Below are 60,948 nucleotides of genomic sequence, written 5' to 3'. Positions count from 1 at the left end.
CATATATATTTTTAATGTAATATTATTACAAAGTCAATAAAAAATAAAAAAATTAAAAAAAAAAAAAAAAAAAAAAAAAAAAAAAAAGAGACACAGATCCCTGGTGCTGCTGACAAGAATAGAAGTGGACACAGAAGAATACACAGCTAATGAACACAGAGAACAGACAACTGGGTTGGGGGTGGGGACAAGGGGAGAAAAATTTTTTAAAAATCTTAAAAAAAAAAGAAATGTAGTTATCCAAAGAAGATGAAGGGCTTTGCTCCAAAATCTTAAGAGTCTGCACTGATTCACCCACAGGAGCCTGACAAGGCCTCCAAACACCGTCTCTGTCTTCCATTGCATCTCACTCTTCAAACACCATTGGATATGCTAGATCATACAGCTCAAGTGGCAGATCAACTCGCAGTGAAGGTTCTGTTGCAGAACCTTCCCTTTGTTCTGGCTCCCACTCAAAACAATTAGCCTTCTGGTCACTCCATTCAGGGTTCGAGTAGCACTTCCAAATAAGAAATATGTTCCCTTCAAAATCCAAAATCCAAAGGCATTTTGCCTCTTTTTCCAGTTGTAGAAGGGACCAGGCTTAGCATTTACCTTAGAAGGGATACCTTGACATGCCTCAAACCATGAGATACCTAGATATTTTGCAGAGGTTGAGGCCCCTGAATTTTTGTTGGATTTATTTTTCACCCTCTGAAATGTAAATATTTTACCAATAATTCCAGAGTAGTTGTTACTGCCTGCTCACTATGTCCAATCAGAATAATGTCATCAGTGTAATAGACCAATATGATGCTTTATGGAAGGAAAAATTGGTCAAGGTCCCTGCAGATTAGCAGGCTGAAGAGTTGACATACTCCTGATGTAAGACAGTGAAGGTGTATTGCTGGACTTGCTAACTAATAGCAAACTCTGGTGTTCTTTACTAATAGATACTGAAAAAAAGAATTACCAGATCCATAACTTCATGTCAATTAGTAGGTTTTTTATTAATTGCTCAAGTAATGCTACCACATCGGGAACAGCAGCTGCAATTGGAGGCACCACTGGTTAAGTTTATGATTACCTACTGTCATTCTTCAAGATCCATCTGCTTTCTGTATAGGCCAAATAGGCAAGTTGGATGAGGAAAGGTGAGAACCACTACCCCTGGAAACTTAAGCTCCTCACTGGTGGCACTCATATCTACACGTCCTTCAGGAATGCAGTATTACTTTTGGCTTATTATGTTTTCCAGGTAGAGTCAGTATAAATATCTACCACTTGTCCTTTTAACTTATTAGCACTGACTCCACAGGAATGGGAACCAATGAGGCGAGTCCCCAGTGGCTGAGTATGTCTATTCCAATTATTCTTTCTGAAACTGGGAAAACCACAGGATTGGTTCAGGAACCTACTGAAACCATTGCAAGATGGCACCTGAGTTAAAGCGCCATTGATCACCTGACCTCCTGAAGCCCCTACTTTGAAGAGTGGACCACAGTGGCATTTTGGATCTCCTGGAAAGTGTCAGTTTAGAACCAGTGTCCACTAATTTCCCCAACATTTGATTATTGCTTTTCCCCAATGCACAGTTACCCAGCAAAAAGCCCATAGGTCACTTTGGAGATGGCTGGGAGAAACACTAACAGTGTAAATTTCTGATAGTGTAGCAGGATCCTTCCTCATGGGGACTGAACCTCCCCTACAATCAAGGGTTTCTGGACTTGTTAACTGTCCAAAGTGGGAATTTGAAGCCCTCACTCATCCATTTCTTTCTCTACTAGATTCAGTTCATTTTACTATAATTTTACTATAATTCTAAGATTGACCCAAACATTCAAATGTAACAAAAACATGGTCACTCAGAATCTTCCACAAGTATTTGATTAGAAGCATCCAATGATGATATTTTATACAGCTCTAATGACGTATCACATCATGGACTATCAGTTCCTTTCCACCACTGGAAATAGAGTCACTAATGTCACTAATGCTTTTAGATCTAGTCAAATTAGGGAACCAGTTCCCCAAACCCTAGAGCTATGCTTAGTATTCTGTTCCTTCAGAATCACTTCTGGTACCAAAATGTGTTTTAGTCAGGGTTCTCACAGAAACTGAGTCAATAGCATATACATATATGTGTATATTTATATATAGGCATGCTTTGTTTTACTCCACTTTGTTTCACTGTGCTTTGTAAATATCGTGATTTTGTTTTACAAAATGAAGATTTGTGACAACCATGCAATGAGCAAATCTATCAGCACCATTTTTTCAATGACCTTGCTCATTTCGTGTTTCCATGTCACATTTTGGTCATTCTCACTATACTTCATATCTTATATTATTATTTTATCTTTTATGGTGATCTGTGATCTTTTATTTTATTATCATAATTGGTTTGTTTCCCATGAACTGCACCCATATAAAATGGCTAACAATCAATAAATGTGTTCTGACTGCTCCATAAACCAGCTGTGCCCCAATCTCTCTCCCTCTCCTTGGGCCTCACTCTTCCCAGAGACACAACAATGTTGACTTTAAGCAAATTAATAACCCTATAATGGCCTCTAAGTGTTCAAGTGAAAGGAAGACTCACAAGTCTCTCTCTTTAAATCAAAAGCTAGACTTGATTAAGTTTCGTGAGGTAGGCATGTCCATGACCAATATGGCCAAAAGCTAGGCCTCTTGCACCAAAGAGTTAACCAAGCTGTGAATGCAAAGAAAAAGTTCTTGAAGGAAATTAAAAGTTCTCCTCCAATGAACACATGAATGATAAGTGAAGCAGCAGCCTTAAAGCTGATATAGAAAAAGGATTTTGTTCTTAAATTTTTAATGCTTTAGATTATATAATTGCTACATAAAAAATATAGGGGATTCCCATATGCCCCACTCCCTCCCCCTCCCACACTTTTCCACATTAACAGCATCCTTCATTAGTGTGGTACATTTTTTTTAATAATTAATGAACATGTATTGGAGCATTGCCACTAAGTGTGGATTATAGTTTACATTATAGTTTATACTCTGTCCCCCACAATTTTGTAAGTTATAACAAAATATATAATGGTCTACATCCATCATTGCAATGCCATTCAGGACAAGGGGGGCATTTTCAGGACATTGGAGAAAGTTTTAGTGGTCTGGATAGATCAAGCCAGCCGCCACATTCTTTGCAGCTGACTCCTAGTCCAGAGCAAGGCCCCAACTCTTCAATTCTTTAAAGGCTAGGAGAGGTGAAGAGGCTGTAGAAGTTAAGTTAGAAACTAGCAGAGGTTGGCTCATGAGGTTTAAGGAAAGACGTCATCTCTATAACATAAAGGTACAGGGTAAAGCAGCAAGTTCTGATGTAGATGCTGTAGCAAGTTATCCAAATGATCTAGTTAAGATCATTGATGGAGATGACTACACTAAACAACCAATTTTCAATGTAGATGAAAAAGCCTTATATTGGAAGAAGATGCCATCTAGAACTTTCACACAAGAGAGCAGCAGTCAATGTCTGGCTTCAAGGTTTCTTCTTAGGGGCTAATGTAGCTGGTGACTTTCAGTTGCAGCCAAAGTTCATTTACCATCTGGAAAACCCTAGGGTCCTTAAGAATCATGTGAAATCAACTCTGCCTGTGCTCTGTAAATGAAACAACAAAGACTGGATGACAGCACATCTGCTTACAACTTGGTTTACTGAATATTTTAAGTTTATTGTTGAGACTTAATGATAGAAAAAAAAGATTTGTTTCAATATATTACTGCTCTTTGACAATGCACCTGGTCACCCAAAAGCTCTAATGGATATGTACAACAAGATGAATGTCATTTCATGCCTGCTAACACAACATCCAGCCCGCAGCTCATGGATCAATGAGTCATTTTGACTCTTGGTCTTATTTAAGAAATAAAATTTTTTAAGGCTGCCATACATATTGATTCCTCTGATGGATCTGGGCAAAATCAATTGAAAACCTTCTGAAAAGGATTCACCATTCCAGATGCTCCATGTACAATTCACAGGAGGAAGTAAAATTAGCAACAGTAATGGGAGTTTGGAAGAAATTAATTCCAAAACTTATGGATGACTTTGAGGGGTTCAAGACTTCAGTAGAGGAAGTAATTGCAGATTTGGTAGAAATAGCAAGAGAAATAGAATTAGAAGTGAAGCTTGAAGATGTGACTGAACTCCTGACATCTCATGATAAAATTTTCATCTTATGGATGAGCAAATAAAGTGAATTTTAATAAATTTTCATTACTTTTTATTATACACCTAGTTTATATTTTAGTTCTTCAAAAAGAAAATGCTAGGAAAAGTATAACCACATGCCATATGATTTGAAAATTGTAATTCCAGATTTCTTTACATATAAGATGGAATGGTCCAGCAACTATGTCCACTGTCACAGACTTTAGTTCCATTCAATGATATGGCACATTCTGCAAAGTAAACTAGTCACACACAAAAATTTCTCAAACACAGTAGAAACGTACACACAATAAAGGTAATTCACAATGACAAATATGGAGTGTAATTTATCTTGACTTTACTCAAGGCACAAAACAGGAAGAGGTGAGCACACCTGTGTCGAGGAGTGGGAAGGTATGTACAATCACTGATGAGGTATGCTTACACTCAAAGGATTTAACATTGGTCAGTCTTACTATAAAAACAGAACCGAGTCAAAAGGAAATGCTGTGACTCCCCTCTACTATTCACCTCTGGGTCAAGTCCATGATCTTACTTCACATATAGAAAACAAAACTGTCAAGGATCTCCAAAAGTAAGTCACTATATGGGTAAATGAAACAAAAATGCTTCTCTGGTCCCAATTCTTGGTTATGCCTCCAAGGACTAAAAGCATTCTGTAGACAAAGAAGTATCTCACAAAACTGAAATGTCATTCAGGTGAAGGTCAAGACATTTTCCATAGACACTTAAAATTTCAAACTTTCAAATGGCCCTGACAGCTGAATCATTTGAAATTATGGTAGTGAGGGTTCTGGAGATTCTTTAGCAGCAAATGCTGATTTAAAGGGCCCAGGGTCTCTTTGGGTTGATTGGTGTGCTGGCCTGTTCTTCTTCTTGTAGAGTCACATGGAAAGATTTCTCTTTAGGCCACATGTAAAAATGTTTACGGTTTCTCAAGAAAGTGGTTTCTTGAGATGGGATCTACTCCTGGTGAAGAAACCATGACCATTGTTGAAATGATATCAAAGGATTTAGAATATTACATATTGATAAAGCAGCAGCAGTGTTTGAGTTGATTGATTTCAGTTTTGAAAGAAGTTCTATGTAGGTAAAATGCTATCAAACAGCATCACTTGCTACAGAGAAATCTTTTGTGACAGGAGAGTCTATTAACGTGGTCAACTTCATTGTTGTCTTAAGAAATTGTCACAGCCACCCCAACCTTCAGCAACTACTACCCTAATCAGTCAGCATCTATCAACATCAAGGCAAGACCCTCTACCAGCAAACACACTGCAACTTGCTGAAGGCTTAGATGATGGTGAGCATATTTTTAGCAATAAAATATTTTAAATTAAGGTATGTATATTGCTACTGCACACTTAGTAGACCATAGTATAAACATAATTTTATATGCAATGGAAACCAAAAAATTTGTGTGATTGGCTTTTTTGTGTGTGCAGTGGCTAGAACCAAATCTACACTATCTTTGAGGTATGACTGTATGTATATTAAGAGATTTATTTTGAGGCATTGGCTCATGTGATTATAGGGGCTGGTAAAGCCTGAATTCTGAAAGTTGTATCCATAGGCTATAAATACTGGTAATAGTTTTGTTGAAGTCTTGAGTCTTAATTTCTTAGGGGAAGCTGACAGGCTGGAGATTCACATATGAGTAGAGGGTTTAGTCTTGTGGGAGAATGTCTTCTGAAACTTGGGCCCTCCAACTGATTGGATGAGGCCCACCTACATTATGACGGATAATCCCATACCTAACTTTTTGTAGATGTTATCCCATGTACAAAATCTCTCTCCAGCAACATGTAAGCCAGTGTACGATCAAACAGTTGGACACTATTATCTAGCCAAGTTGATGCAGAAAATTAACCATCAGAGGATTATGGGACCTTTAATAGAATAATGCCCTTGAGTAGGTAAAAGTGAGAGATACTAATTAAAAAATGTTGGCTTGGTCTTAGAATTATAGGAGAGTAGACAAACTGTATGGGATCAATAAAGTAATTTCATTGACCATTTTAAGTTTCTTTTTTGTTAGTTACATCAGGATGTACTCCAGCCAATGAGAAAACTAAACATTAACAGGAAGATATGGGATCTGGGAAATCCTGGACCTAGACCAGAAGAATGAATAACTGTGGTAAGCACCGAAGAAAACAAAGAGGTTGTAGTCTTGAGGCAGGATTTCTTAAGAAACCACCCTCCATTCTTTTCTTTTAAGGCCTCCAACTGATTGCATGAGTGCTATCCACATTATGAAGGCTAATCCTTTACATAAAGTCAACTGACAGTACATGATTCAACAGAACATATGTTCTGTTGTTCCAGGGGTTCCATAGAATTTATGTTATGATTGGAAAGTTGGGAAAACTTGATAATATAATAAAAGCAAATAGTGAGAAGACCAAAAAAGCAATGGGAGACTCCAAGAAAAAGAGCAACTAATATCCCCTCAAAAGCTTAGATATAATGCAAAGCAATTAATGAGACATGCTTTTTAAAATATATATATATATATATATATATTTTTTTTAAATACAGAAGTGGTAAACTTACAAAACAATCATGCAAATGTGTAGAATTCCCATACAACTACTCTTCAGCAACACACCACACCTTTGTGGAACACTTGTTATGGATTATGAGATAATATCATCAGACTATTACCACTAACTATGGTCCATAGTGTACATTTGGCATATTTCCCCCCTATTATTAACACAGTACATCTTTGGCATCAATGCAAGAATATTATAGTATTGCTATTAACTATAGTCCACAGGTTACATTAATTGTATTTTTCCCATGTTTCTCTATATTCCCACCACCCTGCAATAGAGATGTACATTTGACAGCTCACAGAAGGACATTCTTGCACTTTCACTATTAACCACAACTTTTATCCATTTCTGGGTTGACTGTATTATTCAGTCCCTAGATTATTCTCTAGCTTTCCTTCCATTGACATTGACTTCCCTAGACTACCCTTTTCAGCCACATTCCCATTTATAAACCAGCTACTACTCTCTGTAATGTGTTACGATCAAGTCTATCCATATCCACACCTTTATAGTGTTGTTAATAGAAACTTCTACATACATTAAGCATCAGTACTCCCTTACAGTCCTCCTCTTATCTACTAATAACTTACACTTTAGGTTTTAACTCCATGTGTTTAATCTTCATATTTAGTTCATATTAGTGAGACCATGTAATATTTGCTCTTTTGTGTAATAGCATACCATCTTCAAGATTCATCCATGTTGTCATATGTCCCCCAATTTCAGTCCTTCTTATTGCAGCATAATATTCCATAGTATGTATTATATATATCACATTTTGTTTATCCATTCATTGTTTGATGAACAATTGGGTGGTTTCCATATTTTGGCAATTGTGAATACTACTAATTTGAACATTGTTATGTAGATGTCTGTTCTTGTCACACTTTTCAATTCTTCTGGATATATTCCTAGTAAAGGAACTGCTGGGTCATATGGTATTTCTATATTTAGTTTCCTGAGGAACTGCCCAACTGCCTTCCACAGAGACTGCACCATTTTATAGTCTCGCCAATGGTGAAGGACTATTCCTATTTCTCTACATCCTTTCCAGAGCTTATTGTTTTCTGTTTTTCTAAAAAATAATGACCATTCTATGTGGTGTAAGATGGTATCTCATTGTCATTTTGATTTGCATTTCCCTAATAGCTAGTGATATTGAATATTTTTTCATGTGCTTTTTGATCATTTGTATTTCCTCTTTGGAGAAATATCTCTAAGTCTTTTGCCCATTTTTCATTTAGATTGCTTGCTCTTTTATTGTTGTGTTGTATGATCTCATTATATAAAATGGAAATTGAACCCTTATTGGATACGTGATTTCCAAATATTTTTGCCCATTGAGTGGACTGCCTTTTCACCTTCTTGATGAAGTCCTTTGAATCACAAAAGTGCTTAAGTTTGAGGAGGTCCCATTTATCCATGTTTTCTTTCATTGCTTGTGTTTTTGGTGTAAGGTTTAAGAGTGCACCACCTACCACCAGGTCTTGAGGATGTTTTCTTACATTTTCTTCTAGGAGCTTTATGGTTCTAGCTTTTATATTTAGGTCTTTGACCCATTTTGAGTTATTTTTCATATAAGGTATTTTGGCTATGAATATCCAGTTCTCCTAGCACTTTTGTTCTTACCCAGCTTGGAGGATTTGACAGCCTTGTCCAAAATCACTTGACCATAGTTGTGATGGTCTGTTTCTGAACCATCAATTCAGTTCCATTGGTCTGTGTGTCCATCTTTATGCCAGTACTAGGCTGTTTTTATCACGGTAGCTAGATAACATTATTTAAAGTTTGAAAGTCTAGGTCTTCTAACTTTGCTTATCAGTTTTAAGATGTTTCTGACTATTTAGGGCTCTTCATCCTTCTGAATAAATTTGATAATTGTGGTTTCCATTTGTTTAAAAACTGTTGGTGGAATATTTATTGGGATTGCATTGAATCTGTATATCAGTTTGGGCAGAACTGACATCTTAATGATATTTAGTCTTCCAATCTATGAGCATGGACATTTCTTCCAATATTTAAGTCTTTTAAAATTTCTTTTAGCAATGCATTGTAGTTTTCTAAATATAATTGCTTTACATCCTTGGTTAATAAGGCATGTTTGTAAGCAAACAGTACAATATAAAAATTATGGGCCATAATTTTGGATATTGAGACCATAGAGAAGGAAATGCAGTTCCAACATGCCACCTGGACAGAAAGTGTACAATATATACATGGTCAATAATAATATAAATTCTTTTCATTTGATTTTAACTTTTAGAGCTATTGTATAGACTTGGTTGTGCCTACAGAAGTGAATGAAGGGAGGTGGAAGTGGCTCAGGTGACTGGGCTCCCATCTATCAGATGTTCAATTCCTGGGGCCTCCTGGTAAAAGGAAGCTGGCTTGTGCTGCTGCGGAGAACAGTGGACAGCAACTGCAAACAACAAAGGGGGAGGGAGATTAAATGAATGAAGTAAAATAATAAATCCTTTTTAAAAAAGAAGTGAATAAAAATCTTAATATAAATTTTAAAAATATAGCTTAAAATATTATAAGGGAAGGTAAGAAATAATGGAAGAAATTCTCCGAGAGCAAGTATCAACTAACAAAGAAGAATTCAGCTACTGAAGCACATTGATGGAAGAAGAAATAAAGAGTTAAATATATTATTTAATGTTTCAAATTTAATTAACAAAATAAAAGTCATGAAATCATCAAATATTAGGTAGAGCAGGACAGAGGTAAGAAAAGAGTGTCAGTGAACCATATCTCAATTTATAAGGAGGTAGTCAATGCTATCGCCTATACTCAGTAAATCAGGAAACGGTAATAAACTAGGCATAGGCATGATTAATTAGAGTTCTGAAGATTGCTGTCAGAAAAGAAAAACAAAAATTTTTTAAGGGAAATTATATCTAGGATTTGCAGTGAAGGTGGGTAATATTATACTGGAGATTATGATTCTTTTTCCATAAAATTTTCTGTACATTGGATCAATTGACTTTTGCATATATTAATTTGATAAAATGTTTAAAATTATATTGCATCAATACTTTTAATACTAAGGAGCCATTCAAATATGAGATAATTCTTAATGTGTTGATGTTTGAAATGTTTGTCATACTTGTGAAGTGGGAAAAAAAACAGTTATTGGTTCTATGATCACACCATAGTGTCATAGTAAGGGAAAAAAATCTATATATCGATATGTGTCTGTCAGTTATCTACTGCTGAGTAACAAACCACGCCCACACTTGTGGCTTAAAACAAAGCAATAAACATGTACTGATGTTCACAAATCAACTGGTCAACTGGGAGTTTCTTGTCTGCTGGGATCACTCGTGTCTGATATCATCTGCAGGTAGGGCAGGTGTCTCTACTGATTTTTTTTTTTTATGAGGTAATGGGGGTTGGGGATGGAAGCTGGGAAAGCCAGGACCTGTGTTCTCAACCCCTGAGCCACATTGGCTTCCCTGAGTTTTGTTTGTTTCGCTTTTTGTTTGTGTTTGTTTTTTTCAGGAGGCACCAGGAACTGAACCAGGCACCTACCACGAGGTGGGAGCTCAACCACTTGCCATGACTGCTCCCTCTACTGAGTTTCTCGTGGGTGTCTTTCCTATGTTTGGAGAATGTTTGGTGAAGGCTGCTCTAGGATGACCTTGGCCAAGACAGTTGGCCTGTCCGTTCGCTCCAGCAATCTTGCCCAGGTTCATTCACAAAGAGGTGCAGGTGCGAAGAGGGAGAGGCAGTGCACAACACATCTTAGGACGAGGCTCAGACCTGCACAGGGCCATTCTACCACATTCTGTTGCCCAAAATCCAGTCCCAAGTCTAGTCCAGAGTCAGGGCAAAGGTCATGCATACAGGGAAGACAAAGCATCAAGAAAATCAGTATTGTATTATGCATTTTTAAAAAGTATAAAAATTTCACAAAGATAAGAGCTAAATACATAATTGTGGTTTATGGTGTAAAATAAGAGCTAGATGAGCCTTTTCTGTTTTAGAAAAGTTTCTACTTTTTAATTTTAATGGTAAACATTTCTATTAATTAAAAAATGACTTTAAGTAAAAAAAGTTCCGTTGTGCATTTAAGAAACATAAAGTCATACATAAATCTCACTTATATACAATATTTGGAATGGATGAATAGCTGGATCAGGAGAGGGAAAAGAAAAGAGATTGGGAAGCAGATGTAGCTCAATCGATTGGGCTCCCATCTACCAGACGGGAGGCCTTGGTTTCACTTCCTGGGGTTTCCTTGTGAGGGCAAGATGGCCCATGCCAGCGGAGAGCTGACGTAGCAGGATGACGCAATAAAGGGAGAAATGTGGACACAGAGGCGTGCGCAGCAAGTGGACGCAGAGAGCAGACAGCAAGCAAGTGGCAAGGGGGGGTATAAAATAAAAATAAAATTCTAAAAAAAAAAAAAATGCAGCTCTGCCAACACAATGATTTTTCAAAAAAGAAAAGAGATTGGTTATCTGAGCTCTTAAAACAGTGACGGCAGTATCACTGTTTGGCACTTCTCAGTTAGCTCCCTCCCCTCTGAAGTCCTCCAAACTTACACTTCCAAGTTTGGGCCTGGCCTGCCTCGTTCACGTCACACCTTCCTGCCACTCAGAGCCACTTAGAAGTCAAGTGCGGCTCGGAGTCAAGCAGGAGTTCAACTTGATTTATTGATTGTTTTAAAGAGTAAACTGGAAAGCACAACTCAGAGACTTGTGTTTGCATGTGTGTTCTAATTCTGGAAACTTTGTTGTACCAAAGAGAAGAAAGCAAGATTTGCTTCCTGTTTTCCAAAGGAAAGAACCTAAATATGAGAGCAGAAGTCAGAGCCTATCCTAGCAGAGAACAAGGCATCTGTGAAGCTGCTGCTTCCTGATAGGAACTTATGAACACGCTATTTCAGTGAGAGAAAAGAAAAAACTTTGTCAAAGCTGCTTTCATTTTCATTGCTTCTGGGCCCAGGGAGTGGAGCCGCAATGGCCTGTGAGTAGCTCAGCTTTTCTGTTGTTTATGGCTGTGTGGGGGAGAGTAGAGCTCTGGGGAAAGGCCCATCGCACAAAATTGTTTCACTCTGGGGCTGGTGAGAAGTCTGGGGGGCTTGGGGGAGTCATGAAATGATCATGCTGACTTAGCTAGCAGGTAACATCTTCTGGAAAGAAAGGAAAATGCAGGAAATCTAGACCTATGGACTCAAACATTTCCTGGAATTTCAGGTTTCTCTTTTGCCTCAGACTAACCAAGAATTCTTACTTATCTTGTAAGTATTTTTTAAATGTTCGAATTCTGATCTCTCAGAGACTTGCCCACATAAGAGGCCAGGCATTAGTTCCTCTAATTTTCTGTTCTCTGCGTGACCTTTCATTTATAGCGGCGAGCTAACCAGCTGTATTCTGTGCCTTCAGCCACGGCGTACAGAGCTATTCTCACAAAAACAAAAATGTATTACCTTGAAGGCATAATACGTTTATATTTCACAGGCATTGACTATAATGTATTTTTAAGTTAGCCATTGATAAAAGTTACAGGAAGTGATGATGGGTGACATAAAATGGAACGTGGGAGTTCTCATTATGGTTCTCAGGGAAGTCACGTCGTTTCTTCCGCTCCTTGTACAAAAGGAGAGGGTTGAACGAGATGAGTTTCATTCTCAGTGGGGTCCTTGGGCCAGCAGCTTTGGCATCATCTACGAGACTGAGAGAAATGAAAATTCTTGGGCCCCAGCCTGACATAACAAATCAGAATTTCTGGGAGTGGGGCATAAGAACCTCAGCTTAGCAAGCTTTCCAGGTGATTCTTACACACGCTGAAATCTGAGAACTGCCGGCCTAGAGCTGGTCCTGCCCACCTCTGAGATCCTGTGATTCCCCCAGCTCACAGGCCAGCGGAAGAGGACCCAGTCAACATGGTGAAGCTGATGGCCAGGAACGTGCTCGACGGCATTTTTGATGACTTCATGGGAAAGAATGTGTTAAATGGAGAAGAGTTACGCAAAATCGGGCAAGACATGAACTTCATCAAAAACAAGACTGAAAATCTGGTTGAGAATATCACCGAAAAAACACAAAAGGCTGGCAAAATACTTGCAAACTGCTTCTTCAAGCCCCCAAAACACCAGAGTTTAAGTGAGTAGCTTGGGCCAAAGGGCTGGGCACCTTCTCTGTGGTCTCTGTGCAGTTCCTGTCTTCTTTTTAAAAATATATATATACATTTTTTTATTTTTAAAAAAACTTTAGATTACATAAATGTTACTTAAAAATATGAGATTCCCATATCCCCATACACCTTATTCCCCTCTCTCCTATTCCCCATTAACAACAGCTTTCACTATTGTGGTATACTTTTTTACAATTGTTGAACAGATATTGAAGAATTGCTACCGACCATGGTCTATAGTCTGCACTTTGCACTGCATAATTTTATAGATTTTGACAAAATGTATATTGACCTCTATCTGTCATTGCAATGTCATGCAGGACAATCCCAATGTCCCCAAAATGTCCCCATGTTATACCTATTCTTCCCTTTTCCTCCGCTCAGAACCTCTGGTGACCACTGTCTCTATATCAATGATACAAGTTCTTCTATTGCTAGAATAATAATAAGTCTATTTTAGTCCATATTTGCCTTTATGGTTATTTTTTCCTCAATCTTGAGTATTTGGGGATGGTTATGCAAACAATTCTGTTTCTGATTGAGATGGGGCTTAGATCCCATAGGGCAGATGAGTAGAACAGTCTTGCTTGCAGTTTTTGATACTCTGTTTTTTGGGGCAGGCATTGTCCATCATCATCCTTTTGTTAGTTGTCCCAGGTGAGTACAATGAACTGGAGAACAGATGTGGCAACTCTGCTGAGATTCAGGGCTCAACCACCATATGAACAGACCAAAGAATTAAGTCTCTAGGATGTATATTTAACAAATATAGTGGTAACTTCTTTATTTCTCTCTTTTGCAAGTGAAGAATAAACTATCCACCGATTCAGGACAATGCTTGTCTATCCTATTTAATCTTGTAATATTATGACCTTTTCCGCATTCTAGCATTTCTGATCACATTGTGATGCTGCACATTTTCTTTTTTCATTAGCAATTATCATACTCAATCACTCAGTAAAATTGACCTATTCATTATGTGTTCATCTAATTATGTCTCCCCCTGCTATAATGTAAGTTCCATGAGGAAAGGGTTTGTTGGCTTTGTTCAGGAATTCATCCTGAACTCCACGAAGTGGCTCTTGGCACAGAATAGGTACTCAGTAAATATTTGTTATGAGCGAAATATTGCAGGAGTTGTATTGAATTCGATGACAGCCTTTAGCTAGTCTGTGTTCCTCTGGCTGCTAAAGTCATTCTAAGATGTAGAATATCCAGTAGGGAAAAATCTACCACCTTTTGCTGAGCTGTGGCCTTAGGGATAAGTGTAGGGGAGCCTAGATGTCTGCTGGTTAAGGGAGGACAAGGGAATTTGAGAGTAATTGGAGCACAAATGTTTCTTTTTCTCCAAGGCACTGGTCAGTACACTTTTGTGTTAAGTCCAGAGAGTAAATACTTGAGGCTTTGCAGGCCATGTCGTCTCTGTCACCACGACTGAGAGCTGCCATTTTATAGTGAAAGCTGCCATGCACAACTTGTAATCTGATGCTCTTTGTTTCATGGAAACCTTGATGACTCCTTCACTTGGCAGAAGGTTATGGTCCTCTAAATCCAACTGGGAGCTTAAAGAATGGGCCAAATCTGGATGATTCATAGCCCATTCCCCGGCTGACCATGGTTATTCATTTACTTGTCAGTGCTAGGGGCAATTTGAAGTATGAAGGTTCTGGGAACCTAGTTCTGCTAACAAATCTGTTTTATATGTTATTTCAGAATCTCAACCTGAAAGTGAAGATGAGGAATCTGAGAGCTCTACGTCATCTTCCTCTACTACAGGTGACTGCCAACCAAACCCCAGATGGTAGTGATACCTTTAGATCTCTGGTGTTGTTAAGAGGTATCCTGAGTAAGACATAGGACCCCTGTGTTCTCAGTCAACTCTGGTCTTTGGAAATGGCCTTCAGAGTAGGACCTTAATCCTTAAACTTTATTTCATTCCTCCTCAGAATCCTCCTCAGAAGATGAAAGTGAAGACAGTGAACGTGAGGAAGAAGCTGCGTCAGCCCAGGCACTGGCTCTCCCTTCCTCGGGTAACTGTCCTAAAACCATCTAGTCCCTGGGAATCCTCAGGCATCACCTGGGGGGAGGAGCTGTGCAGGGGATCTGTGTTTTGGTGGAAAGAACACTGGATTGAGAATCAGGACTGGGCTCTCCCTTACCTCTACCTCTAAAAAAGTATCTGAAGTGTAAAGTTAGCACCTACATCCTTGCCCTTCAACACGCCTCAGAATCCTGGGAGAAAAAAAAAAAAGTGAAGATGATGAAACTGAGGAGAATCCTGGATTGGCCCAGGAATTGGTTCAACCTCTGATGTAACATTCACTCATGTGCACGTGAGGACATTATTTGAGCTAAGGCAGATAAAGAGTGACCCTATGGTATGGTCAAAAGAGAAAAAGAATGAAAGCCAAGAAATGGAGACACTGCACTCATCACTGTCACTGACTAGCCATGTACTCTGGCATAAATCTCCCCACCTTTCTGAAACTCTTATTTTTAAGTGGGATTAATGCCTTTAAGAGGATTCATAAAAACACCCACGATATAAGAAACTACAAAGTGTACAAAACTGAATAAGGATGTGGTTAGGAAACCATATGAAAAAAAAGGGGAGTGAAACTCAGTACGAGTCACACATATTATGTGGGCACTAAAGAAACTGAAGAATTCTTATGTCACATGATTAATAGCATTTAGAAAGGGGGATAAATTAAGGTAGATTATGCTGTATTTAAGTACCATAATTTCTGAAGTTATGGCAAACTTATAAAGGAATTAAAAACCTAATTTTGGTTCACTATTGTATTCACTCAGCATATATCAATTGAAAACATATTGAATGCTGTTCTAGTTGATGGCAAGTTTTAATGGAGCTGAATTTAGAGAAGATGATGCAGCAATGTGATTTTATTTAAATAGACTATGAAAAATATCAAGTTGCATCAATAACTTAATAAAAATAGTTTTCAAAGCCTGCACTTTGGAGAAAATGGACTCTTGATCTTAAGGCCAGCATTAAGATAGACTGAAGCAGCATAGTGCCAAGTGACAGGGGGAAAAAATCAGTATTTACAGAAGGATGGCACCATAAACATTGAATAATGTTTGATCTTATTTACTGGTGGACTGAAAGTCCTTAGCCGGAAGCAGTAGAGAAAAATGTACCATCATCATAATATTATTTTTAAAAAACCAAGGAGCTCTGTAATAAGATAATCTTTAAAACACCATGGTAAGAACCACTGAAAAGTCAATTTTCACTGGGGAAAATGTGGCATTTAGTGTGTAAACATGTGAGCTGCATAACAATTAAATTCACTGTACCACTTAATTACAGAAGATCAGCACCATCTTTTGTGATATATTATTTTTCATAACAAGTTAAACACACTCCTTCCCATGTATGATTTCAAATATAAAACAGATTTTTATTTTGATACAGAATATCTGCTTATGAATTTTAAGATCCATATACAATGAAAGTCCTAACTCCCTCATCAGTCAAGTATATTTATATACTTTTTTAATGCAATGGCTTTATTCAGACTTCAGTTCATTTTCTGAACTGACTATGTCAGTTTTTCAAACTTTAAAATAATGTCATTCAATTATGATAAAATAAATTTTTGGGAAAATTCAGAAATGTAGCAACATTTAATGTATGTGACCGTGAAAAATATTGGTACGGAGGTGCCAAATGACTTAGCACTTTTTTTCAGCATACAAAATAGATACAGATTATATTTTCATAGGGTTTCCAGTATAGTCAGAGTAAATATAGAAAAATATATAAAAATAAATAGTATAATTTCAGAGAATGTACAAGAGAAAAGAGGATTAGGACCTAGAGAGAGATGGAAGGGGAAGATGAGGAGATGGTGTGTGGGCCAGGGCAGTCAGTTACTACCTATGCTGAGAAGATCCTTGAGTCCACAGCTGAAGAGTGGGAAGAGAGCCATGTCATGTTTTAAGGCAAAAACATTCTACGGAAAGGGAAGAGCAAGAGCAAGGACCCTGAGACAGGAATGGGGTTGTTTTTGAAGAGGACCATAGAGATGCCAAAATGGCTGGAGAGTAAGAAATTAGAAGGATTCATGGTAGGGGGAGCTATCAGGGAATCAGAAAGGGACTATATCTCATAGGACCTTTTAGCCAATGTAAAATAATATGGATTTTATTTGCAATAGTAAGCTTTTGGAAATGTTTAAGCAAAGGAGCAATAGATAGACATGAATGGCATAGGAAAAACTAATTGGAGACTCTTGAAATAAGTTATTTAAGAGATAATGTTTTTTTTTTTTTTTTTTTAAAAAACAAACTATGGCTATAGCAAAGGAGACAATGAAAAGTAGTTATATTTGGGATCATTTCAACAGAAACTTACTGATGGTTGGATGTGGGAAGTGAAAGAGAAGAATGAATCAATGATAAATTCTAGTTCTTTGACCTGGCAACTGGGTGAATAGTGGTACAACTGACTGAGATGAAAGAAAATTTGTAATGGGCAGGAGGAATAGATTAATGGTATTGGGCAAATTTCAAAGTATCCTTTTTGTACACATTAAGTTCAAGACATCCAAGGGTAGATGTTGTATAAGTGATTGAATGTTCAAGTGAGGAGTTCACATAGAAAGATCAGGGCTAAAACTAAATCTTGGGTTTCATCAGCCTGTAGATAAAATTTAAGATGATAGGACTGGAAAAGACTACCTGGTAAGAGATTGTTGATAGAGAATAAAAGAGGGCCAAGTACAGAGCAAATCAACTTTCAGAAGTATGACAGAAAAGAAATAGCCAGCAAAGAAGAGAGACCAATGATTCTGGAGGAAAATATAGAAAATATAGAAAATGTAGTATCACAAAAGAAGAGAGAAAATTTTTAAAGAAAGAAGGTGTATTCAGTTTTGTCAAATGCTGAGAAAGCAGCAAAGAATTAGTGGTGATCGCCTTGATAACAAGTATATTTCATTTAGGTGGTGAGAATAAAAATCAGATTGGATTGCATACATGAAAAAATAAGGGGTAAAAAAAATGGAAATATTGAAAAGAAATAATAATGCCTTTAAGAGATTGTGTTGAGAAGTGAAATAGAGAAATTGGACAATAGTTGGAGAAGAAACCGGGTCAAGGGAAAGCTTTCAAAAGATGCTTTATATTAAGGCATGCTAATATGCTAATGTGGATAATATATTAGGGAGAGAAGGAAAAATTGATGATGCAGGATACAGGACTAGGTAAATGTCAGAGTGAAGTCTTTGTGAGTAAAAGAGGATGGAATTCACATCATATATAGAGGTGTTGGCCTTAGATAGGAGGAAGACCATATATTTTATTGTAGTAGAGGGAAAGTTAGTTAGAGATGTATGTGAATTGATAGATTTGATGATTAAAAAGATGAAATAATTCTTAATACAGACATACCACAGAGATATCGCAGGTCCCTTTCCAGACCACCGCAATAAAGTGGATATTACAATAATGTGAGTCACATGAATTTTATTACTTCCCAGTGCATATAAAGTTATAGTTACATGATTTGTGAATGTTCTTAATGGTGTCTAGAATGGAAAATCTTTTCCAGAATGTTTTCAATATTGACTTTGCCCAGATCTATCAGAAGACCGACTATCTATGGCAGTTTTAGCCTTACATAATGTATTTCTTAAATAATAAGTCTTGAAAGTCTAAATGACTCCTTGATCCATGGGCTACAGAATGGATGTTGTACTAGCAGTCATGAAAACAAGACTTGTCTCGTTGCTCATCCCCATCATTGCTCTTGGGTGACCAGGTGCATTGTCAATGAGCAGTAATATTCTGAAAGGAATCTAGATTTGGTTAACTTGCTGCTTTACCTTGTACTTTTATGTTCTGGAGATGGCTTTTTTCCTTCAACTTCATGAACCAACCTCTACTAGTTTCCAAGTTGACTTTTGCAGCTTCCTCACCTTTCTCAGCCTTTAAAGAATTGAAGAGAGTCAGGACCTTGCTCAGGACTAGGCTTCAGCTGAAGGGATTGTTGTGGCTCGCTTGACCTATTCAGACCGCTAAAGCTGTCTCCATATCAGCATTAAGGCTGTTTCACTTTCTCATCATTGTGTGTTCTCTAGAATAGCACTCTTAATTACCTTCAAGAACTTTTCCTTTGCATTCACAACTTGGTTAACTAGAATAAGAGACTTAGCTTTTGCTGCCTATGTCATCAGCTGTGGACATGCCTTCCTCACTTAGTCTAATTAATTCTAGTTTTTTATTTAAAGTGACAGATGTGCAACTCTTCCATTCACTTATACATTTAGAGGTCATTGTAGGGCTATTAATTGACTTCATTTCAATATTATTTGAAAGGAAATGACTAGAGAGGCCCAAGTAGAGGGAGAGAGATGGGACTGGTCAGTGGAGCACTCAGAACAAATGCAATATTTATTAAATTTGCCATCTTATATTGGCATGGTTAATGGTGCCCCAAAACAATTAGAGATGTAACATCAAAGTTCACTGATCACAGATCACACCATAACAGGTATAATAGTAATGAAAATGTTTGAAATATTGAATTACCAAAATGTAGCACAGAGACACAAAGTGAGGACATGCTGTTGGAAAAATGCTGCCCATAGACTTGCTGGAGGCAGGGTAGCCACAGACCTTCAATTTGTAAAAAAATGCTAAGTACAATAAAATGAGATATGACTATATTGGAAGGAAGTGAAACTTGTTGTCCTAAGGGAAAATAATGAACCCAGAGGATACCTGTAGCTATTTTAAAAGATTTGAAGGTATGCATTCATAAATTAGCATTTATAAAGTTTTGATCTATTCCAGATATCATGCTAGACACTGGTAAGATGAAAGGCATAGTTCTAAGTAAGTTAGTGTCCAGCTGGGAGACACAAACACAATTAACATACAATAAAATAGTTCTTTTTTATGGAGCATTTACATAAAAATGGGAACACAGAGAAAGACATACTAGCTCTTTTATGAGGAACACACTTTATGATACTCAGAACAGCCTAAAATGCCTTAAAATGCTATAAGTTCTCTATCTTTGGCAGTATTTCAGAGAAGAGTAATAATAGAGAAGGAATATTGTAAATGGAGTTCAAATATTTGAGGAAGGATTTGACTAAGCTAAATGAACATCTTACCTTCTGTGTTTATGTGACTCTAATGTGTTGGATGTGGAAGATTAGTCAATATTGTGACCACTAAAAACCACAGGAATTTTTAGCAGAGTTAGGAAGAAGCAGAAGGAGAAATGGGGAATACTTAAGATTTTTGTTTTAGTCATGTTAAATATGAAATGATGGGGAGTTGAACATAGGACTCTGAGGACAATCTCTTTTTCCAAAACAGCTCCCCCATTTTCTATTTTCTACTGTATCTATATTTGTTTGTCTTATATTAAGCTTTTCTATAGAACGGCAGTAAACATTTCCCAAGAATGAGAGCATAGCCAAAAGATCTGCTTGATTGCATGCAGTGGATGTTATTGCTTAAGGAATTATTTTTCTTTTGCAGCTCCTCTGCAAACCCTGGCTGCCAAAAGCAGTGATAAATTGAAGCTCTGTCCTCCTGATCGTTATCGTAAACTGAAGATAAAAAAGGCAAAAGAGGTGATACATTTTGGAATAGGGAGACGCAAGATTACCCATTCAAGCAAGAGACTAGGGACTCAATGGAAAATTTTAGTTCTTGTCACGGATGCCTTAAGATCAGGCCAAAGTCATAGGATGTTATATAATCAAATTTTCCTCATGTTAGATTCACTGTGTCTTCCAACCCATCCTAGAACACCCCCTAAACAACTCTCTACCATCCAACACAAGCCAAATTCTAGGATAAATTACTCAGACCTAGGCCATGTTTTCAATCTGGGGTTCTTTCTTTTGCCTCATGAGTACAAATTTCCATTCCCATAGATTTCTAGTTGTCCACTCCGTAGCTATAAGAGCCTGTTTTGTATGGACTTTGAAGGCAAAAAGGAGGAGCCCTGGGGCAACTTACTCTGTATCTGTCAATTACAGATATATCCAGTGATGGAGAAGGAGGGCCGAACTCGCCTGGCCCTCATCATTTGCAACAAAGAATTTGACTATCTATCTAAACGACATGGGGCTGAAATTGACATTTTTGGAATGAAAGACCTACTTGAAAACCTTGGATACTCAGTGGTTGTAAAAGAGAATCTCACAGCTCAGGTAACAGCCCCTGAGAGCAGGACAAGTGTCCTTCCCTCTTAAACAGTTTTGAGCCTCTTCTTTTGGAAGCTGAAAGAACAAAATGTATTATATAGTACAGGAATTATATTTCTCCAGAATAGGATGTTGCCTCTTAGTATCATAACAGATATATAGAGCAGTTCTATGCACAGTATTTCACTAAAAGCTAAAAATGTTGGGTCTTTCCGAAATTCTCAATCTGGAAGGTATCTAATACTTGATGGTCTGAGTGAGACAAAAACTTATGACCCTGACATTGCCTGATACCTACAAAATGAACTCATGATATTTTTATAATTTCAATATCTTGTGTATAAAATGTAAAGCCAGATGTGTAATAATTAAAAAATTGCATGCACATATACATATAAAGAAAAGGCTGTGATTCTGAATTTGTCAAAAAACATATAAGGGAAACTAGATATGATTAAATGCTGATTTCTCATCAGTGAGAAGGCAGTGGTATAACATAGTTAAGGTGCTGAAAGAAAAAAAATGACCAGCCAAGAATTCTGTATCTATCAAAATTGTTATTCAAAAATGAGGGAGACTTCAAAATATTCACAGATAAATAGAAATTGAGAGAATTTGTCAACAAAAGTCCTGCCCTTCCAGAAATACTGAAAGGAATCCTGCAGGTTGAAAGGAAAAAAAAAAGAGAGGAGTTGGAGGAGAGTGTAGAAAGGAAGATTATTCATAAGAGTAACTAAAGGGATTAAAAAAAAAGAAATAAAAACAAAATGACATATATAAGCCTAAAGGAAAAAATGGGTAAAGGAAGTATTGCCCTTATAGTAATAACGTTGAATGTGAATGCATTAAACTCTCCAATCAAAAGACACAGATTGGCAGAATTGATAAGGAAATATGACCCATCTATATGCTGTCTATAAGAAACTCACCTTAGACCACAAACAGTTTGCAAGTGAAAGGTTTGAAAACAATTTTACATGCAAACAGAAACCAAAAAAGGTCAGGAGGCAGGATTAGCTGTACTGCTATCAGACAAACTAGACTTTAAATGAATTTGCCAAAGACACCTTGTGTGACTTTACACAAGCTGTTTTGGACTTCATTTTCTTCAGTTGCATGGTAAAAGAATTTGATTAGCTTTTCTTTCTTTTCTTTTTTTTTTTTTTCAGTAGAACTCTCTCTTTTACTTTAATGAAAATTTACATGGATCCCAATATGTAAATCAGATGATGAAAGTAAAGCTGCCCTTACATCTCAGGGACTCCACATTCTACTTCATCTCCCAGAAGCCTCTGAAATATAAGGTTCTGTGAAAACTATTAGACTGGATGATATATATAAAAGCCCTTCCAGCTTTGATACTCTATAAATTTAAATTTTCATTTTTTATGTCAGAGCATTAATTCTAGTTCAGTCCAAATCACCTGGCTCATTAGTACCTGGTCCTTTTTGTGAGTGTCATATATTATTTGGGTATAAACTATGAAAGGTAACTCTAGATGCTTCTAGGAAATGGAAACTGAGCTAAGGCAGTTTGCTGCACGCCCTGAGCACCGATTCTCAGACAGCACATTCCTGGTGTTTATGTCACATGGAATCCTCGACGGAATCTGTGGAAGGAAGCACAGAGATAAAGAGCCAGATATTCTGAATGATGATACCATCTTCCGAATTTTCAACAACTGTAACTGCCAGAACTTGAAAGACAAGCCCAAGATCATCATCACGCAGGCCTGCCGAGGCAGTAAGTCTTAGCTGGGGTACCCAAGGAGTGACTGTGCCCTGTTCCTTATTAGTATCTAGCCTTAATTTTCCTAGGGATGGGTGAGGGAACCAAGATTTTAGTTTTACTCTTAGGTCCCGTCAAGAAAGAAATTGTATTAAGGCTGTTGCATATTTTAGGAAACAATGCATAGTCTCATTAATGAGAAATGCCCTAATTATTTGGGACTATGCTATAAAATGGCTATCCTATGCTAAAGTGGATCCTGTATTGTTCCTTGCCTGTGCAGTAGCTTCCATTTTCTATAAATGCTATATTGAAAAGTTCTGAAATTAAGGTATAATGGTGACAGAGACAGATTGTGTGTGTGTGTGTGTGTGTGCTTTTATGTGAATATACAATCTTTCATAAGACATAGAAGACATGGTCAATAGGTGGATGTCTCTTCTAGAAGGTGCTGGGATTGTTTGGATGGCTGACATGGGAGAAGACTCTGCAGCTCTGTGTAGCCAGCTCACACACTGTTCCATGTCATATGATGCTGTTACAAAGGCCCATGTGGAGAAGGACTTCATTGCTTTCAAATCTTCGACCCCACGTAAGTGACTTCAGGAAGAGGGATTCCTAAATCTCCTAATCATTTCTAGATTAAAGTCTTGGCAATGTTCATATATTGTCAGTGATGAGGATAGTAATATTTCTTCTCTAATTAAGGTGGCGGAGAAATTTGAAATATTGAGGTTTCCATAGTTAGAATGATATAAATACTAATTTTGCCAGAATCTCTCACAACAAAGAGAAATTTGGTGAGATTTCAAATTTAAAACTGTCTAAGTGAATAAACAAAGGCTTCTTTTCTCTTATTTCCCTCCTTTTTCTCCTCCTCCTCCTGCCCCTCTCTTCACTCAACCCGTCCTCCTTCTCCTCTTCCTTCTTCTTCAGTATAGTTGGAATGTATCGACTTCTCATAATTTTGGTCCACCTGGCCATATACTAGCAATTTAACGAGCTAACCAGTGAAGTGGGAGTTCTTGCCCCACACATCCTAGTTAGTACCTGTTTCAGTTTGCTGAAGGGCTGCCAATGCAAAGTACCAGAAATGTGTTGGCCTTTAAAAAGGGTGTTTGTTTGGGGTAAAAGCTTACAGTTCCAACACCATGAAAAGTCTTAAACCAAGGCACCATCAGAGATGTTTTCTCACCAAAGTCAGCTACTGTTGATCATGCGTTTTGCCACATGGTGAAGCAAAATGGCTGCCAATCCCTGCTGAGGTTTCAGCCTTCCCCTCCATCCTTACTGTCTCCTCTTGAGCTGCTCTGTGGGCCCAGTGTCTTGGCGCTTTGTGCTTAAGCAGTCCTCTCTTACGGTAAGATCAAACAAGGCTGTTTCCTTTTGTTGTTTCTGTCTGAGTGAGACTCTCTGTGTTTCTGTTTATATCAGATCCAGCAAGAGGGCAGAGACTCAACCTGAGTCATGCCTCACTGATGTAGTCCAATCAAAAGTCCCAAAGCTGTCTTATCAAGTAATCTGATCAAAGACCCCTCACCTGAATTTAATCAATCAAAGGATGTCACACCCAGAGGAATATATTAATTTACAAACATAATATTTCTCTTTTGGGATTCGTAAAATAATTTCAAACTGCCACTGTACCTTTGGGTGTATCATGTGAATCCAATCTTGGGAAATTCATTAACATTTAAATACATGCCTTCCGGATAATATAACCAATAAATAACAATCTTTCTTTGACTGGAAAAAAAATAATTGAGGTAGAAATAGAGACTATTCTTGATTTTTCATGGCCAAACCTGCTTAAAATCTCTTTAAAGAGAACCATTTTACTGTTTTATCAATGACTTAGATAGCAAGGGCAATTTTATTTTAATTAATTAATTTATTTATTTATTATTTCTCTCCCCTTCCCCCCCACCCCAGGTGTCTGTTCTCTGTGTCCATTTGCTGCATGTTCTTTTTGTCCGCTTCTGTTGTTGTCAGTGGCATGGGAATCTATGTTTCTTTTTGTTGTGTCATCTTGTTGTGTCAGCTCTCCATGTGGGGGGCCATTCCTGGGCAGGCTGCACTTTCTTTCACCCTGGGCAGCTGTCCTTACGGGACATACTCCTTGCGCGTGGGGCTCTCCTACGCGGGGGACACCCCTGTGTGGCATGGCACTCCTTGCGCGCATCAGCACCGTGCATGGGCCAGCTCCACACGGGTCAAGGAGGCCCAGGGTTTGAACCGCGGACCTCCCATGTGGTAGACGGACGCCCTAACCACTGGGTCAAGTCCGCTTCCCAAGGGCAATTTTAGAAAACTTACTTTATCCTATTCATAGTTCTAAGTGCTCTGGTATAGTGATGCAACCTTGAATGTGCATAGTAATCACTTGCAGATTTGTTGAGATGCAGATTCTGATTCAGTAAATGTTGGGGTGGGACTGAGATTCTGCATTTCTAAAAAACTTCTTAGTGAGGACAGCGCTGCTGGCCATGGCCACGTTGCAGTAGGGAAGGACTAGGGGAGCCTCTGAGACCATCCTGGGGAATAAGAAAAGGGACTGCACTCTAGTTCCCTTCTTCCCCCATGTTCCCCAGATCATACCCTGCCTGCAACTAGAATAGCTCCATTTCTATTTATTTTGTATATTTTTTATAAATATATTTTTTAAGTTTGATCAATAAACTTAGTAAGAATTTATTAGGAGTTTTAATATGATTTTATTGGAAGAAGAGTTCTATACTTTTAGCTGTTAAAGGACACTACAAAGCCATATAATTCTTGGTGAGTACTCTGAAAGATTGTTTTATTTAATTGAGGAAGTGAGGTCTAAAATGCAAAATTCTTGCATTCATTTACTGTATATGTAATTCTCCAGTGCCCATTATTATGCTAGGACTGGGATAGGTACAAGGTATCTTAGAACTGATTTAAAAGGCAGACATGGTTACTGAACCTTATGTAAGTTATAGTCAGGTGCAGGGAGACTGAACTAAATTGGGAGAAAGAAACTCCACAATGTCACAGAAATAATAATGATTGCCAACTGTAACAAGTGAAGTGCTTTAAAGAAAAATTTGTGGTGATATTTGAAAGATGAAGGAGTTAACCAAGTCAATGGTAATTGAGGAACGTTCCAGATGGAAAAAGCAGTGTGCATGGAGGACCCGAGACATAAAAGTTTGGAAAGAAGGGTCAGTATGGCTGGAATGCAGAGTCAGGGGAGACAGTTAGGAGAGAGGTCAGAGAAGGAAGTAGGGGTTGGCTAACTCAAGCCCTAAAATGATCCAATATACTAAGAGGGATAGGAAAATTGGGGGGGGGGGATTTAAACAATAAAGGTATAATGTTTTCATTGTTAATGATCATTCTGGGGGAGGCCATGGCAAATACCATTGGTTGGTTTAAACAATGGGAATTGTTGCCTCACCATTTCAAAGCATAGAACCCCAAAATCAAAGTATCGGCAAGGCAAGGCTTTCTCCCCAAAGTGTGTACCATTCAGTGCTGGTTTGCCACGATCCGTGGGATTCCTTGGCTTGCATTTCTACCTTCCTTCACATGGTTATCTCTTCTTGTGTCTGCTCTTGTTTCCATAGACTTCTAGCTTCTTCCTGTTTGGCCTTCTCTGACTTACCACATTTGCCTTTCTTCTGCTTATAAAGGACTACAGTAATCCAGATTAAGGCCGATCTTGATTCAGTTGGGCCACAATTTAACTGAAATAACATCTTCAGAAGATCCTATATACACAAGCAATACAAATTAAGACTAAGATCAGGAACATTTCTTCCTTGGGTTACACAATTCACCCTGGAGAATGAATTAGAGAGGAGCAAGAATAGATAAGGAAGATAGGATAAAATGCTATGGCAACATTACAGGCCATAAGTGATGATGACAGAGTTGGGATGGAGTGAGTTGTTTGATCCAAGAAATAGTATATCAAATTATTACATCCTGGTGGTTTAGTGGATATGGAATTTGGAGAAGAAGGGATGATACAGTTACTCAAGTGAGCAAGTGAAAAATTGTTGTATATGCATTAAAATGAAAAGCATTAAAAGAAAGTTTGAGATGCCTTTGGGATATTTCAAGATGAAATGAAGGGTAGAAAGTTGCACAGTTGCATATTTCAGAGAAGAGATCTGTATTACAGATAGAATATTGGAAGACACTGGTCTAAAGGTTATTTTTAATGTCTTAAAAATAGATGAAACTGTTTAACAGAAAAAAGAATGAGAACAGTTCCTAGACTTGAGGCTTGAAGAACTTTAAAGTTTAAAGGTCAGCAAGAGAAGGATTAGCCAGCAAGCTAGATTCAGAAGGCACGGACAGAGGGCAAGAAGGAAATCAAGAAGTATGTGTTGTCAAAATTTCCAATGAGAATGAAAGGTCAGATAATGGTGGGAACTGAGAGATGCCCACTGGATATAGCGACATGGAAGGCATGGCTGACCTTGAGGAAAGACATTTGGTGAGTTGGGGTGTGAGGCATGTGAGACAGACAAAAAGGGAGGAGGAGTGAACAGGATCAAAGGAAATGGAGACATTGAATATTGACGAATTCAAAAGGTTTGACTATAAAAAGGAAGGAGAATTAGGATGCCAATAGTAGCAGTTTGATATAATTGATAAATTCCAAAAAGAAATATTGGATTATGCTTATAATCTGATCTGTACCTGGGTATGATTGAGTTATGAGTAGGGCGTTGCATCCCTACCCCTTCCTGGGTGGGAACTCACTCACAGTTAAAAGGCGTGGCAAAGAACAGAGTTGAAGGCTTTTAATGTTGGAGTTTTGATTGGGAGTTTGATGCTGAAACCTTAAGCTGGAGCCCTGTGAAGTAAACTCACAGAGGGAAGAGAAGCCAGCTCCAGGAAGGAAGGATCCTTGAAGCCAGAGTAAAGTAAGCCCCAGGAACATAGGAACCCAGGAAGCCTGAACCCTTGTAGTTATCAGCAATCATCTTGCTCCAAATAGACTTTGGTGAGGGAAGTAACTTATGCTTTATGACCTGGTATCTGTCAGCTCCCACTCCAAATAAATACCCTTTATAAAAACCAACCAATTTCTGGTATTTTGCATCAGCACCCCTTTGGCTGACTAATACACTAACTGAAGCTAAAATGGTAGGTAAGGGGAATTATCTTTGTTTTTCACAAAGGGAGAGACTTGATGACATTTAATGGCAAAAATACCACTTGTAAATGGTAAAAAATAGTAGCCATTCAAAGGATTTTCAATCAAAGTTATAGTAACTACAAAAGATTATAGTGTGAAACAAGTGTGAATGAGGAGGAGTCCCAGAGTCAAGGAACATCAAGGCTTGGGCTCTTTTCTCTATTGTGTGCTGAAAGGACCTATAATCTTTTCCATTACTTGCAATTGGAGGGGTCAGAACTTTGACCTTGCTCCTCAGACAGTAAAGGAGATTTTTCATTGATTACCCAAGATGATTTTCTCTGGGCCTGCTGTTGAAACCTGAGGTCAGGTTTGACCTGTCTTTTTCAAAGCACCAGAATCAGACTTTGTCCCAAAGCTATGCTCTAGGAGTCTTCTACACGTCTACAAAGACCACATCCCTGAATAATTTATTGCTTTTATTTGCAGATAATATTTCTTGGAGACTTCACACAGATGGCTCTCTCTTTATTTCACGACTTATACATTGCTTCAAAGAGTACTCTTGGTGTTGCCATTTGGAAGAAGTCTTTCGAAAGGTAAGGTTCTTTTACTCTGTCCAATTTTATACCCCCGAAAACTTTTTAGGAATCTTAAAGCCCTCAAGTCATCATGATGCTCATTCCTAGATTCTGCCTTTTTAAAAAGAGGAAGCATTCTAAAAGATACCCTAGAACCAGTGTGTGTCTTCCCAGTAACCTCTGATTCTGGTAGCTGCTTATTCAGAGACTGCTGTTTAGGGTACTCATTTATTAGTTTATGCATCCAAAGAAAAGCTAAAAGTTTCTTATGTTTATACTAACCCGACCACAGCCTTAACACATACCATGCATTCCTCATTTAGAGGAGTCCAGATTTTTCTTTTAGAAGATCTTTCAAGTCTTTCTTTACTACTCTAGGTTCAAAATTCATTTGAAACCCCAAGTGAACTGATGCAGTTGCCTACTATTGAAAGACAATCCATGACAAGATATTTCTACCTCTTCCCTGGGAATTAAAGCTCATAAGAGACATCTCAGGTAACTGAATCCAAAATATTAATTTGGGGTCTCCCTGCTCAGAGTCTGTACACAAAGTCTGATAGCCTGGAGAACAATGAGTATGTCAGCTGCCCAATAGTTACTGAAGCTGGTATGATAATTAGTCTCAATTGCCCATTTTGAGACCCTGGCTTTACTTGACTTCTGATAGAGTATAATGGTTGCATACAAAGTGGTAAGTCCAATGGTGGCTAGCTAGAAATCCCTTCGGATCTAATTTCCTTTAAAGACCTTCTCAATGAGTAGAAAATATTTGGTTCTGATGATTGCACAAAAATCTGATAACCTACAATATTTAAAAATGTTCTGCACAGCTGGTATTTGGCCTCCTCACCAAAAAGATAGTTTTGCTGAATTACATATGTCCTCCTTCTGATGAAGCCTGCAGACTGTCAACTGACTAACAGATGGTTCTAAGCCAAGGTCTTTTTGTGGAGGTATTTCTCACAGTAGAGATTAGTTTTTCTTATATTTTTCCTGTAATAGCCTAATAATTCATGTTATTTTCTCTCTACTTTTCAGGAAAATGGAGACATTAGGGTCTGTATAAATCTACTGTTTGTATGCGGTCACTTTTCAATCTGGGGTATTTTATACCTAGCTTCCCAAATGCCCATCCTCCAAAAATAACTTTCTCATATGTATATTCCATTTTGTGCTTTTCTTTTTCTTTTATTGTTTTATCATAATGATTATTAATGACAATAAAACATATACTAAGTGAAATTTTTGATTGTACAACATGCTATCTTAAATTTTAACCTGCTTTTAGATATTGTTTTAGATATTTTTTTCTACATAGTGTGATTAATGTATTTGTCTATATATCAGATTTTCCTCAGAATGTATTTTTACAGGTGGAATTACTTGATCCAAGAATAATACTTTCACAACTTTTGAAAAATTATTGTCAAATTTTATGCATATGAGACATCTAAGATAATGACTGATGGGCTAAGTAATGTCTTTTTAAAATGGTTAATAATTTAATAGATGGAACATTGTCAATTTCATTTGCATATCTTTTGCTACTTTATCATTGAACTTTTCATCATCTTTAGTAATTAATACTTTTTTTGTGTGAGTTATTAACCCATACTATTTTTTTATTAAAAAAATTTTTTTTGCATATGTTTCTCTCATCCACTTGTGTAAGTCTTCTAGCTCATGGTCATATGTCAGCAAACATTTTTTACTTAGCTGTTTGATATTTAATTTTGTGTATGTGATGTGACATGTAGATGACATTCACATTTTCAGGAATGAAATTCATTTGTATTTCCTTCTGTTTTTGCTTTTATTTTATTTTTTTAAACTTAAATAGTGTACTACTCTACCTGTGGTGGTTTATTTCATGTGTCAACTTGACTAGGTTATGGTGTCCAGTTGTTAGGTCAAGAAAGCGTTTTCCTGATTGTAAGAGTATTTCATAAATGGATTTAAAATACTAATCAGTCGATTGCGTCTATGGCTGATTATACCTACAATCAACCAAGGAGTTTGTTTTGAGCAATGACAGAAATCTCCTCATCCAATACATGAAGATCTTAAAATGAGAACAGAACATTACAGCAGTCAGAAATATGTATTTCTATGTCTACTTCAGTCAGCCAGCTTCTCCTAGGAAATTCAATTTCACCTTCATCAAGTATCCAGCTTGTGGCCTGCACTATGGAATTTGGACTTGCCAATCCCCATGGTTGTGTGAGCAGGTTTGTTAAAACAAATCTCTTATATTTACATGTATATGTATATGTATATGTATATGTATATGTATATGCATATGTATATGTATATGTATATGTGAGGCAGGTTAGTATAGGGAAAGGGAAGACTTGGGTCACAGCTAAAGACCTCGCAGAAAACATGTGCAGCAAACCACCTGGCCATGAGACCCCTCTGGAAGCCTCCTGAGGGGAAGGCTGCCAGAAAGATTCCATGAGACCCTGGCCATGAGATCCCATTTGGAATTCTTTCTGGGATTAAGGAGAAACCCCGGATAACACCAAAGAGACCTCCTTAATTGGCCCCTCAGAGCTAACAGTCAGGGACCACAAGGCAATCAATCAGAACAGCAAATAGCTCGGACCCCTCCCCAGCACATGATGGGGGAGGAGTGAAGCTCTAAAAGGCCTGACCTAGGACCCTAAGCACGTGCGCCCTGTAGCACACCCACAGTCTATGTCCCAGACTGTGTACTTTTCTTGTTTCCTAATAAACTCTTCACTCCCTTGCCTACCCTATGGTGTGTTCTTAAATTCTTTTATGCAACATAAGCGAAGAATCTAGAAGCCCAGAACCCAGAGCCTTCCACCAACATATCTGGTGAGCCAGGCAGGATTCAAAGAGTCAAGTATTGCTCCCTGACACCTGACAAGGATTGGTGAGTCTAAACTTTTAATTAAAGCCTCTCCGTGTCCTCTTCTGCTGTATTAGTGAGGTCCCAAAACTCTCATCCTGAGCCGTGCCATGAGGTTTGCTCCTTACTCAGCCCTTGGGAGGCCCTGAAGTTCCTCTTATTCTGTTACCTCCAGAGCCCCTGAGGCTCTTTGCCTGTAAGCCACAGATCAGTATCTGCTTGTTAATTGCCTCTTACTGTCTGATTTAACTGGAAAACTTGGTCCCTGGCAGTGGCCATAAAATGAGCTCTCTTTCACAGCCACTTTATAAGATCTCACAAGAGTAGGCAAAAAGAAAAATCCCTCGCCAGTCCCTTTCCTGGTGGGAAAGCCCAGCTTGGGAGCTAAATTCTGGGAACCAGACCCAGACATCTCCCAAGACCTCTAAGGCTCTGGGAACACCCAGAGATACAAGGATCCCAATACCCAGAACATGGGGGCTGTGATCAGGGCTCTCGACCCCCAGGACCCTGGCTTGGCAAGCAATCTGTCCAGGCAGATCAGCAGTGGGATGCCACCAAGGCTGACAAACATGTTTATCCTCCTCTAGTATAATGGGCAGCTTCTAATTGGGAAAACCTGCCTACTGATGGTCTAAAAAGAAGAGGCTAATAATTTACTGTCACACCACATGGCTCCAGTATAGCCAATGTGGGCTCTCTAAGGGACCCTGAATTCCGGTTAAACCTGTTTAAGAGAGAAGGAGAGAACAGGCAGATCTGAGGGCCAGAGACCACACGGTCATGTCTCCTTAAAAGGATGAGGAAATGCTCTACCAAACTGGTCAATTAAAAGAGATGAGAGGTGGAGGCATCTTTGGGACATGGAGCTGCCCTGGATGGTGCTTCAGTGGCAATCACCGGACATTGTAAATCCTCACAGGGCCCACTGGATGGAATGGGGGAGAGTATGGGCCATGATGTGGACCATTGACCATGAGGTGCAGAGGTGCCCAAAGATGTACTTACCAAATGCAATGGATGTGTCATGATGATGGGAACGAGTGTTGCTGGGGGGGGGAGAGGTGGGGTGGGGGGGTGGGGTTGAATGGGACCTCATATATATTTTTTTAATGTAATATTATTACAAAGTCAATAAAAAAATAAATAAATAAATAAATAAAACATATTGTGAAATAAAAAAAAAAGTTCAGGGAAATTTACTCAGAAGCAGAACCTAAGAAACCCAGCTTTATTTCAAAGAAAGCAGGTAGAGGCAATAAAAATACCCTCTGATAGATCCTAACTCTAGAGGAGGACAGATCCTCTAGGAAATCCAGTCTGCCTCAGATATCTGTAGAAAGCTGCAGAAACCTGCCCTGATCACCCAAACTTCCACTGACTCCCTTTTAAAAGCAGCATTCATAGTTTTCAATAATCAAGACTGAGCTGTCAAGGAGAAGCAGGTGACGAGGGGGCAGGCACAGGGCGCAGAAGCAGGCTCACCTTTTACATGCCATCATTAAAGACACCATCACATCAGGGTGATCCAAATCTAGGCTCCACATCAGCAAGAGTCTGGCCCCAAGCTGCCGGGGTTACAGTTAGGGTTAGGGTTAGGGCTTTGCCCCGGGGAGAATGGAAGGGGCCTGAAGCCATGTGTGAACAATCAACCAGAAGAAGACTTGGGTGGCCCTTGGCAGGGCAGGTAAGATTGCTAGTTTTTTAATTAATGTGGGAGCCAATTACTCAGTCCTGGCCTGCACTCCAGACCTCTCCAGCCTCGGTTGTGCCTATTAAGGGGAGTGAATGGGGAATCAATATCTAGGCCAGTTACTAAACCTCTCCCAGCCTGCGGCTCATTGTTTAAAAGGTTCCTGGCTATTCCAAGCTTCCTGCCTATTCCCTTGTAACACTCCAATTCTTCCAGTGAAAAAGCTTCACAGGGCTGTACCCCTTTTGGGAGACAACTAATGGATGCAGCCCCCAGAGCAGCCCCAATCCATGTCTCTTCGGGGTCAGGACTACTCTGGACCCCTTAGCTCCATACCTAGCAGCTGATCAGGGATTTTCCTGGAAGAATGAAGCCAGAGGGTCCTATATGATGTTTCTGCTGTGGGTGGACACAGAGCTTTTATGTGAAGGTGATTCTAAAGTCAGGTCTTTCCTTAAGCTAAGTAAGTGTAAAAATCTCTCTCCTGTTCTATTTTGTGCTTAATTTAACTTTGTCTGTCTGCTCATGCCTAGGAACTCATAAATCAGATTTGGGGTTCACCTGTTACAAACTGGATAATGGTAAAAGGTAACCTAAAAATGAGTCTTTAAAGGTCAATACTATCTTGCAATTGGATTTGATGAAAAAAAAAACCACAAGTGGAATTGGATCAACTGCTGGAAAAGCAGAAAAGCTTAGTAACATTGTTAACTAAAAACACTGATTTAGTTGCTTAGTTAATAAACAGAAGTGCCTAATTTTGTTTGAACTGAAAACTTACTAGAAACTGTAAATAATCATTATATAGAAGCCTTTTATTATAAAGCAGCAAAAGCTGACATTGCTATAACTGGGTGGATTTAGCCTAGACCTACTAACTGTGATGGCAATCTTAGACTAATTTACCTTATTTTATGATTACTTCTAGCCACAGACATGCTTTTGCTTGCTTTAGTAATGGTAATTATAAAGTGAATTTACCTTTGTTTATGGTTACTTCAAGTCAAGCCTCACCCTTGCTTTTGCTTGCTTTTGTGATGGTAATCCTAAACTGAGTTTGCCTTTGCTTGTGGTTATTTCAGGGCTAGTGCACCTTTGTAATGGAAACTACTGTATTCTCCTCTCTTTGTAGCACTGGCAACTTCTGCCCCACTATGGCTCAGGGGAAGGCAAATTTGAGACACTCGTGTCTCCAATCTCTTCACTGGTGTTAATAACCCTGCTTTCTCTCATGCTCCAGGTGTGGACTCCAATTTACCTCCTCTGGGCCCTTGCCCAAGACCTTTTAGAAAATATCTGTGTGGTAGGAATCCTTAGCCCTCAGGGCTGGACATCCACTATTCCAACCCAGCAGCCACTAGAGTCCTGTTATCTGTGAGGGCTGGGGAATGGGAGGATCTCCCACCTTGAGCATCAAGAATTCTGAAAGCAGCAGGTTATGAGCAGAAACCAGGTTTCCCTGAGACTTTTAAGTACCTCAGTGAGTATATCCTGAAATTAATGTTGCTCATCCAAAGTCTGTCAAAGTCAAAATGGGAAATAAGAAAAGCTGTGAAGGGAAAACAAAGTGTATTTTAAAGCATTGGGAACAATTTGGTTGTAAGACAATAACTAAATAAAAATGAAATTCTTGTGCAAAACTGCATGATCACCTCTATATCGAGAGGGGGCTTAGATCCCACATGGTTGATGGATGTGATTCTCCTGCTTGCAGTTGTAGGCATTCTCGGTTTCCTGGTATGGTGGTTGACCATCTTCACCTCCTTCTAGCTGACCTGGGTAAGTCCAACAAACCAGAGAGTAGGAGCTGCAACTCTGCTGAGGCTCAGGACCCAGCTGGCACATTGCCAGTCCAGAGATTCAAGTCTCCTGAGTATACAACAATCCCAGTGCCAACCACAGGTTCAGTAAAAGTGACAGAAGAGGCATGTGTGGAGGGTCACATCTGAGTCCAACTCCGTCACACTCAGGAACACAAATTCCAAAGTAGGACCCACTGACAAGGCACTGAACTCCACAGCCATCTGCCATGACCCTACATCACCATCCCAGGGTCCACAGGATGGAGGAATAAAATATGGATTAGAGTGGATTTACTGGTATTCTACTATAGAACTATTGTGACTAGTAATGGAAGAAATTGTAGCATTGATGTGGAGAAAGTAGCCATGATAGTTACTGAAGGCAGGGAAAGGGAAGAGAAGATGAGATGTGGGGGCATTTTTGGGACCTGGAATTGTCTGAAATGATATTGCAGGCACAGATGCTGGACATTATATATCCTACCATAACCCACTAAATGTACTGGGGGAGAGCATAAACTACAATGTAAACTATTATCCATGCGGTGCAGCAGTGCTCCGAAATGTATTCACCAAATGCAATGAATATGCCACAGTCATGAAAGAGGTTGTTGTTGTAGGAGGAGTAGGATGGGGTGGGGTGTGGGGATATATGGGAACCTCTTATGTTTTTTAATGTAACCTTTTTTATGATCTATGTATTAAAAAAAAAAACAATTTAAAAAACAAAACAAAACAAAAAAAACCCATGCATGACCACAGTGCAGATTAATTAGAAATAGCCTTCCAAGAGATATTTTAAATGTTATTTTATACTTAAACTTACACTGTAAGAGAATAAAAATATAAGTAACATTAGTGAGTTGTGTGTCTGTGTTTAACTCTCTATAAGTGTTTATTTTTTCGGTGTATATCTTTGTTCATCAGGATGGTTATATCAAATTAACAAATGAAAATTCTTAAAAGAGCTCTATTAAAATTGTTTAAAAATTTAAATAAGTGCTTATCTACTAAACTGGGGAATTAAAAATCATAGTTTGTCTTGTAATTACCTAATTTAAACCTTTTAACAGCCTTAAAATGAGAGTAATTGATAATTCAATTGTCAAATTTCAGTATGTAAAGGAAAGTATCCTTAAAAGCTATGGAAAGATCTTTCCTAAATTATGATTAAAATAAATTAAAGAATTATAATATATTCCAGAAGCTAGCAGTCACTATGCTTTAAGATTATTTACAGTTTTAGGATTTTATTAAAGAAAAGAGGTTTAGACTCCTGTGAAGGAAGAAAAACATTCTTTGCATAAACCATAATTGTTTCAATTTTATTTAGCTTGAGGGTTATCTCCCTAGGTTTATAGAATACCAACTAAATAAATTAACACTATATGTGTTATGTGTTATACAATGCATTGGAAGTGTACAGAAAGTATATCAAAAGTAAGATATAGATTTCAATATTATCAAACTTTCTTGTGCATTCAAACCAGGCATTGAGTATACTGCATAGTGCCTCTCCATTTGAGTTTTTGGCAAGTTTGGTCACTGAGTCTCTTAAAACAATAAAAATATCTAGCACATCTGGACATTTTCCTACAGTGAAATATGTTAAAGTTTTAGATTCCTGCAGTAGCCAGCAATGACTCGATATGACCAGTTTCACAATGGGCATTGCCTTCAGACTGGCTCTGATTCACAGTGCCGAAGGGTACTATGTACCAGGCTGGTGAAACTGGAGATTCCCTCCAAGGACCAAGAGTACTGCAACATGCTGGCTGTGCGGGCATACCAGCTGGAGCAATAATTAACAGGGTAACATGAGTAGACCTTAAACAGACGCAATTGGCATTATGGCATGCTCCCATAGACAACATGTATGGTACTGCAAACCTGGAGTTTAGATCTGTTAACTGCAGCTCAAAGAGGAAATTGTGCATTAATTAGCATAAAGTACTGTAATTATATGCCTGATGAATATAATATCTGTTCTAGATCATATACTGAAAGATATTGAACATGTTAGAAGTCATTATACATTTAATTCATTTTCTAAGTAGTTAATGAATGTGTCTATAACATAAAGGAATGGCTCTCTTAAGTAGTGATTTATTTTGCTTGCCATATGCTTTTCATGTGGCCTATACGGTCTTTGTAAGTTTACGTCTAGGGAAGTGCTTCTCTTCAAACCTCTCCCCGCTGTCCTAGGCATAACCACTCCCATGGAAACTGCGGTTGGCAGTTTATACCAAATTCAGCAAGTCTCTTACAGTCTCTCCCTAGAGTTAACCAACAGCATAAAATAACTCAAGGAAGAATGCTGTTTCCCATCAACTCTGGGAGGATGCAGTCTTTGGAGGTGCCGGGTATTTCTCACTCTCGTGGTCCAGCATGTCTTGACTGGCCTCCTTTTAGGCCCACTTAGCACCACCTTCCTTATACTTTCAGTAGGGCCATGTATCTTAAATTCCACCTAAATTTATTTCTTCCAGAATCAATGCGTTATTAGTCATGTGGGGATTTCATCCAGCTCCAGCCATGGTCCCAGACCAATCTTCCCTCAGCCTCAACAGAATAGCTAGAGGGGTTTACACCCTGTAAGGCAGGGTCTACTCCCCCTAACCAGCAGGAAGCAGCTACAGAAGAATGACCAGCCACCTTCAGCTCCCTCTTAAGAATGAGTGTAAACTCTCTGAGGGGTAAGTTGAGGCAGGTTAGTGTAGGGAAAGGGAAGATTTGGGTCACAGCTGAAGACCTGGCAGAAAACATCCCAGCAGACAAAATTGCAGGCAGACCACATGGCCATGAGACCCTGCCTGGAAACCTCCTGAGAGGAGGGCTGCCGAAAAGATCTCATGAGATCCTGGCCATGAGATCTTCTTTGGAATTCTTTCCAGAAACAAGATGAAGCCCTGGATAACACCAAACAGTCCTTTTCACTGGGCCCCTGAGAGCTAACAGGCAGGGATCGTAAGGCAACTAATCAGAACAGCAAACAGCTGGGCCCCTACTCAACATTACGAAGGGGGAGGTGTAAAAGTCCTAAAACACCTAAACTGGGACCCCACGCACATGATTCACTCTGCAGCATACCCTCAGACTGTGTACTTTTCTTGTTTCTTAATAAAGTCTTTACTCCCTTGCCTACCCTATCGTGTGTCCTTAAATTCCTTTATGCTACATAAGCTAAGAACCTAGAAACCCAGATCCCAGAGCCTTCTGCTAATATATGTATATGTGTATGTGTATGTGTATATATATGTATCTGTATATGTACATTTATATGTATATATGTATGTATACTGTTGGTCCTGTTTTTCTGGAAAACCCTAGCTAATACATTACCTATATTTTATAATAATTCTAGATTTTATTTTTATCCTTCTCCAGTTACTACTTACTTGGTAAAACTGCAGAATGAAGTGCTAAATGATTTTTTTTTTTCAGTGAATTACCAATTGTCGAAGATACAGTAAATGAATCATGCTTCCTTTTCTTACTAATTGTAACATTGTCTTCCATATTAATTTAAAATATGCTATGAGCTACCTGGTTTTGGAGGATATAAAATAAAGATACTGGTCTTTGGTTTGTACTTTAGGGAATCATTGATGGAAAAGAAAATTAACTCTTTAATGTATGGCCATAACAGATAATTTGATATTCCTCAAGAGTAGGAAATAAAAGATAGCCAAGACTCTTGAGACCTTGTCTAGAAAATATAATTTCTTCTTTCCATTTAGCATCTCCAATGTGGCATGAGTCCTTATTTAAATACCTATGATTATGTCTTACTAAATGTATCACTTTTAATAAATTGTTTAACTTCTCTTATACCAGTTTCTTGGTATGGATTAGGCAACCTAATACCTAATTAATATTGAGCACATGCAATGTCAAGTGCATGAAATAACTCTTATATGCCTATCACATAGTAGGCAATTGTTGGTGATAGAGAATATTTCTATTATAGTGTATTGATTTATCTGTTAGGGCTTATGGCATATCTCACCTGTTAATAATTATTCTTTTAAAACCTTCATTAGATCTTTCTTGTTCATACTTACATTAGTTAATTCTTATATTACACATGCTTCCAGATGAATTTTAAAATGATGTTATGTTTTCTGATAATTAAAAGGTGTTTTAATGGGATTTAAGTATGTACATTTGATTAGGTAAGAACCATGTTTTATACATTCATTAAGCCACATATTCTTTTATATATTTAAGGAACGGTTTCTATTCTTATTCATATGACTTCCTCAGACTTTTGGAGAAAAATATTTTAAGACCTATTGTATTTTGTTATTGTTTTGAATGAGAATTTTTTTCTTCCATAGTTTCTGACTGACTGCTGTGTGTGTAAAGAAGAGAAAATGAGAGACCCTGTATAATTCTTAAATAAACATAAACTTGCATTTGGAAACTTAATTGAACATTAATTAATTTAGAGAAATTTTCTTTTGGTTTTTCTTTTGAAAATTCTGTATAAATTCTATCTTCTGCAAATCACAGATGTGCTTCCTTTTTACCAGTATTCACAGCATTTATTTCATATTCATGAAATTTTATATTAATCGTATATCTAGAGGAAATAGTCGATGAAAATAATGATGGTTGTCATCAATTATTTTAATGGAAATGCCTCTAGCATTTTGTCATTAATTTTTGCTGTTGATCTAAGCTAGAATTTTATGATAATAAAATGTATATTTACATTGTTATTTTCATATGGTTTGTCTCTCTCATGGATGAGTGTATCTTGGGCCTTAGTAAGATCTTTTGTGTCTGAACTACTGATATGACTGTATTAATAGGTTTCCTAATATCAAACAGTGATTACATTCTTGACATGAAATCTTTATCATGGAGGATTATTCCATTTATTCTCAATTTGAAATAAAGCAGCTAATATTTTATTTAAAACTACATTTAAAGTTATAAATGGGATTTCAATTATTTTTATTTATTTTGAAATTGGACATTTTAAAAATAGATTTAAATTTTTTTAAAAAGATACACAGTCATACAAAATGTTACATTAAAAAATATGAGGATCCCATATACCCCCACTCCCCCAAACCCCCCCCCCCCCACTCCTCCCACATCACCAAATTGTTTCATCAGTGTGGCACATTCATTGCATTTGATGAATACATTTTCGAGCACTGCTACACAGCATGGATTATAGTTTACATTGTAGTTTACACTCCCTCCCAGTCCATTCAGTGGGTTATGGCAGGATATATGATGTCCATAGGGTATTTTAGTAGTATTTTTCAATGAAATATGGGTAGTATATTTTATGAGCCCTTGTATATTTGAAAAATTATATTTGATTTCACTTAGAAGCTCCCCTATGAAAGCCAGTCTCAAATTATCCCATAGCAGCAACTTTTAAAAATTACCTAAATATGTGTAAAATAAAAAAATACTAATGTATGTCTGCATGTGTGCAAGTGTGTATTATTTAAGCTTTCAATCTGTAGATGAAGGCCAATTTATACAAGCATTAAAAAGTTTCAATTTTTTTAAATCTTGAGAATATCAATAATTATGTAAATATTAAATAAGAAAGTTATATAAAGGAAAGTGAAAATCACCCTTCCTCTGTAAGATAATTTATTTCAAAACAAACACGCATATCATCATACAAAGCTCCTATACATCTCCCCACCAACACCTGCATTTTTGTGAAACTCTTGTTACAAACAATGAAAGAGCATCCTCAAAATATTACTACTAACTATAGCCCATATCATATATTTAGTGTATTTTCCCCCCAACCCACCCAATTATTAATACCCTGTATTAACATTATATATTTGTTATTGTTCAGGAGGAAATTCTCACATGCTGTTAACCACAGTCCACCTTCCACCACTGGATTCACTGTGTTATACAGTTCCATGCTTTGTACCATTCATCGAAAGTGTACACTCAGTGGCCCTCATTTTCATCAGGAGGTGTGCTGTCATCTCCTCAGTCGATTTCAGAACATTTTCATTACTTCAAAATAGCATTCCCATTCCACAAGACAATTTATATTCTAGCTTGCTTCTGTCTAGGTCTCTTTTTCTTTCCCTCTCTTTATCCCTAGGCTCACAGATATAGTTAGAATCATACTGTACAAGGCAACATTGTGACATTCCTGTAAATTTGTCTTAAAAATAATCACCTAGGATTAAAGTAACAGATGTGAAGAACCAGCATATACTTCTCCGTCTGGGAGAAGGCAGGGTGGGGCTGCCTCATCCGGCTCCGTGGTGCCCTCACCCCAGGTTTTGCTTTCCTATCGCTCCTCGATGAGCGGTTGTCATCTCAAAGTCATTCTGGGCCAGGATGGCCGCCAGCTCTGCAGACATGACCATCACTAACAGAACATTGCAGCGGCTAGCAGAAGGCAGAGGCGGAGAAGCAGGTGGCTCCTTCAGGAACCCATTTCTGCCTGTAGGCCACTGACCAGAATTTAGGCACAGGGCAACTCTTCACTACCACGCAGGCTCAGAATGAAGTATTTATTGCAGGTTGTTGTGTGCCTAACTCAAACCTGGGTATTCTGTTAGGAAAGGGCAAAAACATTTTTGGTCTCAACTAACTGTCCCTGCCATACATTGTTTCCTTGCTCAATGGCTTCCTAATACACCATTAAATGAATGTAGTAGAAAGCATTTTACTCTTTTAAGTAATTTCTAAATTTATCATAAGTAATGATGTAATAAAACTTTTCTTTGTAACTGTATCTTTACTTTTTTTTCTGATAATTTCATGGGAATAAACTCTCCGAAATAAGATGGACAAGATCAAAAGCATTAAAATAGAAATGTTCTAAACTGTGTGTTGTTAAGAAAATTGTACAAATGTTCACTCCCCTCAAGCAGAATTATAACATGGACCAAATTTTTATATTTTTACCAACATGATGTATAATCATACTTCTAAATTTGTCAGGCCAAAAAACCTTTCATTTTAATTTCTTTGACGTATAAATTGGTCAGGCATCCTTTCATATGCCTGCTGACCACCGATACAAGTTAAAGTTTAGCTTGTCCCTTGGACTCACCAGTTCTGCTTGGGTTGCCTTAGGTGGACATGAATTGACTCCTTGGTCCCTCTGACCTTGTCTTTAAATTCTTCTCCTTTATCTCCTCACCTCATCCCCACCAGCCTTGTTCCTTTCGCTCCTATATGGCAATCATATACTCAGAGTCGAGCCATTGAATTGGCTGCTCCTTCTGCCAGGAACCATCCCCTTCTGCTGTCCCCCAATGACATGACCACAGGACTGGCCACTGCACTTCTTTGGGTCTCTACAAAACTAACACCTTATCAATGAGGCTTTCCCTCACCACCCTAAATAAATAGACCTGCCTGCCCGTCTCAGACACTGCCTTCCTCCTGACTGCTTTATTTTTCCCGAGTGTTCATCATCTTGTACTACATATGTATGTGTCCATGGTTTATCCTAACCCACGTGAACAGAGGCCTCACAAAGTGGTGAATTTTGTTTTGTTTGTTACTTGTAAGAAAGAAATCTTTTTTTCGGAGAAAATAAGGCTCACCCGATTGTGGAGAAGACAATAATTTATTTTCAACTTTGTAACAAGGGGCGCACAACCAGAAAACGTGGCGGGCGCCCCGAACAAAGAATGGCACAATTTATACCCTTAAGCCCAGCACACAAGCCCTTCCTCTGTTTCTCCATAGATTGGATACTTCAGAGGTTACAGCCTATCTGAGAAGTCTAACTTTCCCGCACAAAAGTTTTTGATTAACTGCCTCCCCCATCACATTCCAACTATTTTAGCTTTTACCTGCTCCTTTTGCCAAATAAGGAATGGAATTTACTGCTGAATTGGTATTGACTTAGCTCTTTTTTGTGCATTCTTTTTACTGGCTTAAGCTGGTTTCCTTTGTTCCTGCTTAACCTGGGAGTGGGAAACAGAGGGAGTAGGCTGCCAGGCTACATCAATTAATATTTTTTTCCTTTCTGTGAAAACAAACTAATTTTCCTTTCTTGCCCTACTGTCCTCAGAAGGCCTAGAACAAGGCCTGGAACCCAGCAGACACTTGACAATTCTTCCCTAAATGAATGAACCCATCTAGAAAGCATTCGGAGGTGGAGTTGGGAGACGGGATGTACGAACGGACTTGGTAAAGGGTTTGGTCCCTCAAGCTTAGGTCTTGTTTCAGTTGGGGCGCCCCTCTCCCTGTTTTATCAAATCTCCTTCATTTCTTCCCTATTCTTTGGGAACTTCTGGTATCCATGTGGTAGCATACGGAACTTTTCTTCCCCAACCCTTCCAGTTCTTTCCCCCACTCCAAAGAGGAGCCGGATCCGTAACCAGTTAAAAGGCAAGGCCCAGGAACGGCTCGGACGCGGGTGGCCGAGCAGCAGATCGCCCTGCTCACCCCTGAAACAGTAAACCTTTCCCGCCTTCCTGAAACCGCTGCCCCTTTAGACTGTCTCCTGACCTTGGGTTCACGCTTTCCTTGGAGAGCAGCTCCCCCCAGCTGCAGGCGTGCGCGCCCCATAAAGGCCCCTCCTGGGCGGCAAGTGGGGCACGGCAGGCCCCGAAGGGCCCTCTCCTCCCGCCCAGGACAAGAGCGAGGCCGGCCATCGCCCCGCTCGTCCTCCTGCCCCGGAGCCTGAGGCCCCCATGCCCCCCACCCCCGCAGGGGAATCCTCGCCCCTGGCCTCGCCCGGGGCTCCCTCTGATCCCAGGCCCCCTCCTCAGCTCCGGGGAAGCGGTCATGTCCACTGGCTGCCTGAGGCTGCTGCCCCCTGACTGCTGTGGACCCCGGGAGGAGCGGAGACCCCTGGAACGCCGCGGGGGATAAAGGGCTTGCTTCCAGGGCAAAGGCCTGTGAAGGTGGGAAGAAGGGTAAGTGCGGGCAGCGGCTGCCGCTAGCTGTCCCCGGAGGCGGTGGCCAGCAGGCTCTAAGACAGACAGACAGACAGGATCCGCCAGCTGGGGGAGAGTTGCAGCCAGGACTTCTGGGAACTGCACCTCCACTTTAGCAGGAGGTCTCTCAGAACAGCCCCGTGAAGGCAGAGCTGTCCCTCAGCTCTCCTTAGAACCACAGTAAGACAAGCTGGGCCTCAGAGGGCAAAGGGCACTGCTAAAGTCATTTAGAGCTCAGTTAGAACAGAAAGGTAAGACCCCTTTGTCTCCATCTTAAGGGGTTGGAGACATTCTTCAGGAATAAGAAAGCTCTAAGGTCAGCCGGGCAGTAAAGAGACCTTCAATGAAATGCCCAGGGGATGTGGGCTCTGGGTGGGGGCTGTTCCTCTCTTTGTAGATAACCTGAGCCGTCTGTGTCCTGAGCTGTGGGTGTGGGACAGTGAGAAGCTGCAGCCCTGCCCTGGGTGACCATGGCAGCGACTCCAGTCCGGGAGAAAGAGTTTAGCAATGCAAACTCTATAAACTTCAAATATTCAGGGGAAATGCAAACCAAATGTGCTAAAAGCTTATCTAGAATGAATGAAGTCCATGCTAAAAGCTTACCTAGGATGTGGAAGATATATGCTAACTCAAGCCTATTGAGCACTGAAACAAAGAACCACTTGGCCCTTCCTCTGTATAAACGGAACTCAAAGATCTTGTTCGGAGCTTTGATTTGAAATAGAAAGCTCCGAGGTCCAGCCGGCCATCAGTAAATCATATTTTCCTTCTCAAAATCATTCTGGAGTCCTGGCCTTTCTATACACAAATAATTGAACCTCTCTGGACTTCTACAATACAGGGGGAGCTTTGCTGTTGAATTAAAACCAAAATATTTATTGCATTACCTCTTAAATAGATATATATCCCTTGCTAAAATCCTGTTAACCAAATAATGCTCAGATAACTTTTATCCAATTTTTAAAATAAAAGTGTTTCCAAGAACCCAAGAACAGTCTCTCCTAATACAGGCAATCCTGATCCCAGAGGAATCCTAAAAAGTGTGAAAAACCAGAGGTGGGGAGTAATAGAAAACCTTGTGACATACCATGCCAAAAGAATGAAAGTTATGAGTCAAATTACTGAATTTGTATTTTTCTGTTTGTGTGCCCAACACTTTGTGTCTGTTTGTTCAATGTGTATATATTTGTAAATAGGTTATCTTAGAGCCCCAAATTAGAAAAGCCAAGCAGGATGGAAAATTCACATACAAATCTGAATATAAAAACTATTGGAAGAATGTAAAAAAGTTTTTCCTAGACTCCTTGGCCTACCCTGCCCTCATCCTCAGGCCTTCTCTTTGAAGAGAGCACTGGGGGAAAGGCTAGACGCCATTTGATAGGAAAATATGTTTAGCTTAGAACCCTGCCTACTGGGCCTGGAAATGAAGAATGATAAGGGCAGAGGAAATGTTACAGAATAAGCCTTGGTTTGCATAGTTTGTCCTGTAATTCCCCAATTTAAACTTTTTAACAGCCTTGAGATGAGAGTCATTAATAATCCAATTGCCAAATTTTTGTAAGCAAAAAAAAAAGTCCTTAAAATCTATGGAAAAGTTTTTCTAAATTATGATTGAAACAAATGAAGGATTTATAATATATTCCAGAGCCTGATTGTCAATATGCTTTCAAGTTTGCTCAAAATTTTAAAAATATTATGAATAAAAGGTTCAGTCTCCTATGGAGGAAAAGAAAAAAAATATTTCTTGTGTGAACTATAATCGTTTCAATTTTATTCGACTTGAGTGTAATCTCCTTAGGTTTATATGGATACTAGTAAATTAGCCTGATATATATTAGATTCTTTAAGATGATGAAAACTGTAAGTTTGTGTTCAATGAAATTAAGTAAAAAAAAAAAAGAATATAGTTTGTCCTAAAGTAAAATGACTAATTTTCATAGGACAGAATGAGCGATGTTAAGATGAGACTTAAATGGATATAAAGAAAGTAAAAAGCTTGTGAAAGTAAATTCATAGTCAGTATTGACCAAAATCTGTAAGCTTGTTTAAGGGAGTGTGTTTTTGTCCTAAAATAAAATGACCAGTTTTAATTAGGGCAAGAATAAATAGAACAAAACCTAAATGGATATGAAAAGTTGTAAAGGGCCTGTGACAGTGACAGTATCCATTAAAGGTGAAATTGGTCTTACGGTTACGTTACTAGTCTATGTGTTTATGGATAGTTATATGGTGAGTTTGTAAAAACATTTTCTAAACTGAAGTTTTTAAATGTAAATGACTGGTTCCAGGAAGTCATTAAGTAGAAATCTGAATTGGTATTGTCAACAAAAAGTAACTTCATAGCAGAGAACCCTGTCAAATGCCACCTCAGCCTGCATGTTCAGGTGGTGGTAGGGGGAAGATAATCTTGATCCCATTGGGAATCTTATGTTTTCAGAAAAATAATTGGGAAAGTAGCTTTTTGCTATACTACCGAAGTAAAGTACCTGTTGTTAGCATAATCACAGTAAAGGTGTGTTAGAGGTTTCTACCTTACAAGGTTTGTAATGATTAACTCATCAAGAGGTTTATAGTGGTTAACAGGGACTTGCATTCCTGTGATATAGAACAGCCCCCATCCAGAGCCTTTGTGTTCAGATACAGCTCATTTCCTCAGAAGAACAGACAAGGGAGCCACATGACTCCACCAACCCCTCCCACATCCCTAGAATTCACTACCCCTAGCCCAGCACCCCCTTAGCCCCTGGTCTTACTTACACAAGCCCCAACCCCCTCCCACTGACTAAGCATTTTCCCACCTATAGATGTTCTGTATAAACTCATGGCCACCTCTGCCAGAGGGGGCTGAAGTCTCTCTTCAGATCCCTGCCATGCCAGCCGTGGGGCTGAAGTCTCATCTTCAAACCCCCTTTGCTGGGAGAGCTTCCCATAAACTTTATGCCTGCAATGATCAGTCTCTGTGCCTCAGTGAGCACCACTTTTTCCATGTCCCAGTAAGCGCCTTTTCTCTAACAAGGTGTAAAAGTAAAATGAAACGAAACTTCTATGATAAGTTGTAGTCACTGATCTCTATAAACATCTTTATTTAAGAAAATTAGAGCCTATATTGTGAGTAAACTCTTGCAGCAGTCACATTTATTCCTAGGCTCTGATCTCTAATTATATTTCTAAATTCTGAGATGCTTTACTCTTTGCCTATAACCCAATAGCTCCCCAGAATTTTTAAAGTACTTGTATAACACCTGGAACCCAGAGTTAAAGTTAGCTCTAAAAGTGATACACCAAAAGAGTGGCCATAGAGGAGCTGCCATGAGGTGGTCTCTGCCTAAGGCACTAAGTATCCTCATTAAATATTCTAACCTAATTCATATTACACAAGATTGTGAGGCCAGTTAACAGCTCCAACAATGTTCAGTGCCTTACAACAGTAGGCATGTGCACAAAACCAACATACTCTTAAGGGAGGGGCAAATAAATTTGTGGTTAGACAAGGCCCTAACTACTGCACGTGGTGTCTCTCCATTTAAATTATTGGCATGGCCAGTTATTATGGCCCCTAAGACAGTAAAGGAATCTGCTACTTTACCTGGCCACGCCTCCAAAGTGGATGGAAGAACTCTGCTGGGGAAGCCTTCTGTGGCTTTGTCGGCTGGTGATGGTCCCGTCTACTTAGCCCTACAGTGGACACTGCCTCCAGACTGGCTCTGCTTCATAGTGTCAGAGGAGGGCATTATGCAACAGTAGAACACTGGAGTCAACCTTCCTGTTCTCAAAAGGGCTGATAGTATTACAGTATGTGAACTGCTTAAAAGACATACCAAAAAAGCAACAAGTGCCAGAGTGATGTGAGTAAAACCTAACATAGCACAATTGGCTTTATGTCTGCGCCTATGGAAGGTTAACAAGTACAGTACTGTTAGCCTGGTTCTCACCTACTCTAAACAAATGCCCTAGGACCTATGGGAGAAAGTTCTACTGTTATTTTACTTGTCAGAGAAAACCTCCTCTTTTAAAGACCTCCTACTCTGGTACCTACTGGCTGCTTGCACCCTTAGGATTCTCTTCTAAATTCACATGGCTTCATCTAATGTCTTCCTGACTGGGCTGCCAGTGTAGCAAAAACCCACAATCAACCTTGGGTGTGAGAATACATGCCAGCATCAGGCATTTCTGATCTCCCCTGGAATATCCTTCCCTTATCTTTAAGATAAGAACCAGTTTTCTAGGTGGCAACTCCCAGAACCCATGAGGTCCAATAATTGCTTGACTTGTTTATACTGAAGCTGTTGCCGTATACCATAGTACAACCATTTATAAACCCTCTGTTCCATGCTCAGGGCCTTTTGCAGAAGAAGTGGAGGAAAGATTATAAAAGTGGTGGGGTGGGGTAGAAAGTAGCATATATGACTTTGCACTTTCACCTCCAACCCTTTCAGTTCTTTCCCCTACTCCAAAGAGTAGCAGAATCCCTAAATAGTTAAAAAGGCAAGGCTCAAGAACTGCTTGTAAACTGGTGACTGACCAGCAGATCTTGTCCTAATCACCCTTATATTGGTAAACCTTTACTGCCTTGCAAAAATATCTGTTCCTTTAGAAACTGTTTCCTGTCCTTTTGGTTCCTACAGTCCTTCGAAAGCAGCTCCTTCCCCAAGCTGCAGGTAAACATGCCCCATAAAAGACCTCCCTCCTCTGATGGTAAGTATGGACGTTAAGCCTAGAAGTGCCATATCTCCTCCTGCTGCTGAGGTCAAGAATTAGGCCATGGTTAGGCTTAGGACCATCTCATCCTCCTACCACTGAGGATGAAGACCCACGGAAGCAGGAATTCCAGGAAGATGGTGTTGGAGTAGGCAGGTAAGGCCCAGCTGTTTCACATAAACAATGGAGGAAGGGACCAAAAGGTGTCTGAGGGACCTGCTTTGGAGGTCAGCACATGAGTACAGTGTTATGCTGTTGTTGAAGTTGAGAGAGGTTCAATTGTTTGCGTATAGAGAGGCCAGGACTCAGGGATGATTTTGAGAGGGGAAAATGATTTATTGATGGCCGGCCGGACTCAGGAGCTTTCTGTTTCAAACCTGAGCACTGAACAAGAATTTTGAGTTCCTTTTATACAGAGAGGAAGGGTCAAATTGTTCTTTGTTTCAGTGCTCAATAGGCTTGAATTAGCATATATCGTCCACATCCTAGGTAAGCTTTTAGCATGGACCTTATACATTCTAGATAAGCTTTTAGCACATTTGGTTTGCATTTTCCCTGAATATTTAAAGTTTATACAGTTTGCATTGCTAAACTGTTTCCTGGGATTGGAATCATTGCCATGGTCACTAAGGGCAGGACTGCCGCCTCTTACTGTCCCACACCCACAAGTCACAGACAGCTTAGGTTATCTACAAAGAGATGAAGAGCCTCCCACCCATAGCCCACATCAATTGCCCCCCTTATGCTGAAGCTTAACTTGCTAAGCTCTGGCATAATTATTATTGGAGCTATGAGGTGGGTGGTTGTTTGTTGTTTTGATTGATTATTTTACTTATTAATTTTCAGTGTAGCATCCAGAATTCTGTTTTCAGAAGTTCAGAAATTTTCATTCTGGACAGAATCCTGGAGCGGGGACTGCAGTCATCCTGGGGCCACTGGTGCTCACGCAGATTTCCAGTCAGGCTCCAGATCCATCAATTAATTTTGTTTTACCCTTAAAGAGTTTACACCTTTAATCTTAAAGGGGTGCTGAAGGGAGATGATCTCTTTTCTGTAACTGCTTCCTGCTGGACATGGGCTGTAATCATTACCTAACAAGGTGTAAAACTTTTATTTTAACTGGAGGAAGATGGATCTGGCATTCTGTATGAAGTTGGATGAAGTTTTCATATGGTTAATAAGATGTTCATTCTGAAAGAAACAAACTTAATTAAAATTTCGGAATACCCATTTTTAAAAGAGGACATTGGATTACAGAGGTAAACAAGGTTAGGTGCTTATAAAGATGGCACCCCTTTTTAAAAGCTGGTGGGAACAGTATATATATATATATTTTTCTCTAAGTTATTTTCAGAGAGAAATTGCAATAGATACTTAGCTTTGTTTTGAAGACGCATTTCAGGCTGTTTAATAATTGGCACTCATGTTCTGTTAGATGCTCCTGGTGAACTGGCACTTTTGAACAGTTGGTTTCATTCAGGATTAGTACACTAAGATGGAAATTTTCTTAGTTTTTAGCTGTGAGAGTGGATCAGAACTACAGAATAAAGTTTTTTTTTATATTTTGGTTTTAATTGTACAATTTCTGGTAATTTTGACTGTTTAATAGGTGACCCATTATTAGCAAGCAAGCCTCATTTTTGCTACACAGTGTAGTATACTAGAATAGTAAGTTGGCTGAGCCTGGCTAAGACCATTGCCTTATTTTATAGACATGTTTATTAATTATTTAGAAAATAAAGTTACCAGGAATTTAACATGTCTAATATACTTTTGTACCTGATCCAGAATATAAAAGATAACATTATAATTATTAGGCATATATTTAGTACAGGATAAAAGTATAGCACTTTAATATTAATTAATGTATTACTTAATGCATAAGGATTCTGACCTTGCAATTAATAGTTTTAAGTTTCAGGTTTATAATACTTTACATGTTATCTCTCCATGGGAGCAGGCCATAATGCCAATTGTGTTCAAGTTTTACTTATAGTATCCTGGTATCATGGCTCCACTTAGCATGTTCTTCACACAGTGAGCAAGTCGCAGCATCATTGATCCTAGAGAGTTTCCAGTATTCTTCCAGCCTGGTGCATAGTGCTCTCTGGCACTATGGAACAGTGCCAGTCTGGAGGCACTATCTGTTGTACACTTGGCTGTACAGAGTCATCATTGGCTGCTGCAGGAGTTGAAACTGCAACGTAGTTTCCATCAACTTCAGGAGCAGAACCAGAGGCTGATATAGCAAATATTTCTAATTGAAGGGTCAGTGACCAGCCTAGCCAATAACTCACATGGAGAGGCAATCTGTAATGTATTCAAGGCCTGGTTTGAATGCACAGAAGAGTTTGACAATGTTAAAGTTTATTCCTTGTTTTCATATATATTTTAAACAATTTAATATAACACATCATATATCAAATGACTGTTTACTTATACAATTTAACCATTAAGATAATAGTAGGTATTTTACTTTAGTAATAGAGGGAAAAAGCTATTTTTCATTGCTAAAATGAAAACAGAAGATTCCCAATAGAATCGAGATAACTTCTTATTACCATTTACTTAAATATGCACCTTGCGGTGGCCTTCAGACAGGTTTGATTATCATGAAGTTATTCTTTGCAACTAATACCAATCCAAGTTTTTGGTTAACAATGACTTCTAGAACTAAAACTATTTAAATGTTTTCAGTTTGGAAGATGTTTTACAAACTTTTTATAATTGACTACAACCACATTGACTACTTACCTTATGTTTAAATAAACCTATTAAATTATAATTACTAACCAAAGAAATTTATTTATTTAAGAGAGCATATCTACAATCTTTCATCTTTAGCTTAATTCTATTAACGTGAACTTACAATTTTTATTACTCTAAAGATTTTGTACATATGTTAATTTATCTAATGGGTATTTTATAAACTAATGGAGATTATACCTAAGCTAAATAAAATTGAAACCATTATAGTTTATGCAAGGAATGTTCTTTTTTTCTCTTTACAGCAAGCTAAAACTTTTTTCTTTGTTTAAGTTATGAAAATGAATAATTTTTAAAAGTACATTGACTACCAGGTTTCAAAACACATTACACAATTACCTAATTTGTTTAATCGTAATCCCGGAAAGATTTCTCCACAGTTTTTATGGACTTTTCCTTACTTACTGAAATTTGTTAACAGAACCACTAACTACCCTTATTTTATGGCTGTCAAAAGGTTTAAACTGGGAAATTACAGGGCAAACTGATTCTTAATTCCCTAGCCTAGTAGTAGATAGGTTTAATCTGCCACACCTAGTCCTGCCCTCAAAGCTCTTGCAAAGAGGAGGCCCTTTCCCAGTAGTTCCTATAATCAGATTTTTATATGACTTTTCCATCCTGCTTAGTCTAATTTGGGCTCCAAGAGTATTTATTCACATATATAACTGCATATTTAATTTTTAACAATTTGAATAGAGCTCTTTTAAGAATTTTCATTTGTTAATTTGATATTATCATCCTGATTTATGAAGACATACACTGAACAAATGGGCAGACACAAATAGAAACACAACTCATTGATGTTACTTATAGTTTGCATTATTTTATATACTGTTTAGCTTAATTTGGGGTTCAGAAATAATATATTACTTATATAACTGCATATTTAACTTCAACAATTTGAGCAAATAGACAGACATGAATAGTTTGACACAAAACATAACTTTAGTTACTTAAAACTTCCCTTTTTTTTCGCAAAATAAGTGTGACTGCAAAACATTTCAAAGACTCCTGAAACTTTTCTTAATTTGTACTATGACTGTGCATTTTTGCACAAGAATTTTGTTTCTTTACTAATGGCTTGTAACCAAAATGTTCTCAATGCTTTCGCACCATTTTCTTTTGTTTCAGAACTTTATATTTTTACCTTGAATTTAGCAGAATTTTGGATAAGCAACAAGATTAATTCTATGTATATTTACTGAGGCTATTTGAAGCCTCAGGGAGACATACTGGTTTCTCTCATGAATTGCCACTCTTAGGAACACTGACAGTTAAGGTAGGAGACTGCCCTTCCTCCCGCTCCCCCCCCCCCCCAAGTTCTTGGAGATAATAAAACTCTAATGGTCATTTAAATCCAAGGGCTAAGAATTCCACCAGGCAGCAATTTAGTTTACACTTGGATTCATGAGAGAAAGTAGGGTTACTAATACCAGTAGGACAGGAGACAGGGATGTCCCCAACTCCACCTTTCCCTGGACTATAGGGGCAGAAGCTGTTATGAAATAACCATCGGCAAAGGCAAGGGGTGAGGCTAGGCTTAAAGTAACCATAAACAGAGGTAAGGTTAGTTTAGAATTTACACTTACAATAATAGTTTCAGGCTAAATTCACCCAGTTATTTCAGTTATTATCTTTCTGCTGTTTTATAATATAAATGCATCTATAACTGATCTTAACTCTTAGGTACAGTTTTTATTAATTTTTTAACCTTAAGATGAATTGGATGCCTTTATTAATTAAGCTACAAGAATTTTATTAGTAACAATTCTGTGAAGTCCTGCCTTTTCTTAGTAATGGAACAAATTCTCATCTGCAAGCTATGCATTTAATTCACAAGCAAGAGAGTATTGGCATTTAAAGATTCATTTTAAACTACGTTTTTACCTTTTTACGGTGAATTCTTAGGCGCCAGCAACTGACAAAAGCCAAACATAGATATCAAAGTGGCATTTCATTCCTTTTTTTTCTTTTTCCTCTGTAGTCTCACAACCCTGAAGTTCCCAACCAGACCATTGAAAAGGCTATCAAGTGATTAGAGGTCTATTGTTTCAAGTGATAGCCTCCTTTCTTCAGACAAGTTTACAGTTCTAAAACATTTCAAAGTATTTCTACAGTCTTACAGAGAGAGATTCGGAAAACAAAAGAACCTGGGCAGAATGCAAATGTATTTTGGCCTTGGACACCCTAGGGAGGGAACTTGACTGCATTTATTTTGATTCTGCTTTTCATCCTCTTCACCTTCCCCATTCCAGGCAGTCGGGTGCTCAACAATCAAATAGGAATGTGGCTTATGAATAGAAGGTGTGGACTCACTGGAAAGGGGCAAGCCGCTCCCCCCTTTCCAGCTTTCTGCCAAAATGGGCAGGCAGAACCTACTCAAATTCGGTACCCCTCCCAGGGACCCAGCCACCCTGACTGGGGCAGCCCCAACAGACCTAGGTGCGTGGGGCGGACACAGATGGCCACCAAGCCCCAGCGAAAGGGTGGAATAGAGAGGAGGCAGCAGAGCATGAGCAAACATCCAGACTCTGCAAGCATTCAGACTCCATAGTTTTGCCCCATAATCAATTCACCCTTTTGCCAATGGCAAGGGAGGGTTCCAGCTCAATTAAATTCCACCACTTTACATAACCACACAACTCCAACATCAGCATAGAGCTGACAAAGACAGAAGCACAAAGGTCACTAATCGGACTCACAAGTTCTATATATGTTTTTTTCAGCATGGCTGCCCCCACAGTCATCACAAATCTTAGAGAGAACACTTAACATTAATATCTGGTATAAAGTGAATTCATTCGCAATTCAGCACCATAACAAAAGATTCCAGCTTGACCTTTTTCACTGTTTAACTTTACACCCAGACCAAGCTTCACTAGAAAAGCTAATCCATTTTCCTGTAACCAAGTTTTTTAAATATCCCCACTAATTTCTAGGACATTAGGACTCGAACCTATAAACAACCCTTCCTATTATAATCAAGCCTCCACTCCTTCAGTGGATATAAGACCAGTACCAGATTCTAACACACAGTTAGACAAACCCAAAACACCAGGCTTTTTCCTGGTTTTCCTCCTTTTTCCAGACCTAGACAGAATGGCTTCCCCCCAATTTTCTGCGGCTACTAGGGTTCTCTAAGGAGATGATCAGCCTCCCTCCCTAGCAGTTAAAGCTAGGGTTCTCCAGACTGTGCTTCTTCCCTGGGGAGTCTTACCTTCTTCCATGTTCGGAGTTCTTTTTCGTTCCCAGAATCTTTCTTTTCAGACCTTCCAATGCCCTAGATTTTTGTCAGGAAGATTCTGGTGGAGCCCACATCTTTTCTGGATTAAATTTAATCCAGGGGCGCCCAGATTTGGGGTTCACCCGAGTCCTCCCAGCTTCCTTGGGGATTTGGAAGGGGCAGCAAGATGCTACCATCTCTGGCCTTCGTTTGCAATCCCAGGAGAGCCCCCAAAAATGTTGTAGAAGTTGAGAGAGGTTCAATTATTTGTGTATAGAAAGGCCAGGACTCAAGAATGATTTTGAGAAGGAAAAATGATTTATTGACAGCTGGCCAGACTCAGGAGCTTTCTGTTTCAAACCCAAGCCCTGAAAAAGAATTTTGAGTTCCTTTTATACAGAGAGGGCCAAATTGCTCTTTGTTTCAGTGCTCAATAGGTTTGAATTAGCATATGTCATCCACATCCTAGGTAAGCTTTTATCATGGACCTTATACATTCTAGATAAGTTATTAGCACATTTGGTTTGCATTTTTCCTGAATATTTAAAGTTTATACAGTTTATATTGCTAAACTGTTTCCTGGGACTGGAGTCTTTGCCATGATCACTAAGGGCAGGACTGCAGCCTCTTACCGTTCCACACCCACAAGTCACAGACAGTTTAGGTTATCTACAAAGAGATGAAGAGCCTCCCACCCATAGCCCACATCAATGCAACCCCAAGAACAGCGAGGAACAGAGAGAAGAATCATCCCAAACAACGAATATGAGTTACTAAACCCCTGCAGTGGCTGGAAAGGGCACCCACCCCCCACCATCAAGGTGTTCAGCCTAGACGAAACCCATGACTCACTGCAGAGAGGGGGATGGATGTCTTCCTCCCTGGGAAAATGGAGGGTACTGCAGAGGAAGGAGAATGATTTCTCATCAGTGAATTTGGCCAGCAGAGTCTGCTTTGAATTGCATCGCTGGCCAGATCAGAAAAACCAAGCAGAGGTTGAAAGAAACACCTTGGTGGAAAGATTCACTGATAGTGCAAAAAGTGGGTGGCTGGGAAACTATAAGAAGAAAAACTACTTTTAGGTCCCTCCTAACCTCAATCTTTGAGAGAAAATCTGCACCCCATTGGTGAGTCCCTGGATCAATTTTGATAACTTAAGCTGGGCAATTTTAAAAACTCAGAATAAGTTGAACCAAAAATCAAAAAGCCATTAAAAAATCACAAGGCAAGAGAGAGAAATTAACCATCAGAGTAAATTCACCAATGTATTCAAATGCCTAGACATCAGCAAAAAATTACAAGCCGTACTAGGAAACAGGAAGAAATGTCCCAGGCAAAAGAACAAACACAATATCCTGAAGAGATACTGTATTTAAGACCATAATAATCACACAAATCTCTGAAATCAATTCAAAGCATTGAAGTAAAAAAATGACTAAAGAGATAAAGGATATTAAGAAGACACTGGGTGCACATAAAGAACAATTTGAAAGCCTGAAAAGAAACATAACAGAGCTTATGGGAATGAAAGACACAATGGATGAGTTTAAAAATGACTGTGCCACAATGATGGAGGAGGTTGTTGGGGTGATAGGAGTGGGGTGGGGGAGATGGGGAAGGGGTTGGGGAACTTCATATTTTTTAATGTAACATTTTTTTTGTGATGTATATATCTTCAAAAAATACAATTTACAAAAATGATGGGGTGGGGGTAGGGAGCAGGGTATATGGGAACCTCATGCTTTTAATGTTTTTTTATGTAACGTTCTTTGTGATCTATTAATTTTAATAAAAAAGTGTGAAAAAATACATTAGAGGAGGAAGTGGCTGTGGCTTAATCAGTTGGGCTCCCATCTACCATATGGGAGGCCCTGGGTTTGTGTCCTGGGGCCTCTTTGTGAAGGCAGTCTTGCCCGCATGCCACAGAGAGTTGCTGGACTGCAAGTCCTGTGGAGAGTCAATTCAGCAAGGTGACACAACAAAAAGGGAGGCCAGTAAAAACACAGAAGAGCATGTAGCAAACGGACACACAGCAAACAACAAGCAAGCCACAAAGGGGGGGGGAGGAGGGCTGTTCTAAAAAGAATACATTAGAGGTACATAAGAGCAGATTAGAACTGATCAAAGACAGAATTAGTGATAATGAAGACACAACATCTGAACTTGAAAAGACAGGAGAACAGAAAGAGAAAAAAAATGGGAAAAATTGGAAGTGTCTCAGAGAATTGAATGAAATCTGAAATGCACAAATATATCCATTATTGTTGACCCAAAGGGGAAGAGAATGGAAAAGTAGCAGAAAGAATATTTGAGGAAATAATAACCAAAATCTTCCCAACCCTTATGAAAGTCATAAATATCAATATCCAAGAAGGACAGGGCGACTCAAATAGAATAAATTAGAATAGACCTACTCTGAGACACCTACTATTCAGAATGAGAAATATTAGAGATAAAGAGAGGATTCTGAAAACTGCAATAGAAAAGCAAAGCATCACATACAAGAGAACCTCAACCTGATTAAATGCCAGCCTGTCATCAGAAACCATGGAGGTGAGAAGAAAATGGTACAATGTATTTAAGGTACTGAAAGAGAGAAAGTGCCAACCAAGAATTCTGTATCCGGTAAAACTCTCCTTCAAAAATGAGGGTGAGTTTAAAGTCTTCACAGACAAACAAACACTGAGAGAATATGCTACTAAAAGACCAGAATTACAAAAGATACTAAAGAGAGGGATGCAGCCTGAAGGGAACAAACAAGGATGATAGACTTAGAGAAGAGTGTAGAAATCAAGATATGAGGATAAATTAAAGGGTGAAAAAACAGTAGTAAGATATGACAATGAAAACCATTGGATAAAATAGACCAAAGTGAGCAATGCCTTTACAGCAATAACATTGATGTTAATGGCTTGAACTTCCCAAACAAAAAACATAGATTGACATAATGGATAAAAAATATGAGCCATCTATATGTTGTCTACAGTAGACTCACCTCAGATGTAAGGACACAACCAAGTCGAAAGTGAAAGGTTGGAAAAAGGTATTCCATGCAATTAGTAACAAAAAAGATCAGGAGTACTGATCGGCAATACTGATATTGGTCAAAATAGATTTTAAATGCACAACTGTTTAAAAGGATGAAGGTCATTATATATTACTAAAAGAAGCAATTCACCAAGAAGAAATAACTATACTAAATATTTATGTATCTAACCTGGGTGCCTCAAGATACAAAAGGCACACACTCAAGGGAGAAATAGTCATCTCTACAGTAATAGTTGATGACTTCAATACACCACTTTCAGCATTGGGTAGAACATCTGGACAGAGAATAAAGAAACAGAGCTTGAATAATATGATAAAGAAACTAGATCTACCAGACAGTTATAGAGCATTACACCCCAAAACAGCAGGTTATACATTCTTTACAAGCACACATAGATCCTTCTCCAGGATAGACCTTATGTTGGTCTCAATAAATTTAAAAAGATTGAAATTATACAAAACACTTTATCTGATCATAACAGAATGAAGCTGGAAATCAATAATGATTGAAAAGAAAATTCATAAATTTATGAAGATTAAACAGCGTACTCTTAAATAATCACTGGGTCAAAGAAGACATTGAAAGAGAATTGAAAGTAAATATATTGAGACAAATGAAAATGAGAACACAACATATTAAAACCTATGGGACAGCACAAAAACAGTGCTGAGAGGGAAATCTATAGCCCTCAGTGTTACACTAAAAAAGGAGCTAAAATCAAAGACTTAACTGCACACCTGGAAGAACTAGAAAAAGAACAGCAAATTAATACCAGACTAAGCTGAAGGAAAGAAATAATAAAAGATCAGAGCCGAAATAAATGAATTTGAGAAAACAATAACAAAAAAGAGAATCAGCAAAACCAAAAATTGGTTCTTTGAGATCTACAAAATCAACAAATTCTCGGCTAGACTGAAAAGTAAAACAAAGAAAAGAGGAAAGTAAATCAGAAACATAAAAGTGGAAACATTACCACTGACCCCGCGAAAATGAGAGAGATCATAAGAGGATACTATGAACAACTCTACACCAAAAAACTAGATAATGTAGCTGAGATGAACAAATTCCTGGAAGTATATGAATAATCTACACTGCCCTTAGAAGAAATAGAAGACCTCAGCAAACCAATCACAAGAGATTGAAACAGTCATCAAAATCCACAGGTAAATGCTACCCATTATTCAAAGATGATCTAAAACTAATCTTGCTCAAGCACTTCCAAAAAATTTAACAGTAAAGAACACTACCAAACATATTCTATGAAGCCAGCATCACCCTACTACCAAAACCAGGTAAAGATACTATGAAAAAAGAAAATTACAGACTATTATTTCTAATAAATATAAAAGCAAAAAAAAAAAAAATCCTCAACAAAATAGTTGCCAACAGAATCCAAAAGCACATTAAAAGAATTATACACCATGATCAAGAGGTTTTGTTTTTTTTTCACCAGATGTGCAAGTGTTTTACAACCCAAGAAAATCGATTAATGTAATAAACTACATTAATAAAGAAGAAAAATCACCTGTTCCTCTACAATGATGCAGAAAATACAGCATACTTTCATAATAAAAACTCTCCAAAAGATAGGAATAGAAGGAAGGTTTCTCAGCATGGTAAAGTGCATATATGAAAAACCTCAGCTACAATTGTACTTAATGGTGAAAGAGTGAAAGCTTTATCACTAAGATCAGGGACAAGTAAAAGACGCCCATTGTCACCATTGCTATTCAATATTGTGCTAGAAGTTTTAGGCAGAGTAATTAGGGTAGATAAAGAAATAAAAGACACCCAATAAGAAAGGAAGATGTAAAACTTTCACTATTCATTGATATGATCTTTTATCTAGAAAATCCCAAAAAATCCACAACATATCTTTGAGAACTAATAGACAAGTTCAGCAAAGAGGTGAGATACAGATTAATATGCAAAAAATCAGTAGTTTCTATGCACTACTGATGAGCAAATTGAGGAGGAAATCAGAAAAAAAATCCATTTATAATAGCAACTAAAGGAATCAAATATTTATGAATAAACTTAACCAAGCACATAAAGGATTTGTATTCAGAAAACTACAAAACATTGCTGAAAGAAACCAAAGAAGACTTAAATAAATGGAAAGAAATTCTGTGTTCATGGACAGGAAGACTAAATATCCTTAACATGTCAATTCTACCCAAACTGATTTACAGATTCAATGCAATCCCAACAAAAATCCCAACAACTTTTTGTTGCAGAAAAGGAAAAGTCAGTTTTCAAATTTATTTGGAAGGGTAAGTGACCTTGAATAGCCAGAAACATTAAAAAAAAACAAAGTTGGAGGATTTTCATTTCCTGACTTTAAAGCATATTACTTAGCTGCAGTGGTAAACAGTATGCTACCAGCATAAAGATAGATTGACCCAAGGAACCAAATCAAGAACTCAGAAACTGACCCTCACATCTATGGTCAGGTGATTTTTGACAAGGCTGTTAAGCCCATATAGTTGGGCCAGAACAGTCTATACAGCAAATCGTACTGGGAAAACTGGATATCAATATTCAAAAGAAGGAAAGAGGACCCCTATCTTACACCTTACACAATAATTAACTCAAAATGGATCAAGGACCTGAATATTAAAGCCACAACCTTAGAACTCCTAGAATAAAATGCAGGAAAACATCTTCAAGATCTTGTGGTGGGTGGTAGTTTCTTAAACCTTACACCCAAAGCCCAAGCAACAACAACAACAACAAAATAGATAAATAAAACCTCCCAAAACTAAATACTTTTGTTCATAGCAACATTATTTACAATCACTAAGTGTCCATCAAGTGAGGAATGGATAAAGAAAACATGGCATACACACACAATGTAATACTGTTCAGCTGCAAGAAGAAATGAAATCAGTTTGCATATGACAACATGTGTGAACCTAGGGGATATTATATTGAATGAAATAAGCAGACACAAAAGGGCAAATATTGTATGGCCTCATTAATATGAACTAAATACAATGAGTAAACTCATGGAGGTAAACACTAAAGTATAAGTTAGGTTACTAGGAAATAGAATCCAGGTTGAGAATGGGAGATGATGCTTAATGTATGCATCATTATTAATTATGTTAGTTGTAGAAGTGTAGAAATGAATAGAGTTGAGAGTAATACATTTTAATGAGCATACCTAACACTGCTGATTTATAAATATGATTGTGGCTGAAAGAGGTAGTATGTGGAAGTAAATGTCACTTGAAAAAAACTAGAGAATAATCTAGAGTATGTATAATATAGTGATTTTGGTGGTGGATTAAGATTGTGGTTTATAGTACAAATATAAGAATCCTCTTTTACAAAATGCTAAGAATATGGTGATACACAGGAAAATGACAGCTAATGTAACTTATGGATGATAGCTAACTTAATATTTTGATATTTT

The 60,948-nt window shown here is 38.4% G+C and overlaps 1 protein-coding gene and 1 pseudogene across 1 annotated transcript; both read left to right on the top strand.

Moving 5' to 3' along the window:
• Nucleotides 1–2,545: 2,545 nt before the first annotated feature.
• Nucleotides 2,546–10,386, top strand: LOC139437720 (tigger transposable element-derived protein 1-like; annotated as a pseudogene).
• Nucleotides 10,387–11,348: 962 nt separating this feature from the next.
• LOC101417090 (caspase-12-like) lies at nt 11,349–31,272 on the top strand. Its single transcript, XM_004453277.5, has 11 exons — nt 11,349–11,718; nt 12,606–12,857; nt 14,602–14,664; nt 14,835–14,918; nt 20,413–20,507; nt 20,919–21,092; nt 22,596–22,830; nt 23,261–23,407; nt 28,424–28,533; nt 28,894–29,013; nt 29,557–31,272. Exons 1-10 carry the CDS (start codon nt 11,712–11,714, stop codon nt 28,990–28,992), a joined length of 1,266 nt encoding a protein of 421 aa, XP_004453334.1. The 5' UTR covers nt 11,349–11,711; the 3' UTR covers nt 28,993–29,013; nt 29,557–31,272.
• The last annotated feature ends 29,676 nt before the right edge of the window (nt 31,273–60,948 follow it).

Source organism: Dasypus novemcinctus, chromosome 27 (genome assembly GCF_030445035.2).
Source record: "Dasypus novemcinctus isolate mDasNov1 chromosome 27, mDasNov1.1.hap2, whole genome shotgun sequence".
In the NCBI taxonomy this organism is placed as follows: Eukaryota; Metazoa; Chordata; class Mammalia; order Cingulata; family Dasypodidae; genus Dasypus; species Dasypus novemcinctus.
Note: the sequence above shows the minus strand (reverse complement) of the source record. Positions and strands in the feature narration are given on the sequence as shown.

Coding starts and splice junctions, on each gene's coding strand:
- LOC101417090 (XM_004453277.5), top strand. Junction 20,508..20,918: donor AGATAAAAAAGGCAAAAGAG/GTGATACATTTT, acceptor TGTCAATTACAG/ATATATCCAGTGATGGAGAA. Junction 23,408..28,423: donor TTTCAAATCTTCGACCCCAC/GTAAGTGACTTC, acceptor TTTTATTTGCAG/ATAATATTTCTTGGAGACTT.